Source organism: Pholis gunnellus (genome assembly GCF_910591455.1).
Source record: "Pholis gunnellus genome assembly, chromosome: 5".
Taxonomy (NCBI): Eukaryota; Metazoa; Chordata; class Actinopteri; order Perciformes; family Pholidae; genus Pholis; species Pholis gunnellus.
In genome coordinates, this window is record NC_136531.1 from 1717253 (window position 1) to 1789004 (window position 71752).

The 71752-nt window shown below is 41.8% G+C and overlaps 4 protein-coding genes across 5 annotated transcripts; 3 read left to right on the plus strand and 1 right to left on the minus strand.

The window, feature by feature from the left end:
* The first annotated feature begins 13484 nt into the window (after positions 1–13484).
* Positions 13485–32384, plus strand: LOC306696535 (arf-GAP with dual PH domain-containing protein 1). The gene is made up of 11 exons (XM_079160188.1): positions 13485–13933; positions 15997–16127; positions 17278–17369; positions 20327–20409; positions 20513–20625; positions 23478–23624; positions 24349–24432; positions 24543–24605; positions 26992–27063; positions 28312–28543; positions 31244–32384. The coding sequence occupies exons 1-11, from the start codon at positions 13849–13851 to the stop codon at positions 31270–31272; spliced, it is 1131 nt and encodes a 376-aa protein (XP_079016314.1). The 5' UTR covers positions 13485–13848; the 3' UTR covers positions 31273–32384.
* Positions 32385–33841: 1457 nt separating this feature from the next.
* uts2r4 (urotensin-2 receptor 4) lies at positions 33842–34927 on the plus strand (the record flags this gene model as incomplete). Its single annotated transcript, XM_079159765.1, has 1 exon — positions 33842–34927. The coding sequence occupies one exon, from the start codon at positions 33842–33844 to the stop codon at positions 34925–34927; it is 1086 nt and encodes a 361-aa protein (XP_079015891.1).
* Positions 34928–36206: 1279 nt separating this feature from the next.
* lgals2b (lectin, galactoside-binding, soluble, 2b) lies at positions 36207–39804 on the minus strand. The gene is made up of 4 exons (XM_079158738.1): positions 39723–39804; positions 38177–38250; positions 37848–38019; positions 36207–36637 (listed from the first exon to the last, which is right to left on the minus strand). The coding sequence occupies exons 1-4, from the start codon at positions 39723–39725 to the stop codon at positions 36491–36493; spliced, it is 396 nt and encodes a 131-aa protein (XP_079014864.1). The 5' UTR covers positions 39726–39804; the 3' UTR covers positions 36207–36490.
* A 1710-nt stretch (positions 39805–41514) lies between these two features.
* On the plus strand, positions 41515–52562 carry gtpbp1l (GTP binding protein 1, like). 2 transcript variants are annotated; one of them, XM_079160267.1, is made up of 15 exons: positions 41515–41577; positions 41860–42053; positions 42847–42958; positions 44140–44320; positions 44438–44621; positions 45114–45278; positions 46020–46143; positions 47022–47136; positions 47442–47586; positions 47801–47983; positions 48252–48387; positions 48499–48677; positions 48772–48918; positions 49521–49571; positions 50153–52562. In XM_079160267.1, the coding sequence occupies exons 2-15, from the start codon at positions 41862–41864 to the stop codon at positions 50264–50266; spliced, it is 2028 nt and encodes a 675-aa protein (XP_079016393.1). In that variant the 5' UTR covers positions 41515–41577; positions 41860–41861; the 3' UTR covers positions 50267–52562. The 2 variants fall into 2 exon arrangements, with proteins under 2 accessions (XP_079016393.1, XP_079016394.1); XM_079160268.1 differs by lacking the exon at positions 49521–49571.
* Positions 52563–71752: the final 19190 nt, after the last annotated feature.

Genomic DNA, 71752 nt, shown 5'->3' on the forward strand with positions numbered 1-71752 from the left:
GTGTTTATTGTTATGCACCAATCACCAAGCCAAATTCCTTGTATGTGCAAACATTCTCGGCAATAAACCGATTCTGATTACAGAATGGGTTTATGATCTGATACAGACACGATATCATGTGACTCTAACGTCGTAGCGTCGAACATATTCAAGTTTAAGTTCAACGCGGGACATGAACGCCGGTCCCCTGAGTAAAAGTCATGTGTGTGTGTTTGCCCCGCACACTACCCTTCCCTCATCACGTCTTAATCTCTGGGCATCTATTAATGACGTTGATGGGTTCAAAGTGGAGTTAGCAGAAAGCCCGGTGAGTCTCATACCGGTGCTAAAAAGGTGAGTTGTGCGTCGGTATCAAGACGCAGTCGGGCACCGACCATGCGTCGGTATTTGACGCCCTGAAACTGAGACCAATGGTTATCACAGGGGACTCGCCATGTGAGTGGTTATTCCCTTGCACTTGCTTTTCTTCGCCTCTTGGCCTTCCCCCGTCCGCACTCCTTCATGTTGTTCTGGTGCAGATTGAGCGACGTGTCACAGATTGAATTCAGAGAAGGGCAACAGATAGGTTCATCTCTTGTTGAGCTGCTAATTGGCCACAGTGCTTTGCTGCGACCTCTCTCCAGTACCCCCACGGCTGCATTTCCCACCGTGCACTATCCCTCAGGACCAGCACATAGAACCCGCTACCTTTTTTTTTAATAACCTGGCACCCAGTGAGGGGGCAGATGTGAACGGCATCAAGCTCTCGACCTCTGCATCTGCCGCATCAGCCTGTTAATTAACGGCAAACATCTGCTGGCCTCAGTGGAGAGCCGAGGAGAGTGTGAATGGGGAGAGGAAAGAGCAGAGAGAGAGAGAGGAAAGTAACCCAGAGCTTTGTAACCCTCGACAGACAGACGGATCCTTGACTGAATGCTGCAGCACCCAAAGACTAATGAGTGGAGGGACAGTAGAGATGTATAGATTATAACATATGGATATTTTTTTAATGGAGATATAGCTGTGACATTAACATAATGTTTGTCTACGATACAAGATGAGAATCCTCAACCTACGGATCTCAGAAGTGAAGCCGATGCTTCATGTGTTAAAGCTGCATTCTCTCTACTGTCCACCAGGGGGCGACTCCTCTGGTTGTATAGAAGTCTATGAGAAAATGACTCTACTTCTCTCTTGATTTATTACCTCAGTAAACATTGTAAACATGAGTTTATGGTCTCAATCTCTAGTTTCAAGTCTTCTTCAATACAGCATGATGTTCATTTAGTAAATGATGGTCCATTTAGAGTCAAACAGACCATAAAGCAGGGGATGCTTTAGGGGCGGGGCTACACGGTCCTTACAGATACCAGAGACGTATACGATGTCCTTGCGTTATTCCTCCGTAGTCCAAATATGGTCATTTCCGTTCACTGGTTGCAAAAAAAATACGGTGACGGGGACGGTGACGGCCAAAACACCGAAAGTGAGGCTTCAAAACCAATGACGTCACGACGACTGAGTCCACGTCTAACAAACAGTCTTTGATCCTCGTTCTTCATGCCAGAGCTGAATTGGATGCAAGTTTTTTTTTTTTTAAACCAACAATCATTTCATTTCCTCTGCTCCTGCATTTTCTGTTTCACTGTGTAATCTCGAGCCACCATTTCAATAAATCAACCTAAAATACGATCGAACAGATTCAGCACACGGCCGCGCTGACTGAGCGCTGATTTCACCGAGGGGGGGGGGCGGTGAATACTGAGGAGGGCATTAACATGGAGAAAGAGGTTCGAGCTCAATCAGCTGCAATTTGTGCTCAGACCGGTGCTCATGGTATTATCGAATGAGAGTGGACAGCCTCTGTCTCTGAACCAATCAGATCAGTGAACCATGACTTCACTGCCCCCCCCCCCCCCCCCCCCCCCCCCTACATCTGTGAGATATTAGCTTATTGACTCACAGACAACGAGTCCCTTCAGTCCCTCAGTCCACTTCATGTTATTGTCAGATGTCCACTGTGTGATGTTGAAATGACATTTGCTTCTCCGACGTTTCATCATTACATTTGCTTGTAGTTGTTTGTTTTTTTGTATCCTACAGCTTCATATTTTTGGTACTTTTTCATATACTGCATGTCCTCCCCTGAAAAGGTAGAAGGACAAGCAGCAAAACTCTGATCTCTTTCTTCAGTGTCAGAATAAAAATAAACATTGTGGTCCTTGTGTGTTTGTGGGGAATAAGATTGTCAAACTTTTACTATCAGCAGCCAATCAGATTTTCACCGACCTTTAACATTTCATAGTCCCGCTGGGCAAGTAGAAAAGGCTGAAACGGAGGAATGCGTTACAGTCCTTCAAAGAGTCCTCGCTCTCCTATTGTCATCAACAATGTGGCCGGCAAGGCAGCAATATAAGTAGCACGAGGATGTATTCATTTCCTGTCAATGCACTGGCCTTTACTATCTATTTGCACGTTATTTAAAAACCATGTGACGTTGTGAAGAGAAAGATCAGAGCCGGCACCTCACACAACAAACAGAGAGGCCGCTGATAGCCTCACGCACATCACCTGTAACAGCTGAAGCCCTCTGAGGATTTGTGATTTGTAATTTTGGGCGATACAAAAATAAACATCGTCTCCGTCTCACTGGAGACGTCGAGCTGATGATATTACAGCGCAAACACGTCAAGAAGGTTTCTCATTCTATCTCTGTGCCCATGTTTGCCTCTGTGCCTGGGGGGAAATAATTCCTCCCTAATGAGGGAAATATTGATCACATTCTCTTATTTGAAGGGTTTCATGAGACATTTGAGACTTCAGTTTAACACCGACTCTCTCAAGACGCTACTAATTTGGCTGCAACTGCTTGTGGCTGTTTGAGCTCATCTTTGAGGCGCGTTTGCATTAAAAGAGGCCAAAGTAGCGTCGTACCTTATCTATACGCACCGCAGAGAATTACACCATTTATTTTGTTCTCGTTTTTGCAGGTTTACCGGCTGCAAAATCTGCGCAATTCCGTTTGAGTTTCGCCCCCCTGAGAGCATGAACAGCTGGAATAGGAAATGCAGAACCAACCATGATCTTTCAACTCGGTGATCTCCATTTAGTTCTGGAGGTCAAGGTCCAACATGTAAGTGAGCTTCTTAAAAACATGTTAGACTTTCCTATTTTGTGAGTTGAGGAATGAATGTATGCAGAGGGACGTAGCTGTTTGTGTCCAATACTGGTGCAGCCATCTTTCTTTGCACAGTTGGCTCTCTTGGGGCCTCGACTGAACAGAAAAACTTGAACAAACAGGACAAATCTACAGGGTGAAGAGCAGATGTTTTCATGTGCATATCGACAATAAAACCCGTCGGCTTTTAGTAGGATTAGAAAATAAATGTGGTCCACACAGTAAAATATAATACAACTTCTAAGGGAAATGCTAAAAATCAGCTTAATTTAGACCTTAATAAAAATCTAAACTAAAATGATATAATTTATTCAAACACATTATTTTTCGGTCATTCGTTTGCTGCTCTATGATACCAGGGTGTGTCGACTGTTTCTGATTCCAAAACAATGAACGTTGTTCAGTACGACCGCCTCAAAGCGATTCATTGCTACAGGCAGCTACGTTTCATCCGTCGCTTCGTCAGGCAGGTTACAGGACTCACTCGGATCCTATGCGGACACGTGTCAAGTCTCTTATGGCCCCGCTGGCCTCTATATATACAGTGAAGTACATGCTGTATGTGCTGTGGCTGATTGCTGATGAGATGCAGCCGGGGGAGCAGGTGATTGGACCAGATGGTCTCCAGAAGAACGTAAACTCACAGAGGACAACTACAGCGCTGATGACCATCCAGAGGACACATTATAACAGATTTCACCTCGTTTGTCTCCCATTCAGAGGAAGTCCAGGTACAATTTAATATTTAAATGATTAATTGACCTTGAAATAAGGACATTTTAACAGTCACGACTGCATACCGACAACATGGACCCTATGAAAACTGTTGAACTGTTTCCTGTTTGTTTTGATGTAATTTCTTAATTTGAGCAAATTAGAGAAAGAGATGGTTGAACGCAACAATATTGAGAAAATAGCGGTTGGTAATTTGGGTCAACCAACCCTTTGTAAATGTTAAAAATCCCCTAAAATCAAATAAAAAAACAACAACTGAGAAGATATTATTGTTGAGACGATATGTAACAACCAGCAAAGTGTTTCACACGTCTTGTTATTTAAAGAAGTGATGGTGGAAAACTGCCCTCTCGGGATGTTCCTCTCGCCTTTATTCGTACAATAAAACACTCCCTCATGAAAATAAAAAAATGAAAAAGACACACAAACACACCCACACATGTGTGTAGTGTATCACACTCATGCGCCTGCCCCCCCCCCCCCCCCCCCCCCCCCTTATATTGCCATATGCAATTTGCAACATATCTTGTGGGGTTAAGCCTTTAGCCCACACTTCACATTCTGCTCCGCATCTCATTTAAAAAACGCACAGATTGCCTCAGACCGAAGGCTCTCAGAGCAAAAATCCATGCAGAGGCTCCTCACTATCTCCTCCCGTCACGTCATTTTTCCATCCACATTACATAGCTCGGATAAACCTCTTAAGAAATGCTATGCCTCTCAGTGTGAAAAATTGCATCTCAGCAGATGCCTCGGCAGCCGGCGTTAAGTCAGTTTAATTTTCAATAACGGTTGATATACTTCAACGTTTTACCGGTGGCGGGACGCTCTCATCCAGAGCGCCTTAGAGGGCTGCATCTTAACACCGGTCATCTGCTGCTCTTGGCTTTCAAAGTTTGCACGAAACACGGCGGTAGCCGCCGTCTTAACTAACTTTGTGTTGGTGACAGTTTATGTCGACAAAAGAGAAAGTTGTCTTGAATCACAGAAGTCAAACCTGATTACGATCAAATTGAGTGTTTTGTTTCCATATTATAATGAACTCCAAACACACAGAACTTTGCTTTTTTTACACGCCTCCGTGCTGAAGACCTCTGTGGACGACGGCGTTGTGTTTTCGTGTTGTCCGTCTGTTCGTCCGGTTTCCTCATAGACTCTATAACAACCAGAGGAGTCGCCCCCTGCTGGACTTTAGAGAGAATGCAGGTTTGAGGCACTTCAGCCAAACATCAGTTTCAAGGTGCCGCCTGGTCAAAATACACACTGACCTCACAAAAGCACATTTTGGGCCACAACTCAATAATTCCCATGCTTATTATGGCAATTTCACAATAACGTCTTAACAGGATGAAGTGATGACATTTTGGACGGACGTTCAACCGCGAGGCAGTAATTCTAGTTTTCTTTGTGCTTTATTTCTCTCTTCATCTACAGATTTGACGTGGTTGTCTCTTGCAGTTATCATCACAGTAAAACAATGCTGCAGAAATGTATAGAGGTGTGGAATTACACAAAAGCAACGCGCACACGCTCCAACCTGACGCCCACACACGCCGTGCACCCCCACAGCCATGAATGCACGAGAGAGAAAAAATGGATAAATTGGATAAAGTAAGATTGTTCTTTCCCTCACTTTCTTAACACACACACACACACACACACACACACATATTGATCCCAGTGCAGTTAAAAAGCTTAATTCTATAACAGGGAGCCATGATACCGTTCGCTGTCTGTCTCACTCACACATGCATGCTCCGGTAAAAATAGACTGAAGTATGATGAATCTGCTTGCTGTGGTGGCGAATGCTCTCCGTCATCAATAGTGAAAAGCTACTGTCGCTGCAATGAAAGCCCTGTCAGCGGGGGGGGGGGGGGGGGGAGGTGGGGTCTCGGGGAAGATAAACGTACCTGGCAGGGGCAAAGCAATTATTTAGCTGATGTAAAGCAGCGCCGCCCACAGCGTCATTGTAATCTTGTTATCTACATAATGAGGAAGAAAGAAGGGAGAGAGGTACGAGGAAGAAAGGGGAGGAAGAGCGTTGCACTCGTCTTTGTTCGCTCCGTCTTTAGACTGATTGGAGAGACTCTTGCACACCGAAACCTGAAAGAGAGTTCATGAACGTTGAAGGACGGTTTTTCTGTTGCAGCCCCAACAGATGCATTATTTTGCGTGTTGCACGAATAATGTTTCTGTTTTATTTGTGGAGTTGTTGTTACCTGACGGGTATCCAGACACCGGCCTGTTGAACTTTTTCTCACAGCGAGACATTTTGACTTGGAAAAAGCACCGGTGACACTGACCATGGCTCCGTCCATTAAGTCTCTGTTTGAGGTATTTCAGTGCTCCAGCATGTAGGTAGAGAACTGCAGGGATGACGGGTTTGTGTAGATAGCACCATGGTTCCTTCCACATAAATGCCAAAAGGATTATTTTGACTATTACAGAACATAATGTGCATGTTGAGGTGCCGTGGTTGGCTGATAGGAGATCAGGTCAGATTAGTGAACTTGATGAATGTCTTTGGTGCCAGCAGGATCGGGATTTCAACAGCATCTCTGAATCCAATATGGAATCTGAATATTGAATCTTTTTAAATCGCTCATCATATCTCTTCTTGTACTGCCTACACTGCTCCTCCACACAGGGCTCTTGTTACATGAATACAAACATGTAATACTGTCGTGGTATCAATAGATTAGACCAGAGGTCTCCAGCTCTCCGAGGGGGAAAAGATACTGAGGGGAGGTGAGCGGGAGAGGTGGTGTCAAAACGGGACGTTTGGTGACTGATTTGGCTTTTTTTTTTACTGCAGCAGCATCTGTGCAATTATGGCTCTTTAAAACCTCTTTAAAACCCTCGGCGCAATTTGCATAAAACACACTCCACAGACACATTTTCAGAATCAGTTTGACACTCTCACATTTTCCGAGGATTATTTTTATTACTGAGGTCCATTGAGAATAAAACTACATAAATCAGTTTAAAAATCCAAAAAGACGTTCCTTAAAACTACAGATTTTTACATAAAAACCACGTTTTTTAAGTTTTCTTCGGCATCAAAGTGATCCAGTGTTGTGGTCTGTGTGGAAACACTGCAAACAGGGACTGCAAATAGCTGATTGGTCCTCGTCCTGTTTTCAACATTTACTGGTGCCAACGGGCCAAAACGGAAACAAATTCAAACAAATTCAAATAATAGAAATGAGAACTCTGCTCTTGTCTGTCCGTCTGAAGTCTAATTCCTGCTGTTTGTAAAATAACCACGAATTTCAAGAAGATCCACCAGTATTCCAGATCATTTATTATCATTATGCAACACAGGGATGCACAATGAAATGCAGCTGTAGTCCATCTGTAACACAACAACAACAACACATTCCTGTAGTGCATGAGGAATGTAAACAGCATCAACAAAAACTATTCACATTAAAAACTCAATCATGATGTGAACACAGAGTCCACCAGAGTCCTCCTCCTCTGGTCCACCAGAGTCCTCATGATGTAGACACAGAGTCCTCCTCCTCTGGTCCACCAGAGTCCTCATGATGTAGACACAGAGTCCTCCTCCTCTGGTCCACCAGAGTCCTCATGATGTAGACACAGAGTCCACCAGAGTCCTCATGATGTAGACACAGAGTCCTCCTCCTCTGAGTCCTGATCTCTGTCCTGACCCTGAGGGAAACCGTGGGAAACACACAAAAGAAACCCACCTGTGTTTCACTTCCAGCCTCTCCTGGCAAAGCCGATTTGTGAACTTCTCTTTGTAATTACAGGACGAGCTCGTGGCCCCCGTGACTCCTGCCGTCTCACCCGACACATCCGCCCTCCCAGGTGATGACACGAGACAGAGCCCACACTCTGAGGCTGATGGTCCCCTGTGAGGGGAAGGAAGAGTCTCTGCTGGAGTCCTTCCCTTCCTAAGTCTTCCTCTGTGAAGCCTTAACTTTCACTTTTACGTGCACTGCAAGGGGGGGGGGGCCTCTAGCGCTGCACCGTTTGTCATTTATTTGGGTCGTTAATCCTTTCAGGTTATTCCCATGAAGCTCATTGATACGTCTGCAAACAAGGCTGGATTAATATCTATCTCCACCGTCCCGATCACCCTGCAGGTACACAACTGTGTCTGCCGACGCCTCCAGGGACAGAAGCCATGTATTAATTCAACCAGAAGCACGGCTGAAGCATGTAATCCGTGAGTCGTGCCCTTCTGCATGGATTCAATCAACGTGAAATGATCAACGATCGGAAAAAACGCGTAAACAAAAAGGAGGGAATACACAAATACGTGTCCTGGTGTCCCACAAAGGATGCTCTTATCTGACTCTTCTGCTGCGGAGGAGAGAAACATGGATCTGTGTCATCTATCAAGTGAGGGATGAAGAGTTTGCATCTTTGTATTCTCCATCTGAATTCCATCTCTCATAACAGACATTCGCATTTATTCTGAGGTAGTGACGGCATCGTTTATTGTTTTAGTCTAAGATATGAACACAACATGCATACACGCTCTTCTGCCCTTACTGTGCTTGTAGGTGCACAGTTTCGTTCTGCGCACGAGATCAGTTGATGCCTTTATTTGCACGTAGTCATCGTGACGTCACTCATTGGTTTGTGGACTGAAGTTTTGAAGCCTCGAGTTCGTCGATTTTGCCGTCGCCGTCTTGGATTACGGCCGTCACCATATTTTTTTCCCCCGCAACAAATAAACAGGAAGTGACCATATCTGGACTGAGGAGGAGTGACGTAGAGACCTGTCAATCACTGTGTAGCCCCGCCCTAAAGCATCCCCTGCTTTATGGTCTGTTTGACTCTAAATGGACCATCATGTACTAAATGAACATCATGCTGTATTGAAGAAGACTTGAAACTAGAGATTGAGACCATAAACTCATGTTTACAATGTTTACTGAGGTAATAAATCAAGAGAGAAGTAGAGTCATTTTCTCATAGACGATACAATCTGCGACACATTAGCTCCAGAAAGTAACACACAAAGTAAAGCTCAGAGCTTCACATATGTTCAGTTAAAAAAAGAAAAGGTGCAGAATGCAGAATGTGTACGATTCGTCTTCATCGCGGGCAAAGTTTCTCCTGAAAACAAGATGAACAAGATATGAGGGCAACACAACCTGAGACTCTCCGTCTGGCTCGTTTGTTGTTCCCCTCCCGTCTCACTCGAGGCGAGGCGTTTAATTTGTCTTTTGAATCAATTCCAAACTTAGATAAGAAGACGAGGCGAGTTGTTTTTCCCCCTTTTCTCCTCCCCTCAAACTCGTATCGCTGTTCAATCACACACCAACACAACCTGAATCAATCCTCTCTGAGTCGTGAGGCTCCGTGCACCGCAGGGTGAAGTGATATGGAGGAGGAAGAGGTGGAGGGGGGGGGGGGGGGGGGGTGATGTATGACAGCGACCTCCCGATGCTTCTCATTCATCGCTCCACCGCCCGAGCGAGGATTTATCCACCTGATTACCCAGCAGGCATCACACCTGTTCGTCCCCCAATCCGGGGCCCTGCTACGCTCAGCATGAACAGCTTTGGGGTTCAGTCCTTGACCCAAAACTTACTGCAACATTAGCTGCTTGTAGCACGAGGCAGGCTGGGGTTTTGAAAATGGTCGAGACATGACTTACTTCCCCCCGGAGCAGCTGTGTGTGTGTTGCACTTACTTCTGACCCGTTTTAATGAGGCGAGGTTATTGCAGTTCCTGTTTGTGGAGCAGTAAATGAATGAGCGACTGGACTTTCGGTCAGAATACAGTCAGGAAACTCCTTGAACACACGTTTTGTGAATATTTTGTATGCTTGCTTTTTGCATTTAATAAACGTTTTGTGTATTACTTTTCCTCTCTTGGCTAAAGATATGGCCCAGCGGTGCGTGCATATGTGAATAGAGGGAATCTACTACATCTCAATTAGAGAAAACGACGGCGCTGTCTTCTGTGTTACAGGGATTTAGGCTGCTAATGAAGGTGCGGTGTTACATGAAGTATGTAGCGCAAGATCTAAATGGAGGCGGGGAGGCAACAGTCGTCCCGCAGAAGAGGAGACGAAGGCCCCTGGAGGAGGCGGAGCTGAGAGTTAATGATCTTTCTGTATGCAAAGGCCACGGTTTCAAACGGCAGTGGGATGATAGGAAGCGGCAAAAAAACCCATTAACTCCGTGACAGAGTCTGCCACGAGTAATACGCTCCCTTCCGCTTTGTTCCTCTGCTCTCTGGGTCTCTGGTCTCCCCGTTTCCTGTTCTCCGTCTCCCTCTGGTCCTCTGGTCCTCTCTCCTCTTCTTTTTGACCGTCTCGGTCTTTTCGGTGTGTCTCTCTCTTTCTTTTCACCCTGTATCTCATCCTTTCTCATGCCGTGTTTTCTTTCCTCTCAGTCTACCTTTACTCTGCCTCTCTCCTGGAGTGTCTCTCTTTTTGTCTTTACTTTCTCCCCTCTGACCTTTTTATTTTGTGTCTGTCAATCTACTATAACCTCAACCAAATGAAGGTTATAGTTCAGTTATTGCATTTACGGTTCACAGTAATCCAAATTTCCCATGAAAACCAAATTACATGATTTGCTTGATAATTGACCGTTTTGCCCCCAATAAGCAAACAATTGAAAGAATGAAACGAGAGTTTGTCAACTGAAAGGATTTGATTCGCTGTTACTGGTTGGTGTAAGCTAATGCTAACGCTGAAACTCCTGAAAAAGCCTGTTGCATTGTGTTGTTGCGCTACGTTGTTGCGCTACATATGTTACCTTGTTACATTACATTGCGTTGATCTTTTTTTCTAACCTTAACCAAGTGGTTTTGTTACATAAACCGAACCTTTGGCATTGTGCTTTCTTGCAAGCGTAGCAGACAGCTGCAGCTCCTCCTCCTCACGCCTCCTAATACTAAACGGCTGCATTTGGTTTGTGTCGCACTGGATTGCACCACATTGTAATGCAGAGTGCTCTGCTTAGATATCCGGCTCGTAGACGTGTGCTTTAATGAAGGCCATGTCGGTGTAACCACAGGTGTTCAAAGCCTGTTTGATGTGCTTTCATTCCCGTCTTTGACCTCGTCTGTTGATGCCGTTTCTGCTCTTTATTGCTCCGAGGCAGTCGGACTTCCTGAACCCTCCCATGTCTGTTTTTAGCCTTTTCTCTTGACAGGACTCAACAATAACTTTTAAAAGAGGCTGCCAGGCTGCTAGCTTTTGGTTGCAGAAACTACAAATATGGGGGGGGGTTTTTTTTGGTGACCTGATATTTTTGAGTAATTATTAAGATACTATGCAATTATACGCCAGCTTAATAGTGAAATGTGACATAAAAGAATAAAAGTTTATTGCAATATGCAAACAAACTTCTAGTTTCTGTTTTATCTGATACTTAACAGAATTTGGATCTTAAGTGTTATCAGTTCACGCTTAATTCCTGGAATACAAAATAGCAGCAGTGCAGCTGTTGTCAATGTTCAGCATTGAAGTCTTGGATTGTGGGTCTCTCAAGTGACACCAACATCATCTCTCCAATCTGTCGTGATTCTGAATCCCACCTCCGGTTCTGCCGAGTGAAGCCGATGCCCAAGTGTCTTAAAACTGCATTCTCTCTAGTGACCACCAGGGGGCGACTCCTCTGGTTGTATAGAAGTCTATGAGAAAATGACTCTACTTCTCTCTTGATTTATTACCTCAGTAAACATTGTGAACATGAGTTTATGGTCTCAATCTCTAGTTTCAAGTCTTCTTCAATACAGCGTGATGTAAAACAAGTTATCGAAGGACAAAATGATGAACTCGAGGCTTTAACGCTGTATTCCATCCACCAATGGGTGACGTCACTGTGACTACGCCCACTTCTTATATCCAGTCTATGCTCACATACGACTATTACATATTAAAAAAGGGGTGCGCATTTTGCCAATGGCAGCCTGGCAACTGTTAACTAACCTGAACCTGAACCTAATTCATTCAAATTTAAAAGTCTTCAAACATTCAGCACCAAGTTCGGAAGGATTGATGTAAACTTTGTGGGGGCGACTCCTTTGACCTAATGTTTGGCGATATATCACAGGACGGACCGAGAGTCCAGACTCAAAAGGCAGAGCCGCAGACGGGCCACGATACGTCAGAAGCACTCAGCGAGACACATACTAATGGCCTGGACCTGCTGCCATTTAGTGCCTGTCACACTGGCGAGCTTCAAAATGCCACCAACTGCGTGCATATAAATCATCAGAGACAGAGACGCTCTGCTTTTTTTTTTTTTTTTTTAGTTCCAAATTGTTGCCACAAATAAGGTGGAAAATACAACTATACTGTGCGGTCAAAAAACTTTCCGTGGTTTGACTGTAATTGTGCAAAAAGAGTGTGATTTTGTCGCCTCCGGCTTTATTGAACTGAGTAAATCAATTATTGACACGAAGATGAGAAGAGATAAACAGAGAGAGGGAGACACGTCCAGGAGTTTGCTCAGACACACACACACACACACACACACACACACACACACACACACTCCGACCCGGTGTGACCGACCCACGGCTTCGACGGAGGAAGATTTAGGGACCAGGGGTGGGACAGAATAACACAAACAAGCCGCTGTCTGCTGGATCGGTGTTGACAAATGAGCTCGGTAACGGGGCATTATAGCCTTTTTGCTGTCACGGGGGGATTCCGGTACCGCAAGAAATGACATCAAATCCCCGGTTTGCTCACAGACTGTCAAATCAGCCTGACTGCCATCTGTCTCGCTTAGCGCCATCACATTGGGGGGTTCACTGTCCAAGCACATATTTGGGTTAAAAGACGGATACATTTAGACTACAAAGGCCCGACAGCCTCACCTGTACTCACACACACAACCACAGACAGTCACGACAGGAAGAAAAGTGGTGAACTGTTGCCACCTACTGGCCAAAACACGGAGCTACAACGAAGCGGCAGACTGGCAGGATGCAGGAAATCTCCTCTAAACATTTCATTCTACTTCATATTTAATATAGAGGAAAGTATTGTACTTTTTGCACCATCTATACATGAACAGAGAAGATAAAACAGAGTCCACTTCTCTGGGAAGACTTCAGTCAGTTGTTGAATAATATTACATGACAAGTTTTGCAATTAGGGCTGATTATAGTTATGATTAGGCATAAAGGCCTTTCACTTTAACTGTACTGTTTTATTTTAGGACTTCTCTTTATTGGATCTAAGTTTAAATGAATTAATTTGACCTGATCTGAACTTTAAGGACTCTGTGTGACCCATGTGTGTTATTTATTGATCGGTTCCTTCATTACACTGAAATGTGGCTGCATTGTGTGCGCAACCTATAAACTACATCCTGTAATATTGACGTCCTTCTAATGTTATATCCTAAAAAGAATACATTTTTCATCAGAAATCAAGCCAACAATAAACATATTGTCTGAACTTTGAAGAAACTTCGAGGAAAAGTGATTATGAGTTTGACAAGGTGACGGATCTACTTTATCGCTGCGCCCTTTTTTTTTTCATGCTGCACACTTGGCGCCGGAGAGATAAACCGCATAGCGATCTAACCTCGAATTATGCGGAAAAGCAAGTTGGAACATTTCACTTCCTCGTGAGGGCTCTTCTCATTCCGCACACCTCGGACAGGCCCGGCTCGTTGGGCTCCAGACCTTCGGCTGCAGGACGCGCTGTTCACCGGGGCCGCAGGGGAGAGAAGAGGGAACGGACGTTTCCTTAATAAAGAAACTTTTGTGAAGAGACTTTGATTTAAATGTTTCTTTAAACGGAGGAACAGCTTGTGCCCGCGTGCTGAGGACCCATACCTGTACGGACTTGCCCCCCCCGTGAAGGACTCAGGAAGGGGGGAGTCAAGGAGGAGACACACCTTACCTGCTCTATACGGGCCCCCTCTCTCCCCCTCTCTCTCTCTCTCTCTCTCTCTCTCTCTCTCTCTCTCTGAAAGCGGAGGAATCTGAAAACTGAAAAATGTCAAATGAGAGAGCCACGCGAGCACTGCGGGAGATCCTGCAAAACCCTGGAAATGACGCTTGTGCAGACTGCGGCGCACCTGGTAAGAAGAACAATATCTTTAATTGTCTCTAAAATATAAATATATAATATACAATAATGTATCTTGAATAAGTGAGGGACGCGCTGGAGGTGCGGAGGGATTTACCTGTGGCAACATAAAAAGTACTTCATGCTACTTCATTGTGTTCACATTATACACAGTGAGTGTTGTACTTTTAGTTTGTTCTGACCTTAGATGAGCTGCTCAGCAGTGAACAGCAGCCGAGGTGAAGGAGCCTCATAGCGGCCTTCTCTCTGGAGGCGGGAGGAGTTCAACAAGTGTGGACATGCAGAGTGAAGGGCTCCACAGCCTCACTCAGGGCTGTGAGCCGAACCATGGAGGTCCTCTCTGAGGTCCTCTCACCCTCAGAGGTCCTCTCAGAGGTCCTCTCAGAGGTCCTCTGGTGGGCTCACTTGGAGCTTATGTTCTGCTCCTCAAAGGCAAAGCAACTTTGAGTTAAAAAGGTTTAAAGTTGTCAGTCTGGACAACAAATTCACTTATATTTTACATTTTTTAGTCTCATTATTTTACCATAAAATCACTGCAATAACCTATAAAATACTCAATAGGCTCTCAGACTCAGTAATCTCTCTTCAGTCACTTCTTAAAAGCCATTTTTACTTTTATGTGATGTTGTTGCTTTACTGCTTACTTTTTAATGATAGTATCCTATTGTTTTTTTATTGTATGGATTGATTTGATTGTTTCATCAGGTTTAACTCTGACCATAGGTTGTCTCTGTTGAGCTTTCTGTTTTATTGAGTTGTTTTTGCTGCTTTGTGCGTCAAAGCACTTTGGAAACTCAGTTTTTAAAGATGCTATATTAATAAAGTTATTATTATTATTAATAAATAAATGCAGATACTGTCTTTGGTTATTCTTTAAAGGAGCTGTATTTAACAGCGTTAATATAGCAGCAAACCACTCTTGTCTCTGTACAGATTTAGTGGAGTAATGTGTGTGTGTGTGTGTGTGTGTGTGTGTGTGTGTGTGTGTTGTTATCAGAGCTTCTCTTTGCTGTTGTTGACATAGCCGGCCAGCCTCGTACCTTTTAGTGCACGTGAGCGTGCCCCACTGGTTAGCTCACAGCCTCTGCACTGCGCTCATCTGCAGGTTACAGCTGAGAACGCCGTCCTGACCAGGCGACAACCTCCTGCATGTGTTAAAGCTGCATTCTCTCTAGTGTCCACCAGGGGGCGACTCCTCTGGTTGTATAGAAGTCTATGAGAAAATGACTCTACTTCTCTCTTGATTTATTACCTCAGTAAACATTGTAAACATGAGTTTATGGTCTCAATCTCTAGTTTCAATTCTTCTTCAATACAGCATGATGTTCATTTAGTAAATGATGGTCCATTTAGAGTCAAACAGACCATAAAGCAGGGGATGCTTTAGGGGCGGGGCTACACAGTGATTGACAGGTCTCTACCAGAGACGTATACGGCGTCTCTACGTCACTCCTCCTCAGTCCAGATATGGTCACTTCCTGTTCATCGGTTTGCGAAGGAAAACAACATGACGGCCAAATCACCGAACTCGAGGCTTCAAAACGTCCACAATGGGTGATGTACGTCATCGTGACATCACCCATTGATATCAACCAATTGATCTCTGTCCTGCTGTCCCCCCATCAAGTGCAGCTTGATCCTGGACCATGATGGATCCAGGTCTCTGTGAAGATGTGGGCTCAACAGTCACCGACCTCCCGCTGCTTTCATCCATCTTATTGTTCTGTGACCATCAGAGAGCCAGGTGCATGCTGGGTAGTGGAGTAGCCTCAGGTCCTAGCTGGGTTAGCTTAGCATCCATCAGGTCTCTCCTCTCTGGAGCAGCTTGGTGGCGTTTGGTCCGGCAGGTCTGTCTGGTTGGTGATCGTCTCACAGTCTGCTGCTCGTAATCCTCACGCTTCCTCTTCACATGTTGATGAAAGTATTCTGTCACATGTCATAAGTGATAAACACGACAAAAACAAACAAAGACAACATTGTGGTGAAATTCACGGGAGCTACCGACGACAGCATCTCTTCTCTCATCCACATACTCACACGTCTTCCTGTCTGCAGATCCCGGTTGGGGCTCCTGCACCCTGGGCGTCTTCATCTGCCTGGACTGCTCCGGGATCCACCGCAACATCCCCGACATCAGCAAGGTCAAGTCCCTGAGCCTCTCCCACTGGGAGGACCACGAGGTGCAGGTGAGACCGCCACACTCACTGAAGTATTACGTGTACTTGCTTGTTTCTTAAGAAAACTTCTGACTCTTCTAAAGTGTTAAGGTTTTGCTTCTCAGTGAATGATTTTTGGCTGAAACAACTGCTTCCTCATTCCAAGATGTTGTGAACACCCCACTTCTTGTTTGTCCTTAAATATTATTATTATTATTATTATTATTATTGAAAGCACCCGCTATGGATGTTCTCAGCCTGGTAGGTGTGGGTTAGAAGGCCTGCTACAGCAGTTCAGTAGGCTGTTATCATCTATTCACATGGTTGATCCCCAACACGAGTACGGGAAGAAGACGACGGCGACACCTAGAGGCCGTGGTAATCATGACGGGAGCAAAGAAAGAAGTCATTTAACGATGTTTATGGGGCGACAAAGTCCGCGTGGGGAGGAGGTCAGGGGTGAGGGACAAGGTCTAACAAACACAGGACTTTCACTCAGGAGACCGCTGTTTGGGTCTCAAGTTAAACCAACTTATTACTCCGTAGTTTTGTTACGTAACGTACGTACTTCACTCATGCCACGTTATTTTAACCCAAACCACAATCTCGTCCAAAATCTAACCAAGTTGTTTTGTTGTAATTCATAACTTTCAGTTTTAATTTCACATTAGCACGATAGCAGTGATAACCACCGCTGACACCCAGTCAGTCAGCTGATAACATTCAAAATGGGTGCAGAGAGAGAGAGAGAGGAAAGCTTTCCACATTCTTTCAATACTGTACCATTTGTCCTCCCTCATAAGATACCTCATCTAAATCGATTTTATGACGAATAATGGAAAATAAACTACAGACAAAATACTACAAAAGCTCCCACGTAAAGTGAAGAAGAATCACAGGAGAACTTTTCTTTTTTCATTTCGAAGCCTTTATGAGGAAATAAATCACAACACGTTCTTGCCCAGTACATTCCACGGCGCAGCAGATTCATGGAAACCAGATAATAAATGATGTCGGTGCTTTGCACATCGTCATCTGAAGATATTTGTTGCATTTATCATCTCAGCTCTCAGATTTCTTGTAACACTGCTAAAGATTGGATGCCTGTGTTTGTAAATGTAAAACTGTGCCGAGGTGTCCTTCATCCTCGAATTGTCTCATTTTCTTGTGTGTTTGTTAGTTCATGGCTACGAACGGCAACGACCTGATGAGGAGTAAATATGAGGCTGCTGTTCCCGTCTACTACTACAAACCAACCCACAAAGACTGCCAGTGAGTCACCAGAGCAACACATAGCAAAACACTAATCAGCCGTCAAATGTACAATTCATACATTTTCTGTTTTAAACATTGTTTTTTGTATTTTGTACAGTAATGTGAAAACATCTCCTTCAAACTACTGGATTTATTCAAGTTTATCACCAAAACTACATTTTACAGATTACATGTGAACACATCATGATGACGTTATAATGTACCTGCAGCCAGTACTCTTGTTCACTGAGCAGAGCCTGAAGGCATCATGATGTCACTGAAGTGAACCTCCGTTGGTTAGCCGTTAGCGGTGCTGCTAACGTTACTAGCTGTCCTCCTGTTAGCCGTTAGCGGTGCTGCTAACGTTACTAGCTCTCCTCCTGTTAGCCGTTAGCGGTGCTGCTAACGTTACTAGCTCTCCTCCTGTTGGTTTAAACACTGATTAGTTGTTTACAATGAAACATTATCAGAGATCAGAGACTAGAAACACAAGTTCTACTGAGTCAGTGAAACTTTATTTACACGTTAAACTGTGTCATTGATCAAGTTGTAGAGGGCGTGTCTGAGGTTCAAGTCATAATAATTGGGATCAAGAGGTGGTTGGAAGGAGAGCTCCGAGTTTTCCCTATTAATCATTCAACCTAACTGCCTTTGTTGTGGTTTAATAATTGAATCTATTAAACGTCATATAAACGTTTTAAGATCACAAAGGCGAGACCTTTTAAATGTCTTGTTTGTGATTGAAGGACGGCAGAGAATGTCAAGAACATTCACCTCATCGTATTACTAAACGACGAGGGACGGTAGTGTGTGTGACGCATTTATATTTCTTATCAATTGCACTGCACAGAAATATGACAACTAAAGTGATTAGCAGCAAGACCAGAGAGGAGAACAGTTACTGCAGCATCTGAAGCGTTTCAGACACAAAACACGTGATCTGAGTTAGTAGCGTTACTCCTGAATGACTTGAGTCCTGAGTGTCACGGCAGGAACCGGTTTCCGTGTTTGCGACTTGTGAGGGCATTCATCTTTGAGACATGATTTTATGTGTGCCACATCCTCACTAATAGCTGCTATTAGAGTATTATAGTTACTTTGAGCATCAGCTGGATCACAAGATCATACCAATCTGGAGCGATCAGCGTCCCGTGAGGAGCTACTGCCGTGGTTTAGGTGTCCGCAAACCGTTGGTCGAAAAACAAAAAATGGCGGTTCCTAAAGAAGATTAGCATAAATGCTGCAATAGCATCATTTTATTTTTATTTTTTTCTAAATGGAAAAGATGTTTTTTTTGCTCTTCTCCGGACTGTCTTTGTTAAGAGTTTGATTGACGGATGGTTCATCCAATCACCTGCCGAGTATTGTCCCAAGCAGTTTAACCATAAAGGGCTGATTGACAGGTCTCTACCAGAGACGTGTACGGCGTCTCTACGTCTCTGCGTCACTTCTGTTTATCGGTTGCACAAAAAAAAAAAAAAAACGGCCTTATTCCAAGATTGCGACGGCGAAATTGCCGAACTCGAGGCTTCAAAACATCAGTCCACAAACCAACGGGTGACGTCACATCGACTACGTCCCACTTCTCATATACAGTCTGTGTGTCACAAACCATCTGCCGCTTCGGGTCAACTTTAGGAGAAACTTACTTCTACATCTTCAACAACTTTATTTGATCATAGAAAGCAGTTTGCGTTTCGCTGCTGATGAGAGAAAAGACCACTGATGTGCAAGTCGTGTACGCAAATTCAACAAGTCCTTCGATACAGTTCATGTCTGCCGTGTTGTGGAGAGGTTTCGTTGTCGACTGTCTCTTTGCTGCAGAGCTGCAGCCTCCAGATAATTACCTGGAGACTCTCTGTCTAGTGTGTGTGTGTGTGTGTGTGTGTGTGCTGCTGCGGCTGCACCGGTGCAGCTCCCACACAGGAATGTTAGGAATTGTGTTAATATGAAGCAGGGAATTATTCTTATTGGACAAGAGCAAAAAAACGTCTCTTTGCTTGACTGAGGAAAACACAGTGAGAGTGTTGAATTTGCCTGAGGGCAGCTCAAATCTCCACGCCCTTCTTACACACACACACACACACACACACATCAAGCACCTTCTTTATCATTAGAGGAATGTGGCTGAGAAGAAAACACTTGGCCTCTCGCATCGTGCTCTTTCTTGGTTCTGTGTATAAAAAGAGCTGACTCAGCATTGGATTTTTAAGTGAAGATTAAAGTCCGTCTGCTGTAAGAATCAAATTATCAAACACACACACACACACACAAACGGAGATAAACAAGTGAATTGAAGAGAAAGAAAAGGATTTCTTTACACAAACTTCGTCAAGTTCGCTGTTGTTTGCGGGTCGAGTTTCAAATAATCTAGTTTTTAATATGTTCTCGTTTATACTTCTATCAGGTTAACCAGGACATGAAATAAGATCTGAGAGTTTCTCCAAAATGTAATTCATGGTAGAAACGAAGTGGAGTAAGCGGAGTACAGTGTTTGTTTTTAAAGTAGCACAGTTAGGTTTACATAAATAGAAGATACATAAGATATTACATTGTACATTATGAGTACATAAAATATACTAGATGAAATAGGCTGGCTAGTAGAGACTCATGCGTTGGCAGTTACTTATTTAACAGCTAACATGGTTGTCAATTCCCCTGTTTTTGCCCATCATTTCAGTGGTAGACCTAACATGGCTAAAAGTCCTTTTCTTTATCACAACTTCCCAACATATATTTCAATTAGAGTCATTGAAGAGTTGTAAACCATAACAACGTACACAACATAGTTGATGGTCAGTTCACCCACAATGCGCTTTTTCAGATAAAGCGTTTGGAACAATGAGACGACGTGATGCTGGTCACATGGTTTTGGGGACAAACCATTGTCTTTGATTTGCTGTTTGCTCACAGCGGCTACGTGTTTTACAAGCTCGCTCTGTTGACATTTCGTCTGTTTCTTTTTGTGTGTTCAGGACGTTGAGGGAGCAGTGGATTAGAGCAAAGTACGAGAGGAAGGAGTTCTCCGAGCCTGGGAAGAACTTCACATATGAGGAAGGTGAGTGTGTGCCCACACACACACACACACACACACACACACACACACACACCAAAACACATTCACGCTGATAACGAATGACCTTTGCTGTTTTCGTCTGCAGGAACTAGAGATGGCTTGTTGATGAAGAGGGGGCGGGACAACGGGCAGTTCCTCAGCAGGCGATTCGTCCTCTCGGAGCGGGAGGGGACTCTGAAGTATTTCACCAAATATGACGTAAGCAGCAGTTTTTAATCAGACAACACGCGCGTACACCAAACACTAACCCCGGGCCCGCGGGACAGCCAGTAACCTGCTGTAATCAGACAGTTTGAAGGGCACACAGTTTATGACACACTTTATAATCACACCGAACGCCCACTTCATCTGTACCTGCCTCCTCTGCTCAGACGAGCTCAACCAGCAGCCTCCTCTCTGTCGGTGAGACCGGTTCACTAAGCTGTACGCTCAAAGCAGTCAGGGCCGGAAGCACCGGGAGCTCTCTGTTTGTCACAGTAAACCAGCTCAAGGGCTGTGGGAGTACTATGTTTAAGAATACTACAAATAGACTGTTACTCTCATTTGTGGATATGGATTTCCACATTATGTCTTGGCAGACAAATGTCCCTGTGTAATATGTCGTGTTCTGCGGGTTACTCTCACAGTCACAGCAGTGATAACAGTCAAAGTGTCGCTCGGGTGCTTCGGGGCTTTTTTTTTAAAGCCGGTGAGCTGGTTTGGGCTTCAGAACATTTTTGAGCTGTGTAAAATATTCAGGCCCAAAACACTGAGCAAAACATTACAATGCACCAAAAGCAATGTTGGTAATAATCACTGACATCATAAAAACCTCCTCATACAGTCACAGCAGTGATAAAAGTTCATGTTTCAGGATTATTTACACAGTTTAACTATCAGGATGTGAAATTAAGTTTTACTGCCGATATTCAGTAAAAATATGCGATCAGGACATAATTTAAGCTTTCTGTTCGCCGATCTCTGAAGATATTAGGAGGAGCGCTAGTAACGTTAGCAGCACCGCGAACAGCTAACGTACGAAGGTTCAGTTACATCATGATGCCTTCAGGCTCTGCTCAGGTTAAGGTAAATTATAACGTTATCATGATGTGTTCACATGTAATCTGTAAAATGTAGTTTTGGTGATAAACTTGAATAAATCCAGTAGTTTGAAGGAGATGTTTTCACATGAATATAAAACAGATATTAGAGATGAATTATGAGCTGTTTAACTTCCTAACACGAGCTCTAAGAACATTATTATACATCATTAAAAATAATCATGACTAGATCTGTTTTAATCAATAAAATTACTTTTATTTCCTCATCATTTGAATTGTGATTTTATGAAGAAAAAAACTATAAATGACTAAAACAAAGTTAAATCCAACAACAAAGGGATCTGTATCTGTTAATACGGATCTTCAATGATCAATATTTAGTAAAAAAAAACATGACCAACAATTTGCTCTCTTTTTTATTTTGTGCTGATCCGATCTGTGAGTTTTATGATCCGTTGCTTCTCTTGAACGTACACAGATTCTGATCCCATTTAAATTCAGGTCAGGATGGAGCTCCGGCCTCCACGCAGGTTTAGCTGGATTAGTGTCGCTCTCAGACATGATAGGCATCAGTGACGTGTAGATAATAGCGCCAGAGATTATTTTCATGGTTAGAAAGAGCACGAAATGTGGCCCCAAGCCTCGATACCCTGCACACACTTTGACTCCAGAACTATACTCTTTTTATGTTGCAGCAGCGGCAGCAAAAACTAAAAAAGTTCATTAACATGAACGATCTAAACAAGGAAAGCAGGATTCATCTGAATCATCAGGATGTCTGAATCGTAACTAAAAGGAAAACATTATCGAGGTGAAACGACAAGATTGGAAAAATAAAGTAAAACTTTAGATGAAATAAAACAGCATTAAGAAAGAAATGTAGATAAACATGTTCACAGTGAAATAATCAGATTTACAGTTATCAGTCTGAATCAGTTGATCCTCATGTTCCTGAAGAGAGAACACATCTGCAGTGACAGTATGAGGGCTCCATGTTGTTGAGCCCTCATACTGCGTCATTAGAGCTCCGTGTTGTTGAGCCCTCATGCTGCATCATTAGAGCTTCGTGTTGTTGAGCCCTCATACTGCGTCATTAGAGCTCCGTGTTGTTGAGCCCTCATACTGCGTCATTAGAGCTCCGTGTTGTTGAGCCCTCATACTGCGTCATTAGAGCTCCGTGTTGTTGAGCCCTCATACTGCGTCATTAGAGCTCCATGTTGTTGAGCCCTCATACTGCATCATTAGAGCTTCATGTTGTTGAGCCCTCATACTGCATCATTAGAGCTCCATGTTGTTGAGTCCTCATACTGCATCATTAGAGCTCCATGTTGTTGAGCCCTCATACTGCATCATTAGAGCTCCATGTTGTTGAGCCCTCATACTGCATCATTAGAGCTTCATGTTGTTGAGCCCTCATACCGCATCATTAGAGCTCCATGTTGTTGAGCCCTCATACTGCATCATTAGAGCTCCATGTTGTTGAGCCCTCATACTGCATCATTAGAGCTCCATGTTGTTGAGCCCTCATACTGCATCATTAGAGCTTCATGTTGTTGAGTCCTCATACTGCATCATTAGAGCTCCATGTTGTTGAGCCCTCATACTGCATCATTAGAGCTCCATGTTGTTGAGCCCTCATGCTGCATCATTAGAGCTCCATGTTGTTGAGCCCTCATACTGCATCATTAGAGCTCCATGTTGTTGAGCCCTCATACTGCATCAAACAGACACAGAGTGTAACTCAGAGATCTGCTCTTAGACTGTAGGTGAAACCAACACAAAGCCATAAATCAACTTCCACAATGAGGAGGGATTGTAATTATCTGTAATCTCATATCTCATATTCATGGATTACCTTCATACAAACCCTGTGAAGAAAGAAGTCCAGTATTACATGTATTATGAAGAAACAAAGGTTCAATATCCTGTAAACTAATTGATTTGGCTGCAAAATATTTACTCAAATGTAGATTGTTAAGACCCCCCTCCTCTCCCCCCTCTCTGCTGCAGGCTAAGGAGCCCAAAGCAGTAATCAAGGTGGACACCATCAACGCCACCTTCCAGCATGAGAAGATAGGGAACCCCAACGGCCTGCAGATCACCTACCTCAAAGACTACAGCACCCGCAACATCTTTGTCTACCATGACAACGGCAAGGTCTGTGTGTGTGTGTGTGTGTGTGTGTGTGTGTGTGTGTGTGTGTTCTCCATCAGCGTACGACATTCACGCTCCATATCTGTCCTTTTGTGTCGTTCATGAATACACATTGAAGTATATGGAACAGTTCAGCGTCGACGTCGGGTTGAGTTATCTTCGGCGATCCGCTGCAACAAACGCAGCGTCATGATTTCTGATTTAGAAAATATATAAAGATAAATATTATTTTTTCAGTCTTTATAGCTGCACATTATTTTTTTCACTATGACGGACTTTAAATAATATAATGAGACTTTATGATTCTGTAAAGAGTAAATTAAAGGTTAAAAAGAGGCTTTAAATTAGTGGCCAATATATATATATATATATATATATATATATATATAGTATATACAGTTATATATCGATATATATATATATATATATATGTATTTATATATATACATATATAATATAACTGTATATACTGTATATACTGTATGTATAACTGTGGTTTCAAATAGAAAGAGGTGTGATTTAGTGTTTTTTTTTGGTTTATTTACAATCCATATTTTCCTTCAGTGGAAGAAAACCTGAACGCTTTTACTCACATTTAGAACATGTGGTGCCCTTCAGTGTCTTGTTGCCCCCCCCTGTTATCTCACAGTTATCTCTGTGGACGGTGGAGGAGCAGCTCACGGAGGACTCCTCTCTCCTGTTGGTAACCTCTCTCTGTCTCCATTAGGAGATCGTGGACTGGTCTAATGCGATTCGTGCAGTTCAGCTTCACTATTTAAAGGTGGCCTTTCCAGGGGCTACGGATGCTGAGGTGAGCACACACACACACACACGCACACACACACGCACTGTATTTATACTTACTGTCTGCATCCTCATGGTGTTATTCTTTCACCTTTCACTTCACTTGTTTGTTTTCAGCTGGTACCCAAACTTACCCGGAACTTTCTGAAGGAAGGATTCATGGAGAAGACCGGTCCCAGGGCAAGTGACACACACACACACACACACACACACACACACACACACACACACACACACACACACACACAGATACATAGGCACTGTAAAGCTTTAAGTGTAAAGCTTTTCTTCTTTGCTGTATTTTAATTTCCTCGCGTGTTACTCCGAGTGCAGCGGTCGGCTCTTACATCAGCATCAAAAACCGATGGTCACCAGTGGATGTCAGTTAGCTTTAATATACAATAAACCAGATCTAATCACAACATATTTAACAACAAAGTTAATATAAAACCTTGTTCACGTGTAGAGTTGTTTCGATACCGGTACCAGGATCAGAACCAGGTACCGGATCAGAAACGCCTCTGACAGCCTAAAATGCTGGATCGGTTATTGTCGAGTACATGAGTCTATGCACCGATCAGATAGCACGTTAAAGCTAAAGCATCCGGTGGAATAACGCAAAGACATCGTATACGTCTCTGGTATCTGTACGGACCTGGTAGCCCCGCCCCTAAAGCGTCCCCTGCTTTATGGTCTGTGTGACTCTAAATGGACCATCATTTACTAAATGAACATCATGCTGTATTGAAGAAGACTTGAAACTAGAGATTGAGACCATAAACTCATGTTTACAATGTTTCCTGAGGTAAAGTCACAGCTGAGGATCAACTTAATCGTGAAGTGTCAAACCATCGAATCCACACAGAAATACAAACGTATGTCGGGATTAAGTAAATGCACAAAGAGGCGTTCGTACATACCCATGCGGTTATGCACAGTGTAATATTAGAACACGTGCACACAGGATTCAGACCGAACGACAAGAAACCTGATCGTCAGCAGCGAGTAAACCGGTTCTGTTTCCAGACAGACTCAGTTTAGTCTGTCGGGCCGAGAGATGAAAGGACTCGCTAACATGCTGCTTTGGGCTGATATGCTAAATGCATGTCATGAATTAATTTCCCTCACGCACGTGTGACACATATTTGTGGAAGGAGTCACTGGTCGAAATGGAGAAGGGAACGTCGGTTGCTCAGGCTTGTGCCACAAGGAGAAAATCAAACACTTTTATGAGGACAGTTTGGCAGCAGCCTGGGACCTGAGCGTCCTCGGCGCTCTGAAAGCTGCTCGTGCACTTCAATAAACTCTCGGGAGGTGCTGAATATTCCACCATAGATCATTCTCTCAGCGTGTGGATTTAGATCTGTTTCTCTTCTCAAATTCAGTTTACAAGTTTTATGAAATTGATGCTATAAACATTCAGACGGGGCTGCCGAGAGGAACGGCAGCTTTAGTACTCGGCACGAAACAGAAAGTAATTGACACTTGTCCAGTTATTTCAGAGGACAGTTACAAGGGAAATCTTACACTACCGGGTCAGTATTCTTGACAAAGTGGTGGAATGAGGCTGCAGTCATAAATAAAACGTCGGCAGCACACACTCAGCCCTGCTCAGACTCCATCCATTTTCAGTATTTTAGTGTTGTTGGTGGAGCTGTACCGAATAGTTTGAAGCTTCAAAGCTTCATAACGGTAACGTTTGAATTTGAAATCAACGTTAAAATGCTGCGCAGCTTCTTTTCTCTGTTTGCGTCTATTGATTGTGTTTAAAGCCAGTATCTCTGCACAGCTACAGATAAGTATTCCTGTTGTACTATTTGTAGAATTAGATTCCATCGGTGGTTGCGTAGGATTGTTTCCGCCTCGTGTGATCCAAACATTTCAACAGCTTCAGAGCGTTAAGTCGTTTTTCTCTTTGTTGACGTGAAGCTTTTCAAGTACAACATTTTCACTGCGATCAAACCGCCCGCTGGCAGCACGAACGGTGCGGTCTAGCAGCAATCTAACAGCACCATGAAGCACATTTATACAACCACAAAGACACAAACTCTTGTTTTTCCCCATGTTTTTTTTTCTTGGGTGATGACGTCATAAAACACGACAGCATACATTACATTTGAAGCTTCATTTGAAAACCTGGATAGAAGCTTTGAATGTAAAAATAAATGACGGGTACACTCCTTATTGTTGGTGATACAGAAATGTATGTTTTGACTTTCAGTGCAGAAACAATTTGCCTCCACAGACTAACAAAATGTACACGATTGATTTCACCTTTTTGAGAAATTATCGGCTTTATGATGATTTATAAAAGAATAATTCACGGTCATTTGTTGCAGCCCCAGTTACTTTAATAATCGTCGGTCTGAGATGAAGTATCAGGAAACATTTAGGAGCAGAGTATGATTCACTTTATACATTTAAAAACCAGACAGACACCACCTCCGGTACAAGCACAAAGCTGCTTTGTGTCTGACTGTCTCACCTCGTGTCTGACTGTCTCACCTCGTGTCTGACTGTCTCACCTCGTGTCTGACTGTCTCTGTCAACTTCTTTGTCTTTCCAGCATACGGAAGGCTTCAAGAAACGCTGGTTCACTCTCGACCAGAGGCGACTCATGTACTTCAAAGATCCGCTGGTATGGCATCTTCTGACACACGCCTACACACGTCAGGAAGACTTCCGAATGACAACAGTTTTTCTTTCAAGTCTTTAGTTGATTTTCTAACGACCAACAACAACGTCTCGATGGTATTTGCTTGCTCTAAAAAGATGAATTAACACTGTGGAGAGTGGAAGGTTTCTTCTTTCCTTAACAAGTTAGATTAAGGAGATGATGTTCGGGTTATAAGAGGGTGACATAAGGTGCTTTCATTGATACACAACATTATTATACATGTGGCTTTATTGCTATGACCTTACAGTACGGATTGCCTCAAAGTGTTTTGAACGCTAGCTTTATCCTGTAAGATACATCGGACACTTCAACAAACAACTTCATTTATGTGATATCAGCGCTTGAAAGGCAGAGACGTTGATAAAGTGTGATTCTGAGTCTGAGCGGTGCTTTTATCACAGAGACTTGCATTGAGGAGGGGGCGGCTCAGATTGCCCAAGACTTGGCTAAATACACATCGGATAGCTAAGACAGATTAGCTCAGCATTGTGGCTGATGAAATAGTTCAATGGAGAGGTGCAACGGTTGTAGGTGACCGAGAGAGTTAGACAAGAAGTACTGGCACATGAAAGCAAGAGGAAGTCTAGTGAAGTTGAGTGTGGACTGGGAATATGTGGAGGAAGCTCAAAGCGAGGGTAATTTGATCGCTTGGAAATGATGCATGTTTGATGTTGTGTATTCAATGGTTCACTGTGCATTTAAGTGCAGTTTGTTCACACTTCTGCTGAACACAGAGAGATCTATTTCAGGTGATTAGTGGTGTCACCTTTCAGAACAAAGGTAAAGGAATACTTTATCCCGAAAACGACCGTTGAATATCAAATACTCACCCGGAGAAAACTATGTGATGTTTGTGAACAAAGAATCACAAACATTGATGAACTGAAGTAAATTGGGGCCAAAAAACGTCATCACAAAAAGTCAGGAGATCACCACAGTCGATAGGATTCGTCCTATTGTTTCCATCAGTGTATGTACGAAAATGGATGACAATCCATCTGGTAGTTGTTGAAATATCTCAGTCTGGACCAAAGAGGAAGACGGACCAATAGGCCAACAGACCCACATTGCCATCCCGAGAGCCTTGCAGCGAGGCTAGGCTAGTTCTGTTCTGGGAGCTGAGTGAAGCACTAAACCTTTAGTCACCGTGCCTTAAGCTCAGAAGTATTCATTTAACCTGCGTTTCTCTCGTTCTCCGCCTCTCTGAAGGACGCATTTGCCAAAGGTGAGGTGTTCTTGGGGAACAAGGACCACGGTTACAGCGCCTCCCCCGGCTTGCCTGCTGGCACCCACTGCAACGGCGCCTGGCAACACGGCATCACCATAAAAACACCCGATCGCAGCTTCCTGTTTACTTGCGAGTCGGAGAGCGAGCAGCAGGATTGGCTGAAACACTTCAATGATGTCGTGAATGCTGTGATGTCCCCTCAGGAGTACACAAGTAAGAATTCAGAACTTTTGAACAGTCATGAGATATTTACGAGCTATTAGCCTTTATAATCAGCTGCTGGGTGCTTCTTTGGTGAGTGGCTGCTGCTGTGTTTTTATAGCTTCACATCACATCGCTACTCTGCTCCACAGGTTCACCACGGAATCAATAATAAACCACAAAAATAATGAACACTCATTACTATAATAATTCAAACAGTCAAATCAAATAATAATGGTAAATATAGTGCACTATGAGGTGGTGGCGCTTCTAGATCCTTAGTGGTTATGGTGAAATAAATGTACAATCAAATGTTAAGTCATCAAGCAATCCATCCAATATTCACTCAAAGAAAAGGACTTTAACCCAGGAGACTGCTGTTCATGTCCCGTGTGAAACCAAAAGTCAACACATTGAGTTCTTTTAAGTTACGTACATAACTATGTTAGTATGTAACCCATGTTCCTATGTTAGTATGTAACCCATGTTTCTATGTTAGTATGTAACCCATGTTTCTATGTTAGTATGTAACCCATGTTTCTATGTTAGTATGTAACCCATGTTCCTATGTTAGTATGTGACCCATGTTAGTATGTAACCCATGTTCCTATGTTAGTATGTAACCCATGTTTCTATGTTAGTATGTAACCCGTGTTAGTATGTAACCCATGTTTCTATGTTAGTTTGTAACCCATGTTAGTATGTAACCCATGTTTCTATGTTAGTATGTAACCCATGTTTCTATTTTAGTATGTAACCCATGTTTCTATGTTAGTATGTAACCCATGTTTCTATGTTAGTATGTAACCCATGTTTCTATGTTAGTATGTGACCCATGTTTCTATGTTAGTATGTAACCCATGTTTCTATGTTAGTATGTAACCCATGTTAGTATGTAACCCATGTTTCTATGTTAGTATGTAACCCGTGTTTCTATGTTAGTATGTAACCCGTGTTTCTATGTTAGTATGTGACCCGTGTTTCTATGTTAGTATGTGACCCGTGTTTCTATGTTAGTATGTGACCCGTGTTTCTATGTTAGTATGTGACCCGTGTTTCTATGTTAGTATGTGACCCGTGTTTCTATGTTAGTATGTGACCCGTGTTTCTATGTTAGTATGTGACCCGTGTTTCTGTTAGTATGTGACCCGTGTTTCTGTGTTAGTATGTGACCCGTGTTTCTATGTTAGTATGTGACCCGTGTTTCTATGTTAGTATGTGACCCGTGTTCCTATGTTAGTATGTAACCCATGTTAGTATGTACCCCGTGTTTCTATGTTAGTATGTAATCCGTGTTTCTATGTTAGTATGTGACCCGTGTTTCTATGTTAGTATGTGACCCGTGTTTCTATGTTAGTATGTGACCCGTGTTTCTATGTTAGTATGTGACCCGTGTTTCTATGTTAGTATGTGACCCGTGTTTCTATGTTAGTATGTGACCCGTGACCCGTGTTTCTATGTTAGTATGTGACCCGTGTTTCTATGTTAGTATGTGACCCGTGTTTCTATGTTAGTATGTGACCCGTGACCCGTGTTTCTATGTTAGTATGTAACCCGTGTTTCTATGTTAGTATGTAACCCATGTTTCTGTTAGTATGTGACCCATGTTTCTATGTTAGTATGTGACCCGTGTTTCTATGTTGGTATGTAACATACATAACAACGTTAGTAAGTTACTGTTGTAAATGTGTTGGTATGTCACGTATGTAACGTATGTAAGGATGTTCAGCATGTCGTTGTGGGACTCATTGGCAAACAACATATTCTGTCGTTCAGGAATGACGACGTGTTGAATTACCTAAACTTTGTGCAGTAAAATATTCATCCTACGGTGGATCGTTTTAGTTTTGCATCTTGCGTTAGAGAGCATTGTGCTCCAGTACATTTCTTATAAAAAGACCACACTTATGTCATTATAATAATCACAAGAATGAAATAGAGAAGAACAATTGTTTAAACCCTGAGGCTCTATTGCAGGGGTGGCCAACCAGTCAGAGACCAAGAGCCACATTTTTTACTGTGTTACCGCAAAGAGCCACATCATACACATGGGCACACATGAACATCACCCTATCCCTTCCTCACACACACACATACCTTTGCTCAGCCAGATTTATTGTAAATGTCACACACCAATATGATAATGACAGAAATTGACTCCTAAGACCACAGGCCAGTCATTTTCAACAATGAACATTGTGTACACCAGGGGTGTCAAACTCATTGTCGGGGGGGGGGGGTGTGCTGCTGCTCCTTCTTCGTCGGCGGGGAGGGTGGCTGCTGCTGCTGCTGTCACATACGCTGGTGGAGGTGTGCGCGGCGCGTGCGGATCGGGGAGGAGCTCCGCCTTGCGCGATACAACGGATATTTGTAAATTGTCCGACTTTTACATTTTTACTTAAAGCGGGGCTTTCAAACAGTCCGTCTCGGCGTTAAATGGGTCGACGAGGAACGTAATCTGTGGCCGCACATGCGCGTTTGACGAAAATACCGTATTTAACTCAAGCGAAGCGAACACGAACATTAAAAAAACACAAATACAAACTTCGATATGAACGTAAGAGCCGCATGAAACCGGGCAAAGAGCCGCATGCGGCTCGCGAGCCGCGGGTTGGCCACCCCTGCTCTATTGCATTAGTTATACAAAATGATTTGTCTATTTGGATGAAAGAGCATTTCTCTCTAACTTTGGACTTTTGATTTGTGTTGTAGTGGAAGCCCTGTTCAGGCACAGGCATTGATGGACCAGAGGCCTGCAGGACCATCTCCTCTCAGCCAATCACCAATCTGACACCGGACCCACATCAGTTCTGCCACTGAGCATGCCATTGCACCAGAATCTGACCTTCATCACTAATATGCTCAGACCGGAGCTTGTCCCAAGTCCCAACGGTGCTCTTTGGGAATTGGGTTAGATATGCAAACCAGAGGACCAAGGCACTTATATTTTTGGTAAATGAAAAACATTGTCGAGCCCAAATAACTAGAAGCACATAAATGTACAGTGATAATCATAATATTTGTATTTGATTTTGTTCTGGTGACAGCTTTGATGTTTTACTGTAGTCTAAAGATCGTCCTGTGTGCCACTGGATTGATTTCTTTATTATGGTAAAATGATGCGGTTGGAATTTTCTTTGTTGATCAATGTAATCTAAGAAAGGCCTCGGTCCTCTTGTGTTCAGTGTTTTGTTTCAGGTGTGAGGAGATGATTGGGTAACACTCATAAGGTACCGGGGGGGGGGGGAAATGGGTCAGACGGGTACCGACCATCAGCAGCACCTTTTGATCTTTTTCTAATTATATTTTTCTTTCATGATAGCAATTTTATTAATCGGTTGTTTTATGTAAACTTTTTGAACATTTGTATTCAGCAGAAGTATTTCAGTCCAGTCAGTGAGCTACAGCTGCATCACGCTGCTTATTGTGCTGTTTCAGTCCTAAAGGTCAGCGTGTCTGCAGACACTCTACCGCTACCTTTGTATTTCCTCTGAAGACAAATGCTGATTTTGTAAGTAGTTTCTGAGACATGTGAGTATAGTCTGTCAAAGACACTAAAGGTTTGCTCATGCATTGGGAGGAGGAAGTGGAAGCACTGCACGCCATTACATGGTGTAACAGCGCCTCCGTGTGGCAGACAGTACATACAATAAGGCTTTGGTAAAACAAACAATAACTCCAGTAAAAAGTAACTTGGATATAAAGAAATAATTGATACATTTTTGTGGTATTTTACTGTTGTTTTCCTTTTCTCTTTTTTGTTTGAAGAAGTGATTTCTATACTCGAGCATGACTGACTGACGTACCGCATGAAAACATTGATGATCACTAATAAAATCATTTCCTCTGGAAGCTGTCAAGGAATCTCTGTACAAATTTGTGCACAAATATATTATTAAATCGTTCGTTTTTTGCATGTTATCACTCTCCTCAAACAGACTCTCTAGAGATGCACTTACATACTATTCTGTGTGGGGTTCTATAAATATAGAGATCTGAATTAATGCACAATGGCCTTAAATATATATTTAAGTAAAATTGGCAGAAACTTATAGTACGCCGGTGTGAAGATAAGGATTCCAGCAACAAACAAAGAAAGCAGATGAGCTTATACCTGTAATAATATATGAAATTAATAAATACACTCTTTTCTTCTGTAATGTATGCACATGTAGGATGTGTTTGCCTGTTGGACATGTATGTGTGTGTGTGTGGTTGTGGACAATTCCCCCCATCAGTGATTTTTTACTATCTAATAAAGGAAAGGTTTTTGACATAGAGCAGCACATCGACTGCAGCTCCATGTCAGCTGACCGTTAACTTTCATCAGGCTCATGAAAGGCTGCCAGATTTTCATAAAGGTCTCCTCTCAAAAAAAAAAGGGATTTCTGAGTGTCTAGAACTACAGAGGCAAGCGGACCCGAGAGGCCCGAGAGAAATACCTCATAAATCTATAGGCTATTGCAAGTTTTTCACCCTGGTGAGAAAGAGTTAGGACGGAGGAGAGAAGAAGGAGAGGAGGGAGAGTGACCAGGAGAACCCCAAAGCTCAGAGGCACAAAAGTCTTCTACCAAACGAGAGGGAGTCGAATGGACCGAACGGAAACGGAGGTGTGGAGGAGCGCCAGTGAGCGTTAACATGGATCGTCTGGATAAAGCGAAGGATCTGTACCACTAAAGCGCCTTTATGCAGGTAGAAATCTGGAAAAGAGAAGACTTTTGACTGGATGTCGTACGATGATTCAACCCGCACTCGGTGCAATCGAGAAGAAAAAATTAACCAAAACTGCTCGGGTTCTTTCTGTATGTGTTGAAAGTGACACAATGAGACTCTCCCTGGAAGTGTCAGCAACTCACGTCCTGATCGAGCACAGCGCTGCACTGCAGGAGCTTTAACGCAGTTTGTCAAAGGTGAAAGGCAGCGTCCCGACTCCACACTTTTGGAGACAGACGGGGATCATGGCTTCGTTGAGGACCTTATTTTTGGGGACAATCGCTACGAGCTGCAGGAAGCTGCGTAGTCACTGAAGCTGCTGGCCCACGTCAGTGCTGTACTTTCTGTTGACACCTACTGACCATTAGTGCTGTTTTTTTTGGATTTATCTCCAACAATTTACAGAATTTAACACAATTGTAAAAGCAATGCTTCTGCCCTGGATTGTGCTGGACGTACTTTGAAAAAAACGATCGTAAACATCCTCAAGCCGTGTTTTGCATCGCTGCATGAAATGTTCGTACAGACTTTGAAACCTTTTCCAATTGAATGCAGGAGCCAACCCTGTGCTCTGACCTTTTGATCTGTGACCCTGCGATGAACTGCACTCCTAATGCCACCATCACGCCACAGCTGGACCTAGTCCTGAGCCCAGGGGCCGGAAATGGAGGGTCCCAGGAGAGCGGCGGCGGAGGCGGCGGCGGGGGCCTCTGGGTGACGTTCCTGCTCGGTGCCACGCTGATGATCATGTGCGCCATGGGCGTGGTGGGCAACACGTACACGCTCATCATCACCCGCTCGGCCGCTTTGCGCCGGACAGGTTCCATGTACGTTTACATCGTCAACTTGGCTCTGGCAGACCTGCTCTACCTCTCCACCATCCCCTTCGTGGTCTGCACCTACTTCGCCCACGACTGGCTGTTCGGCGAGGCCGGCTGTCGCATCCTGCTGAGCCTCGACCTCCTCACCATGCATGCCAGCGTCTTCATTCTGGTGGCCATGAGCCTGGAACGCTACCGCGCCGTGGCGAGACCCTTCAGCGCGCACAGGTCCTCGTCCCGTAAGCGAAGGCTGGCGGCGGGGATTATCTGGGGGTTGTCCTTCTTGCTAACGCTTCCCATGATGGTGATGATCCGACTCAGCGAGGGCAAACCGAGCGCGGCCGGTTTGGTGAAGAGGATCTGCTTCCCTACCTGGACCCCTGAGGCCTTCAAGGCTTATCTCACCGTCCTGTTTCTAACAAGTGTTCTAGTTCCTGGATTGGTAATCGTCGGGCTGTATGTGGGGCTGGCCAGCCGCTACTGGGTCGTGCAGGCTAGTTTAGGAGGCAGCAGCCGGTCCGCCCGGCGGAGAGGACTCAAACAAAAAGTCGTGTCAATGATCTTTTGCATTGTTGTGGCCTACTGGGCTTGTTTCTTGCCTTTCTGGGGGTGGCAGCTAGCCAAACTGTTCTCTCCAGAGTCCCTGAAGTCTTTCTCTCCAGCCGCTCATAATTACGTGAATTTCTTCGTCACGTGCCTGACCTACGGGAACAGCTGCATCAATCCGTTCCTTTACACTCTTCTGACCCGGAACTATAAAGATTACTTGGCCCAGAAAGGTCAGTCTGTGGGTTCGAGCAGGGCCGACCACGCGTCAGCTGTGACGACGCCGCTGCAGGAGCTCTCGTTGACGAATAAATGATGACTGAGCGACAAGACGTTGTGCTGCTCATCAGCCGGAGAGAGGACTTTTTTTGTAGTAGTGATTGTGTACAAAAGTGGAAATTATTTGTGAGATGATTGATATCTCAGGTGGCATTTTCTACAAACTTTGTCGATGCTGCAAACATATTCGGTGTGATGCGACACAGTTCCTGCTCTGTTTAACCGGAGCTGTGAAGGATCCAGAGAAACTCTGCAGCAGGTGGATGTTTGCTGACATGAAAGTCTGACTGCAAGTCTTCTGGTTGTTCTGTATTATAATCTAATACTTATCCCCGCATACAGTACAAATGCCTGTCTAACAATCTCCATATCATGACATATATTAGAAAGAATCTATAAAACTACTGATATTTGGGTTCAAATGTGAGTTAAAAAGGTTTCACTTAGCTTTGAAAAAGTTATAATATGGAAAATATTCTACTGGTGGCAAGAATTCATCGTGTCACTTCTATACTTCACAATTGCTCTGAACATTGTGATAATTGTAACAAATTAAATGTTAACTGCTTCATTTTTTTTTTCCTTCACTCGTCTATTTGCCATCCAGGTGACACACACACACATAAACACACACATGTAAAGGATGATTTCATCTACTCTGTGGGAATGTGGTCGCACCGTGCCACATTCCTCAGCCTCGAGCCGCGGCTTCTTGGAGTCCTCCTGCAAATTGCCTCTGCGTGAATGCACTTCATCTCTCCTCTGTCGTACACGGTCCCTCCTTTTTTCATCGTCCTGTTTTATCCTCTATAATCTGCTCTTCACTTACAGTCGCTGCAGTAGATTATTCACATTCAGGATCAATTTACAGCTCAGTTCACATTTTTCCTTTTTTAAATTTCTTTTCTGAAACGTTAGCATCTAATGGTAACTATGAAATACAGACACCAAGTAGTGCATCAAACACCTAAATGTGTGTTTTAGATGTTTTTTAGTCTGAAAAAAGAGGTTATGGGAGCAGAATAGACCAACATCTCTATAACTGACAGGTCTCGCTTTAATCTCTTTTTAGTTGTAATGTGATCTCAAACTTCCCCGTCCTCTATGAACACCTCCACTAAAGGGAAAACCTGCATGAATCTGAACATCGCTGCTCACTCTGTGGTCAAACAGTCAAAATATGAAGGAGTACCTTTTTGTTGTTGATTTTTTTACATGTCTGTTTCATGAATGTCGCATGTAGAGTTAAGAGAACACACATTTGTGGATTATTGGAGGTTATTAGTGTGTGTTGGAGAGTGAGAGAAATAGACAGAGACACTTTTCTTTTCTTCTCAGTATTTATGAACAGACCCAGTGACGGATGAGACGTCGAGCAGACACAGTGAGCTAAGACGTGCTGTGGCTCCCTCTTTAGGTCATTTCATCTCATTACAGCGTCGGCACTGCTTGTTGGTTTGAACCTCGAGTGTTATTCTTACCACACGCCTCAGCTGGAGAAAAGAGGAATTACCAGGTCTGGGTTCAACAGACTATTAAAGCAACACACACACACACACACACACACACACGAGGTGGACAGGTCAAGGGTCAAGAACTTCTACTTGATCTTGATGCCGATGATCCTCGCTTCACCGCTGACGTCAAAGTGCTTGTACTTGACGTCTCCCAGTCGGTTGGGGAAGTTCAGCATGGAGCCATCAGGAAGCTTGATGTAAAACTGCTCGTTGTTGAAGTTGATGTGAAACTGTAGAGGACAAAGAGAGACCGTGTCACGTTTCAGTTGATTTCATACATTGAAAAAAGATAAGAGGACGTAAAAAGAATGACTGAGATAGATAATCTCTCTCTCTCTCAGCGGCTCTTTAGCTTTATGAGCCCATAAAGCCCCACGTGATTGGACAGCTTCAGCGTCTGTCGACTGAACAGTGTTGCAGCACAGACACCAAGCCCAGAATTAATAACCTCTTTATGGCCAAAGACATCACGGAGTTTGAGCTTGAGCCAAATGACTACAATAAATACAGCAACACTAATTTGCCAACGGTCTTCAAAAGAATAAGCTTTAACATACAGCGGGTCTGTGTGTGAACTTTAATCACCTCCAGAAGCCGCTTTGGGCCTTTATTGTCTCAACAATGATAAAAACCAGAAGAATGCAACGTGATTCTACGCCTGACTTCGTATTTGGAATGAGATATTTTGTCATTTCAGTTGGTGCAGAATTCGATGTAAAAAGATTAAAGTGATGAAAGCTAAAACGCTTTCTGGAGCACAATTCAAAGGCGGGACCACGTCTGTCTTTTCTTTGGAGATATTGATTGTGTGAACTTTGTTTTACTCTTGAATTAAACAGAAGTGGCTTAAAGTACGACTGTCTAACCTCTGAAAGCAGAAATAACTTGTTCTTCCTCTCACAAACCTGCCTCAGTTGAAACATACGAGGTTTTGCTGCTACAACCTTTCTTGGTCGTAGTATGAGTAGGTTTTATGTTTTATTTTGAAAACCTTTCCCTGGGGGGGAGACAAGCCGTTAAAAAGTGTGTGACGTCATCAAAATGTAAAGTCTACGGGCCGAGCGGGAGGAACCCAGCTGCTCATGGTCAGCGGGCCCCAGACCCCGAAAGTAAACCCGGAAGTTAGAAAACTTATTGGAAATATGAGCCAAGCGAGCAATTCTCATTGGACTGAATATGCATCTTGGGGTCCGATATCTAGTTCTTACTATACTTCCACGTCCTGAACCAAACCAATCGTTTCCCAACGTTATCCACGTGTCATTGTGCGTTTCTGCGAGCGTGATACAAGGCCGATGTGAGACCTATCTACGAGGTATCTTTGGTTCAGAAACATTCAACGTATCTGTGGTCTGTCGGCTGAGTCGTTGGTATCGAGGCTTAACTGAATTATGTGAGATAACAGACTATTCTTGACTCCCTCGCGCTCTCCCAACACACCTTGCATTCCTCCCCACGCACGAAGGGGAAGTTTCCCTCGCGGTGCTCGTCGCCCCAGCTTCCCCCAGATAAGGAGTTGAAGACGATGGTGTTGGCGTCACCGCCGCAGTCGAAGCGGGGGTTGAAGTGCATCGCGATGTTCTCAGAGTCGTGGCCGATGTTGATGGCAAAGCTGCAAAGGAGGCAGGAACACAGAGGTCAAAAGGGTGCAATGAAAACGGGAAGAAGTGGGTTAAACATTAACCTTTGATGCCGCGGCAGCTTCCTCTTGATTAATCGTAACCAAATCCAGAATCATTGACTACTTGATCCCTTTGAGGGGAACTTACGAACTGCAGTCGTCCTTGGGCTTGATGCGGATCTTGAACTCTTGCCCCTCCTTGAATGTCATGTCTGTGACTTTCTGCAAAGAGAGAAGACAAAGAGGAAACATGGGAACTGGATGGATGGATGGCGTCATAACTAAAATGACCGTTATAGATTTGAATTGAACTTCACTTCACACGGAATATTGACGATTGAGGAAACAACTTGTACATGAGAAAATGAGCCAAACGAGTTGTCCTTTTCATTTTATTACAACTCGATACTTTAGATCAGACCAACAATCTGAGGAGGGAGGAGAGATTTTACAAGACGTCGGGCTGAATGTGAACTATTCGCTCTGTTGCTCATGTTCATCCTTCTGCATTAAAAACGGCCTATTTTGTCGGTGAAACTAAGTTGCGCTGACATTTCGCTCAGAAGAGCCGAGCAGAAGACATTTCATCAACATACTTTAGAGACAAACGACGTCGATGGAGCTCTTCTCTTAGCTGTTGATGATCAACCAGAGTGGATCAATGCCATCGGCTGTAAAAGTACAGGAACAGGAAGGCGCCGTATTTGTTCCTCGACATGTGGTCGTCGTACATGGACAATAAAACCATAAAAAGACGCCTCCGCATCAACCTTCTGCCACAGTAGACCTACAGACACTAGATAGATATATACGTGTACCACACCTCTGTAAAGGATCTGCTGGGCATCACCTGATATGAGTTGCTCATGAACTTCAATATCCTGACCCCCAATAAACCTGCACGACACCTATAGATACCTTACACTATATCCAGTCAGGCCTCATCCCTTATCTCAGATCAATACCGGTTCATCATTGACTGCACAGGCCGGATGTTGGAGAATAATTAAGTTCAGTGACGCTGTATTAATCCCTGCAGGGGGTTTGAGTCACACTAACTATTTAGGAGCAGTGTGCAACATCCCAGACATATTAGATCTTACAATGCATGCATATTCTCACAGGGATTCAAGAGGCTGAGGACTTTCTACAGCTGAGCCATTTAGATTTGATGTGTAGAAGCGTCACTTCGGATTATGGGAAGCAAAGCACTTCCTGAGCACAAACATATGTACATGTTAGATTTGTAGGTAAGTTTTGATCTACACATCTTTGACACTCTGTACACGTGAGAAATTGTCACATGTCCCTCTGAAATGAATGTTAATGATTAACAAGATACAAGATAATAGAAAAGAATAACTAAACCTGAAAAAGTAGACGGACACGACCGATCGCTTGAGTTCAAAATATAGTGAATAAGTGTTAACAAACACAAACCTCTTTAAAAATGGACCACTTCTACCTTAAAGAAAGCTAAACAATAAGACATACAGCATCTCTTAGAAATATAATGTAGCACATCAAACATTAAATCAAAGACTTCGGCTGTAAAAGTTGGAGACATTTGAGGAGAAAGCTTCTTGTTCTGAGCTTGGTATAAAGACATAACTGAGATAAGGAGCAACAAGATCAATGAATGCAGGTGTGTGTCCGTGTGGAGGATGAAGAACTCTCCTGTGAATGAAGCTTACCATCTTGGCTGTCTTCAGTGGGTTGTGCCTTCAATGACAAAGCTCTGCAGGCAGGTGAGTGCTTTATATAGGAGTGGTGACGCTTGGGAGGAAGCAACCAACAAGGAAAGGGCTGTGAAGAAAGAACGAAAGAGACCAATCGCACAGGTCGATATTTGACCCTAAATGGAACTAATTATTGTTCAGCTTCATGTTACAGGATGCTGGCGGTTTTGGATCGTCACTCAAAAGAACACGTATTAAGTGGCATTGTTTTTGTTCACTCTGTCACAATCACTGGCTACTCATTGACTCACGTTCGTCAGTTGGTTACCTGCACTGCATGTTTGTGATAAAGTAGATGCCTTGACTTCTGGGGGCCTGTGAGACCATTTTTGATAGTGTTGCTGTGAAATATTCAATATATTTGATGCTGTCGATGACTGACTTTTGAGAGAGAAGTGGCTGTTGTGTATTGTGGTGGAAAATAATCTTTTTTAACCTTTAAGAAATAATCGAGATGAGAAACCTCTTAAAATATAAAAACGTGTTTATTGAACAGACACTAATAATAATTCAGCTGAATGGTTCAGAGGAACAACAATGAATAGACGAAACAGAGTATATATGCACATTATCTCGTCTCCCTTCGCAGATGTCGTCCTCCTCTGTCTGCCGACGCCTCCACCAAGGCCACGTTCCCGGCCTTGGTGGTGTATTTTCATGTGAAGAGGGTTAAGTGGTGAGATCAGGATGACACTACAGGAAGCCAGACGTGCTAAAATACCTTCGATATGAGATCATTTATTATTAGGTTTTAAATGAGTCCGGTTGGCCTCGTCTGCATATATGCAGGTTTAATTAAGCGATACAAGTTATATCTAAAAGAACGATGTGATACATTTCCACAACAGTTTGCCTCATTGTATACTGTGATATAATAACAATGAGTTAATTTGATCCCTATTTGGAAACTGACTGCGGGAGCAAATACGCTGTAAAAGCACAATAAATATATAGTACATATATAAATACAAATGCGTAGAAAAATTAAATGAAACAAACTAAAGATACAATCTGTTTGTATAAGAATATGTCAGAGCCGTTATGAAAAAGTAATATCATACTACTGTGTTGATATTTAAATAGCAGATACCTAAATAGAACATCGTATTTATGAACAATGTATGCAGTATACACATTCATGTTTTGTATCGGTGTGAATATTTGTAATGTCCAAATTGCAAAGCATGATGTGGAACATATACGTTGCTATGCACATACATAATTATCATCATGAGTTTCACATTTAAATAATATGCAAACAAAACTGGAACCGGGGAAAGGAAAGATGAAAGGGGAAAACACGCGACCAAATCTTCTTTTATTGCATGGCCGGCATGTATTCACAGAAGAATGCTCTTTTTCACTTGCTGTACATGTGCATTTAATGGCACTTATAAAAGTATTAATCTACTATCAGCATTTCCTCTTCTGTTCAACTGGTACATTTATTCATTTCAGTACAGGTTGACTTTCTCTTGGCAGAGATGATTAATCAATTCATTCATTGTTTTATTTTCATTCGTGTGTCATACCTACATTTATTCAGAATAATCCTAATTTTCAAGTTATTTAGTATGAATATGTCATGCAGAGCGCGTGTGGATTTCAGTGTCTCAAAGTAGGTCAGGATTTCACGGAGCAACCACGCTGACGTGTGGGACACGTCATCAACGTGAGCGTTACTTTGAGTAGTGTAGCCAATCTCCGGTCTCTATTCCATGGTGGGCGTGTCGTATATTCAGTGGCCAGAAACCCGAAGCTAACCAGAATATAAACTAAGTTAGCTTTGTCAGCTAGTTAGCAACTTTTGGTACGTCTTCATTTCATAACGGATTTAAATATCTAGTTCGGGATTCGCATGTCTAAAAGTTTAAACACGTAGTCGACGGCTATGGCGATTATTGTTTTTAATGTGCTCCTCATTCTAAGAGGGTTTGGTTATGTTTGGTTAGCATAAGCTAGCTAGCTAGCTGTGGTAAACAACCCTTTAACTCTATGTGTCTTTGCTAATGGCTAAAGGCTAGCTAGCGTAGCCCAACGAATGAGATACGTTTGTTTATTTATTTTTTGTTTTGTTTTTATCCCTCTATAGAAATGGCGTCGTTAACGGCGACAGAACCAGCGGCATCATGCCCGAGTGCAATACCGGCGTTGGAGTCCATAGTGCCCGCTTGCATGTTTGCACCGGACCGGGGATGTGCCGACGATCCATCCGGCGCGGAGGGCTCTGAAGACGGCGAGGGTGCAAACTGCGAGTCCGAGGATCATTTAGACTTAAGCAACAAGGTGGGCCTCACTGTGAATTTGTTTATATTAAAAACAAATATATAACATTCCTCTATAATATTATAATACATAAATATATCAGTATATATTTATATATTATAATATTATTAATTACATATAATTAAATATATAATATTAATATATTTATATATATTATTTACATATTATATACTGAAAACATAATAATAATATATTAATATTACGACATTCCTGTTGCCTGAAAAGCCACATAAAGCAGTTTGGACTGGCTGTACAAAAACGTCAGAAAGTAATAATAATAATAACTTTATTTATTTACAGCACCTTTAAAAACAGTTTATAAAGTGCTTTGACAGAAAAAGTAGCAAAAGGCAATAATAACAATAACAAAGTTCAGTGAGACAGTCGATACGATAAAAACAAACTAAGAAATAAATAAAATTATATATATATATATATATATATATATATATTTAGTACATTTATTTTGTAAAATCAACAAATAAAAATAAAACAGAAAAGTGACGACATCACATAAAAGCCAGTCTGTAAAAAGTGTTTTAAGAAGTGATTTAACAGAGATTACTGAGTAAGTTGCACTACGTACGTATAACTGCGTCCAGCCGTTGGCTTTATCGACTGTACGTGAAAACTTTGCAGAGCTGAATTTTCAAAACACAACTCTTGCCGAGCACATGGCCTTAAAACAAAAGCTAGCCTTTGTTTTAATGTGCTTTACTTGTCGAAGACACCCACATGAGACTCGTGTGTTTGCTCTTGTTAAGTCTGTCTCTGTATGTCTCTGCCTCTTCAGATGGTTCTAGTGAGTCCATCGGGGCAACAGTATGATTCATTACTCCGGCACCTGAGGCAGCAGATCGACGAGGGCTGCGGAGAGACCATCTATGTGGTCGGGATGGGTTCAGGTAAGGGTGACTACACGCGAGCATACACCTGGTTCCATCGAACAGACATCATTCAATCTTCGTCTTTAGTTTATTATTTACACGAGTGTGTGTGTGTGTGTGTCAAATAAAACCGTCGTAAGTTAGAAAGTCTTGCTTAAAGATTAAAGACTTGCTTTAAATCTCACTTACAAGAGTGTAGAGACTCAGAAGCGACACATTCACTGCATGAAATGTGCTGTAAGTGGGTCACAGCTGAAAGCTTCCGGTGGTAGATTCAGAAGAGAAAGTGAAGTTATCCTAGAACACCTGTACTGACGCTGCACTGGCCTCAAGCTTTCACAAACATTACATCAGCTTCTGCCATCACAGATGATCACATTTCATGTCCAAAACAAATGTCCTAAGATGGGTCGCAGTGTTCATTTCACGAATGAAAATGGTGCCAAAATATGTTCATAAGACCGGAGGGATTTGTCCGTATACTTAATAACGGTGTGTCTGCTGTGTGGTTTTCATTCTGAGCTCTTGAGTTATTTTTTGCCTGCTGCAGCAACACGTGTGACCCGTGTGGCCTGTTATTGGTGGGTCGTGTGAAAGGGGTGTCGGTTTCCCCCCCGTCAGCACGGGGAATGTCAGTAGTTCACTAGTTCATGTCTGTCTGGCCTACTGACCTGACTGTTGTTTCTGTTTGTTCAGCCCAATACAACCTGTTTATGTGGCCAGTTAGTGGAATGCTGTTGACATTGAGAGAACAGCAACAGTGAGCTACTTCAACCACAGTAGCTGGTGTGTAACGAGTTAGGGCCTAACGTAGGTTCCCTCACTGAGGGAGATCCACGCTGTAGTGTTTTAAAAACACACACCTCCTGTGTAGTAACCGCTGACCGTCTGCTCTCCTTGGATCGAGTCGTTTTGGCAGCCGTGGTGCTCACAGAAAAAAGGTTTTCTCATCTCGCTCCACACCCACAAAACCACCTGTTTATTTACTCTTTGTTTGACGGTATTTGTCCTCCTGGGTCACCGGCCTTTCATATAGCAGGTTACAAACATTCCCTTTACATCAGCGCTGACATTTACCAGACGCATCATTGCTCCGTGAGGCGGATCATTCTCTCTCCTGCAGTTACTCTCTCGTCTTCCTCCCTTGCTCCCTCTTTTTTGCCCTCCTCCTCGTCCATCCTCTCTCCTCTCTGTTTTAGACGGGGGCGACTACGGTCTGGACGAGAAGGACATGGAGGCGTCGGTGGCCACGGTGCGGTCGCTGTGTGAACAGATCGAGGCCGACCTGATCTTCCTGAGAGAGAGGACGGACACCGGCGGGAGGATTCGGGACTACCTCATCCGCCGGCGTGTGGGCGAGGAGGATTTCCTGGAAGTCAGGTAGAATTCAGAGGAAAAGTCTTATTTTTAGTTCATAATTAGCACCTTAACCGTATTCTGTGATGCACTGAAACCCGCAGTCCTCACTCTTCACCTTCTCCTCCCGGTTGTCTCCAGGGTGGCGGTGGTAGGGAACGTGGACGCGGGGAAGAGCACGCTGCTGGGGGTCTTGACCCACGGTGAGCTGGACAATGGCAGAGGCTTTGCTCGCCAGAAGCTCTTTAGACACAAACATGAAATGGAGAGTGGCAGGACCAGCAGTGTGGGCAATGATATCCTGGGTTTTGACCAGGAGGGACAGGTGAGCTTCTGCCAAACGCTCAGGACTTTACAGCATGAGCCACGGCAAGTGCTAAATGAAGACAGTGACAGCTCCTCTCCTAAAACGTTTGGATTAATTACCATACATCAAAAACGTACTAAATAACTGGCTTTGTTGGTTCCTCTGTGTTACAGAGATGTGACACAAAGCAACCAACGGTGCATCGTTAGACTGTACACTTGTTTCTGTTGCATGAGACCAGAACATAGACACATCTCACATTGTACAATATGCAAATGTTTATGGCGTTGGAGGGAAAAGAGGGACTTTCTTTACGCTGACAATCAAGGTTCACGGCCAAACTGACTTACTGTTCTATGTATTCAATACCAGCAGCAGAAACTGAGCTTTCCATTCAGATTTGATATCAGTTCAATGTGGAGAAATTAAAGAAATATATATATATATTCTGAACTGTTTTGTTACACTCTTGTGTAAATCATGTCCCGTTGTCTGCGTCGTCTCCTTCAGGTGGTGAACAAGCCAGACAGCCACGGCGGCGGCCTCGACTGGACCAAAATCTGCGAGAAGTCCTCAAAGGTCATCACCTTCATCGACCTGGCCGGCCACGAGAAGTACCTCAAGACCACCGTGTTCGGCATGACGGGACACCTGCCGGACTTCTGCATGCTCATGGTGAGAGAGGGTCGGGGAAGTGCCCCGTTGTTTTAAGTCTTTTGTTCATTTTCTTTTCCTTGTTCCGACGTCCTCGGCAAACCTAAAGCTTCGTTCACACACAGTAGAGACGTTTGTACTCTCTGTGCTGCTTTATTCTCCGAAACACCAGAAGACGTAGAAACTAAATGAACTGTGAGGAATCAAAAAGACAACGAGTGTAACGCATAGATATGTCTATAGACTGTAGGTGTAACCGGGAAAACACTGTAAACTAACCTCCACAATGACGAGGAGAGATCGTAGTCATCTGTAAACTCATATCTCGTATTCATAAACTACTTTATTACCGTTATACAAACCCTGTAAAGAAACAAGTCAAGTTTAATATCCTGTAAACTGTTTGATTTGGCTGCAAAATATATACTCACACGTAGATCTTTTAACACCTCCTGTTTCTCAAACATTTAAAAACGAATCGTCCTTCTTTGTACATCACTGTTTTTATCAGTGAACTATGAGCGGCAGTCACGCGATCGTGCTCCTCGCGCCAAGTCACAAATGTTCAGAGGTGCACGACCGAACACTTGCGACCACTCGCGGAGCTTCTCGCCGGCCGCGATCCCGTCATTTTCTGGCGTGTTTGTACTCACTACGGCGATCATTAAAGACACCCCTGCTCTGTTTCCCTGCTCCTCCTCCTCCTCCTCCTCCTCCTCCTCCTCCTCCTCCTCCTCCTCCTCCTCCTCTCTCTCGTCTCAGGTTGGCAGTAACGCCGGCATCGTTGGCATGACCAAAGAGCACCTGGGTCTGGCTCTGGCCCTGAACGTGCCCGTGTTTGTCGTGGTCACTAAGATAGACATGTGTCCAGCCAACATCCTGCAAGGTAAAGAGACAAACCTCACTGTTATACTCACACGCCCGTTGAAGCCGTATATATCTTTCTGGGATGGATTGTGTAACGCTTGACCACCTGCTCAAAGAAATGGAGGTTTCAGCATATCCCGTCTACTGCTTTAGCTCAGTTAAATCAAGACCATAGGAGCAAGACAACATCAAAAGATATATTGATTCTGTACAGTTTGTATTATTAGTTCCACTTTTGCCGTTTTGGGGCATTTTTCACTGCAGTGTAAAAGTCCTGGATTCTACAGTAACTCACTGTCGTCTCTCGAGGTACAATGTTGTAGACTGAGACTCTGGCCAGACCTTCTATATTTATATATATATATATATATATATATATATATATACAGTATATATATATATATATATAAATATACACACAGTTCACCTTTTAATAACCAGCATCACATCTCTGCACAGCCTCTGACAGAGTAAGATAAGTAACCGCACAGTAAGCAGTCCGGTATTAGTGAGAGTAATGTCTTGCACGGTAAATGAAGTACGTTCACACAGCAGTAATTACGTCAGTACTACCAACTTATCTGTTACATACTTGGCATTCTTTTGTTTAAAACTGTATAGACACCAGTTCCTTCCACACACTACAACGCTGTGTTTTAGTGACGATATGGTTATAAGGGTATGAAATGGGAGTTCTTCTTCCTAAAATATGATGAAATATTAGTGCTTCTGTCTCTCATGGAGGCCGACCTTTTCTCCAGTTTTTACTCCAGAAATCCATCTCCGTGTGAAGCATTTCACCGTTTTATATTATTATTATTTCTGTTGTGTCAGCCGTTTTTATTTTAGTTTTCGAGAACAACTCGTGTGATGAATGTTCTGTGGATTTGTCCGCAGAGACGCTAAAGCTGTTGCAGAGGTTATTAAAGTCACCGGGCTGCAGGAAAATCCCCGTGCTGGTCCAGAACACGGACGACGTCATCGTCACGGCCTCCAACTTCAGCTCTGAGAGGTGAGAAGAAGAAGAAGAAGAAGAAGAAAGATCCAAAGATGGAGAGCAGAAAGAAAATGTTTGATTCAAACAGGTTGTCTCACTGAGATCATAATGTGGAGAGAAGTGAGAAGAGTCCCGTCTTTTAAATCATCGAGTGAAATCAGAGATTCTAGTTTTTTGCTGCTCGTCCTATTAGTGAGGACCACAGTAGAAACCAGTTCAGACACGCGGTGCTTTCTTTGTGTTATCCTCAATCGATCCACAATTTGACTTTTCTCTTCTCCCCTCCCTCCCTCCCTCCCTCCCTCCCTCCCTCCCGGCAGGATGTGTCCAATTTTTCAAATCTCAAATGTGACGGGGGAGAACATGGAGCTGCTGAAGATGTTCCTCAACCTCCTCTCCTCCAGGACCAACTTCAACAACGACGAGCCGGCCGAGTTCCAGATAGACGACACATACTCGGTGCCGGTACGAAGTAGAAACACACGGATGCTTTTTCTCGCTCAAGTCTTTTTCTCTCTCCTGGCCGAGAGGCTGCTGAGTCGGTGGTAGAATTCGGTCCTTTTCTGGAGTTTGGCTTAATCTCAAATGGGTTTGAAACGTTTAACACCGGCCCAAACATACCGATCCTGACGGAGAGTCTCTATAGAAGTGTGTGTGATTGGTGGTTTTCTCTCTACAGGGGGTGGGCACGGTAGTTTCAGGGACTACGTTACGCGGAATGATACGACTGAACGACACGCTGCTCTTGGGCCCAGACCCGCTGGGCACCTTCATCCCCATCGCAGTCAAATCCATCCACCGCAAGAGGATGCCCGTCAAAGAGGTCCGCGGGGGACAGACGGCGTCCTTTGCCCTCAAAAAGGTTTGTGGCTGAACAACGGCTGTCGGAGAACATTTGAATGCTTCTTTTTGTAGACGACCGAGCACAAAGTTAAGTTTTGTTCTGAAACCTTCTGGTGTAATATGCATATGAATTAGTTTCCTAGCTTTAAAAATCATTTTTTTAATGTATGTAGATCCCAACGAGTGGGTTTTTAGGTGGTGTTGTGTCTCTTAGATCTGGATTTTTGGTTTCATCACTTCCCCAAACTTCATTGTTCTCTCCACCGGCTTCTCTCCCCGTGTCTCAGATCAAACGTTCGTCCATAAGGAAAGGCATGGTGATGGTTTCCCCAAAGCTGATGCCACAGGCCACCTGGGAGTTCGAGGCTGAGATTCTGGTGCTCCACCACCCCACCACGATATCCCCAAGATACCAGGCCATGGGTTGGTGTTCACTCTTGATATGCACCACTTTACGTAGCTCCTATGTGTCTCTGGTTCACCCTGAACCATTGCTCTCTCTCTCTCTCTCTCTCTCTCTCTCCGTTACACCAGTCCACTGTGGCAGCATCAGGCAGACGGCCACCATCCTGACCATGAACAAAGACTGTCTGCGGACGGGGGACAAGGCCGCGGTCCACTTCCGCTTCATCAAGACCCCCGAGTACCTGCACTGTGACCACAAGCTGGTGTTCAGGGAAGGACGCACCAAAGCTGTGGGCACCATCACCAAGGTACCGGAGCTTAATCAGAACTCGCTGTGTTTCCGCGTCGATTGTAAGGAAAAAGGAAAACGCACTTTCATTAATCCGCGCTTGTGATTTTCAGCTTCTCCAAGCGGTGAACACCCAGGCAGCTAAGGCCCAGCAGGCCAAGCTGCTGGCCAGCAAGAAGACCTTCAAAGAGGGCACGGCGGCCAACGAGGAGGCCGGATCGGCAGCGCGGCCGCCCAGTCCCAACGCAGCACAGCTACCGGTGAGTACCTGTATGGTGTGTAGTGCGTTACGACATGTCTCATGGTTATAGATCAGTTCATAACAGGCACGCGATGACAGAACTGATGACATGATGCAGGACGCCGAGGACTAAAACAAGAAGAGTTGCGTTGCCGTGAAAAAGATTGATTTGAAAAAGCTGCATTTTGCTCTTGTCTTAAGGGCGCTGTTCTTTATTTAACTTATTTCATTTATCATATTTAATAACCTCTTAATAATAAAGGAGACTATTTTTTTAACGCCGCCCCAATTTGGATCATTTTTTGCAACAAACTGAACTCTTGTTTTGAATGTTAAGTCATTTAAAATGCTGCTCGTTTCCTTTTCTTCCTGCTTCTGACTCTTTTAAATGTGTCGGTTCATTTCTCCTTCACTGTCCCGTCTCTTCCTGGTGTTCACGTTCACCCGTCTGTTCACCATCAGATCCTGCTTTCATCTCCCCTTCACAGTTCAAACTGTTCTTCTCCTTTTCTGCTCTGTGTGTTTTGACTTTAACGCTTCTCTTCTGCCGTGTCTCCTGCTCTTCCCTCTCTCTCTCTCTCTCTCTCTCTCTCTCTCTCTCTCCCTGTCTCGCTGCGTCAGACAGTGGCAGAGGAGGCGGCTCTGTGTAAAGACGGCAACAAAGAGAACAAGGTAACGGGTTCCCGCGCAGTCGCGAGACGGCTCCGCTTCTTCAGAACTCTTCCCTTCTGATGTTCTGAGAGGACGGGAACGTCCGCCTCAAAACACTGACATCAAATTCTATATTATTATTTTCCACTTTCACCGAGTTCAATCTTTTTAACATCAGCCCTGATCGGAACTAGTAAAGAGAAAAAGGCTCATTTCAGTGGAAAATAGTAAAATGACGTACGGTATTTTGACGTGAGGTTGTTTTTGTAACTAGTTCATCGATACCGTTTCTCCTTCGGGTCATAATCCACTCTCTAATATCTCTTTATGTTGCTGTGAAAAAATCTCAATTTATTTTGACGTTTCTCGACCAAAACAACATTTAAAAAGATGATGAGACGTCAGATTCTTGCAGATATCTGATCCAGTGTTTAAGGCTGCATCAGAGGCTTTTTTTTTCAGGTATAGAATAATCCAAGTCTTTACCTTCTTAACCTTCTAAGTTCAGACGAGTGAGACGTTGTGCTGCCCGTCTTCACGTTCTGCCCCGATGTCACGTGACGGCCGGCTCACTCTGCTGTTTCCCGTCTGTTTTTTTGCAGCTCAAGTCGGGAGGCGGAGGACGCCGGCGAGGCGGTCAGCGGCATCGAGGGAAAGGTCTGAACGCAGCAACGATCTCCACAGCGGTGCCTGCAGGAGCAGCAGGGACCGCCTGAACACATCGTCTCTTTTAGGGGGGGGGGGGGGGCTGCATGGCCCTCTAGTGGCTGTGTGCAAAGACTGAATGCCCAAGTTTCTTTAATATAAAACAATAATTCAACTATTTGCTTCCAGAAAGTGATTGATATTCCACATTAAGTTAATTTAAAACTTTATTTGTGTAGGTTTCTTTTTGAGTTTTTTGCAGTTCTGAAGTTAGTAGACTACCTTTACACAACCGTTTTCTATTAGCATACAAACTTCTTTTATAGCATTAAACGTTTCCCCCCCGGCCAGCAGAGGCATCAGTCACTTTCCCTGCCTGAACCTTTGACATAATATAATGCTTTGTTGTTGTTGCTGCTGCTCGTTTTCTTCTCCTCCACCTGACTTTCATCAGTGCGTCCTTTTCAGACGGCGTTGTAGAGTTTTACGTACCGCCACGTCGGTCACACCAAGAAGTTCTGTTCAGTAGAAAAACGTATTTCTTCTACAAAGCTCCTCGTCATTGAGACTAAAAGATAAGAGTCCATCTATGGAATTGACTGAACTGAAAGGTAATTAATGGTAATATTGGGTGTATTCATGTCCGTGACATGAAGCAAAACATTTAATAAATCGGGTTTTTGTTAGACGCTCGTTCGTAGCTCTAAAGCCGAGTTACTCCGCCGTTCTGTTGGGCGGCAGCTAAAATCATCGTCTGGAGATTTGCTTTCCCGGTGTTCTTAAAACATCTCGTCGTGGATAAAGAGCAAAACGTTCTCTCATCCTTTTGATGGCACATGGCCTACGTTTGATCCTGCTGCCATAGAAAGGTCCTTTTATCTGTCAGTTCTCCCTTTTGGAGCCCATGTTCATGCAGCTAAGAGAGAAGCCCAACATGCCCATGCTTTTTTTTTTTTATGTGTCGAAGTGGCTTCATCATGTGTAAAGACGGCACAGTCGCCTACTTAGTTTACCAGGAAATATCCCGATCCAGTCTGACCACTAAAAAATCCAGAAGCTGACAATCTCATGCACAAATCCCATCCAGCGGTGGTGTTGCACACCTTAAATGTCCGAAAGCCAAGTGAGAACATATTTAATTCATTATAAAAATGATGCAGCTGTGACTCGAGTGCACATTATCTCTTCCTACTCGATATAAATCAGAATGTGGCTGCAAACCAGATATTTCAAAGCTTCAAGGGGCAAAACTAAACATGTGTCAGACACAGGAAGTGAATGTGACCCGAGATAAAATCTCTTATATAAACTATATCAATAATTTACAGATATTTGATATGATTCAGTTTCAACTCCAGTAGTCCATCAGCCAAATAACCCTTTTGACAGAAACGGTGTAAAGCGGAGCAGAACGGACTCAAATCAACAGCAGGATGGTCAGAGCGGCGGCCATTTTTATGTGTACCGTTGCCACTGTGACCGTTGTAGCGCGCTAACTTTTACATAAACTAAACTGTCTGAAGGCAGGTCGCGAACATGCGTATGTCAGGTTTCGGCAGTAACGACAAACAAGCAGTGGAGTAACGTTACAAAGCGTAGAGAATAAATGAGTGACAACTTTGTACGGCTCACTTTCTGTAGCCGGTGTAGCATGAAAGCTTCGCGGAATTACCAAGCTAGCTAGCGTACAGCTGGCTAGTAAGCTAGCTTGCTTGCTCATTTCGCCATGCTGTAATGCAAAAGCAGGCTGGAGTCTTAGCGGTCCTTCTGCCTCACTTCTAGCCGCTCCAGAGGACAAGCTAACTATAGCTAGCCGAACACTTGACGCCCCAGTAGTCCATTCCGCTCCTATTCTATTTCTGTGGTCTAAACACAGCAGCCAGTGGTGCCCACGCAGTGTATAAGTTAACAATGCAAGTCACCTTAGATGGTCTCTACTAAGCTAACACAAACCATTGACCACATCCAGCTGAGCTAAAAGTAAACGAGTTGCCACATTGTATTGCAACGGACTACTACAACCTTTGGTTTGCGGTTTCTCTGGTTTTATCTAAATGTTTGAAGTTTAACTGAGAAGTGTTGTTGGGATTTACAGTTTCAAGTTTTCTTCTTCAAGCGCCCCAAAGTCCTCTCACACACATTATGGTTTCACGCTGGTCAGTCTGTTCTGAATTCCCCGTTTTTATAAAGATCACAAACATACTGAACTGCCACATTATTAGACCTTTATCTTTTGCTGAAGAGACATGTTTTGTTTGTATGTACAAAAATACAACGTTGTGCAGAGGAACTAAGGATGAGAATATTATGCCATTTAAATTTTAAGTGGTGCCAGTTTGTGTTGTAAATCCTTTTAAATAAAGATGTTATAGAAAAGTGACACGTGGATCATACTTGCTTTTTTTTTTACATATGAGACATTAAAGATGATTTGCAAATCGAGTCTAACAGGATTGAGCTGTTTGTGTAATTTAGATTTACTTTGCAGATCAGATGCTTACTTACATGCCATCGTTCTCCGACTAGCATTCTACATTTGCTTGCAGATGCTGTTTGACCTCCTTTATTATATTGCTGGTTGTTTACAAGGCAAATATACATTTCATACCCAAAGTCCTTTACAGATTACACAGAAAACAAATGATTAAAAAAAAAACTATCAGCAAGCAAAAACTGAACAGCGATGCACACCTAAATACAACAATTAAACAAGTTAAATTAAAAGCAGTGGGAAACGGGGAGTTCTTCATCTTGGATTTATAAGCAGTCAGCGTCATCTAAAGCAGAGCTCTTCTGGGAACAGCCAGTAATCCGGATCCGGCTGGACAGAGAGGTCCTCGAGGCTCCTGCTGGATCAGGAGATGTGACGAGTATCTTAAGACCTGAACCGTGATTTATGACAAGTCGATTCTTTGAGAAACAACACACTCAAACTCAATCGACATGATCAACAGGAGACGTATGGGTTCGATACTGCAGCTTTGTTATTAGTGGAGTCTTATAATCACCAACAGGAAGCTGTGGAGAGAGATTTTAAATCGCTTTCACATCAACGCTCACACAAACAACAATTTTACGGCTTCGGGACTCCGGATAACGACAGCTCACCGTCGATGCAAAGGACTTTCAATCAAATCCGTTCAATAGTTCAGAAAGAGTCACCCTTCCAGTCATAATTGTTCTCAAACACCCTTTGGCTTTAATGCGGTTGTCTGTAACAACTGATTGCTTCGCTAACGTTTCAATCAAAGCCTCCCTCTGTGAATCTCGGTGTTCGGCTCATTTTCGCAGTCGGCGTTCGGCTCATATGGAAATGGTCTGCGATGCGGAGCCCCGGGAGCAATGAGCGACTTGATGAATGCAGGTTGCGGCAATTCTAGTTTGCACTCTTTTAACAGTTTATGAAAGTATTAAAAAAAAAAAAAGCATACCACCGGCACCGGGATTCTGTTCGAGACGAAAAAGCAGTGAAGGTGAATACACAAAAGGGAGGTATGGGAATAAACAAACACCACGTCTCTGTCTGATTCTGTTAGCCGACAGGCTGTCAGTGAGGGGCCTCATCGCTGAGTCAGCAGGACTGAGTGGGCCGAGTCGCTGGCACAATGTGCAGAGTCATTGTTTCCTCTCAGGCGTGATATGAAGGGACTTTATTATTGCTTTAGTTATTATTATTCCTCAAAGGGCAAAGATGTATTCAATTGTGATGCGACCCAGCGTCACGCGCACATTTTGTCAAGCGCAGACTGGGCAGTCAGCGACTTTGGTGTCCAGAGTTAATCTATACATATATATACATTTCATGCATGTATTAAGAAATATTAGACTATTTAATGAAATACTGTGGCTTTTTAGGACTCACAATTTTATGACATATTATACAATGACTTTATGACTTTTTTGAAAAGTATCTCTTATCGACTTATGGGATACTATTCAATAGTTGTATTAAATTTTGGAACATATATTAGGACTTTCTTCTAAATTTCTATTGCACACTATACTATGATTTTTTGTGACCCTTTTATAACATACTATACATTTTTTCAACTTTATATGACATTATTTGACATATAGGTCAGTGGCGGGCCGTCAGGGCCTGCAAAGCCTTCTCTGCTGGCCTAAACAGAATCACAAAGTTATAGCTATTTTATAATTTAATATTTTTTCTTAAATACATTACATTTTTTCTCATATGTATTATAATTTATAAAAATATTTTTCCCATTATCTTATTTTCTCATTGCACAGCTACTGTGCTCCTCAGTTGCTCTGCTTCCAGTGCAGCTTGTTTTAAGTAGAGCTGTTATCCAATCAGATTTCACCTCTGTGTCTCTAGGTAGAAGAGAGGCCCCAGCCTGCAGACTCACCCAGTGCTTCCATGTGCAGTTTAAGTTGAATGGGGACGATATTGTTGATTGACATAGTCTTCAACCAATCAGATCTTTAGTTTGAGATTCATGGACGCACCAGAGCGGTTTGCAGGCCTACAGTTACGTCAGCATTACTGCAGCTCTGAGTCCAGATGCCTCTCTCCCGCAAGGTGCAGAGTGTGCTGTGATTGGTCAGTGGGCGGGCACGTGACTATGTGCCCGCGAAACATAATGCTAGCTAGCAGAGCTTTGGTTGTAGCAGACAGAGTTCAAGTGGAAATATTTGAAAGACATTTTACCTAGCTTTGTTTTTTTAACATGAAATGGCGGAAGGAGGAGAAACGGATTTAGTGGCGGAGTTACTGGGAACGCTTTTCTCAAGAAGGACATTTCTGAACAAACTGGACAGTAAGAAACGACCCCACAGCTAGCAGCCCTGACCAGCCAGGAAAAGGATTTGTATGCAGTGTCGGAGAAGCGTTGCACATGTTATGGCTGGGAATGTGTTTCATTTTAACTGAGCGTCGGTACTTTTGGAGAGACTCGAGTGGATCTACAACTCAACGACCACGTTCGCAGGGAAACAGCTCCACAACCGCGGCCCGCCCTTCGCCGGTCCACGGCCGAAGACGACCACCGACCGGCGGAAGACTGACGACGACCCGCGAAATACAACTGTGGAGGCTCGACTGGCATCGATGAATGGAGAAGGACTTCTTACTGGAACTGATGTACTGGGATTAAACTCTTTGTCAACAAAGAAAGGAGGATAGACAGCATTTGGTAAGTGAGCTTCGTTTGTTTACCTCTACTGTTCATTTGTCTATCGTGGCGTTTTTATGAATAATATTTGAATGGCTCGTGCTCGTGTGGTGGAATGCGTGGATCCGCTGCAGGTCTGCTGGATTGATTTGTTGCTTTGTTGTCATACGAATATATGCGACTGCTCTTGTGAGTTTGTCATTGTGTTACATTGATTTGGACTGTATTGTCCGTTAATGACGCAGCGTCCCGTCATGCTCGTATTCATGTATCTGCACTCTGCATTTCGTGTTTTGTATGCTAGGTGTTGAGCTTCATGTTGCATTTTATTTCATTTGTCAAATGTTGTTGTTATGTGAATATGCGGCTTTTACACGAAACAAATAATAACCCGTAGCTGTGACGTCATAATGAGGATATTAGAAGTGTAGAACAGCACTGAAGGCCCAGGTATAAAATCCACGGCCCACCACTGGGTTAAAGTGACCAAATGGTTGATAACTATGACGTGAATAACTATTATATTCCATGTATTCATTTGTACATCTGTATCGTTATTTTTTTCAGTTTAAATGTAAAATCGGATGCTTAAGATACCAACAACCTGGCCAGTAGAATGCAATAATCTTAATTTATTATAAATACTTATTTTGTAAATGTGTTTTGTATGTGTTAGGCTCTGTAGACACTCTGAGGGAGACTTGTCAAAGACTTTAGTGATAATGAATAGTATATAAATATATATATATATATTTACAAATATGTGGTGGCGTTAAAAAATACTGTTAAAAATACATTTAACCACTTTGAAAAGTTATTGAACAAATGAGACTCATTCAAACACATTGTTCCACACTCAGAAATGTGCTTTACATCCAATTTGAAAAGACTTATTTGTCGTTGACCCGAGTGTTTGTTCTGTGATTTAACGATCCAACAGAAGTATTGAGATAAAGCACATCCTCTCTAGAGCAGAGTCCTACCTGAGCTCCACACCAGCAGCAGCAGCAGCAACAGGTGCTCCATGACGTCCAGGCAGACCGTCTCTCTGCCGTCTGTCTCTCTCGTAGTCTCGTGTGCTGTCCTCACTTTATATCTGCGTTCAGGACGAGGTGGAGCTTTACTGATGCTTGTCTTTAGCTTTACAGATCATATTCACACCTCTCTTAACCCTGACATGCTGATCGGGTCAATTTGACCCGTTTTGACATTTGACAGCAGTACAAATACCCTAAACGTCATTCTTTTAGCCCGAAAATGTATGACTTTTCCTAAAGTGACCCAAAATACACAAAAATGTAAATATTTTAAAATGTCGGGTCAAATTTGACCCGTATCTATTGAGATGGATTTTAGATCTACCAGTGTGGGTCAAATCAAGGAAAATGGTGGTTTTAGGGAATTTTTGAACCTGTGAAACAGTGCAGGCCATGTTTGTGTGTATTTCTTATGGGACAGTAGTGACAGAGTTCATGGGGGACCTCGACACCGTCACGAGAACTGTCTGTGTTCCCTCCACATGTGCCCAGGTTCCCGCAGAGACAGACACCTGCTGGACTTTGAAGGGGCGTGGGGGAGCCTCGAACCCCTGAAATAGTAAAACAGCACAGGAGTGATCATAGGGTAGCCTACATCCCAAGTCTCTTAATTGTCATTTCCTCGCTCCTCGCTCGAACCGGAAGTTGTTCTGCACCGCCATATTGACGGCCGTCCCAAAGCTCTGAGAGCCTAATAACATAATTTTAGTGTTCATGAGAAACAATAACCATATTCTGGGTTATTTAATGACGTCACAATTTCAAAACGTACAGACGCAAATAATTCAAAAATATGACAAACGCATTCCGCCGGTAGAAATCGATCCTGAGAAGCAGAAAACACCACCTCAGTATACAAGCTCAACTGAGACAATACAAAGTACAACTGGCTGAGGTGACCGGCACCATGAATAGCTCCGCCCACCAACTGGAAACCTAAAGCAGCACCTTGCAGCCTGTCGGCGACTGAGAGACATCGCACTTATTAAAGCAGAATCCCCCGAACGGCCCCTAAACAGACTCAGTGCACGAGCCTCTGTCAGGATCTCACCTTTTATCTGATGAACAGAAACATATAGAGAACACTAAAGCAAAGGGATGACGCAGAAAAGCAGAATGGGTCTATAATACAATAAAATAATACTTTGAAATGGTCCATTGTGCATAATGAGTGCTTTTACTGTAACAGAGTATTTCTACACTGTCTTATTAGTACTTTTAAAAGTACTATTCAGTGAAGGAGAAACAAACTGAAGCGCACATGTGTGGGTCTCCATAGCTACACACAGGAAGGTGCTGGATGTGCTCACAGAGATACTGATCTGATGATCGACAGTCAGATGGACCAGTCGGTTTGTGTACAAGCCTCACTTTAAACCAGGGGTGTCAAACTCACTGTCGCTCTGGGGCTGCATCAGCATCATGGTTTGGGGGGGGGGGGGGGGGGGGGCTGCTGCTGCTGCTGCTGCTGCTGCTGCCACATACGCTGGTGGAGGTGTGCGCGCGCGGATCGGGGAGGAGCTCCGCCGTGCGCGATACAGAGAGCAGAGGATATTTGTAAATTGTATCAAGTTTTTTCAAGACTTTTACATTTGAATTTTTTATTGCTGGCAGATTCTCTTTTCTCAGCTTCCGTTTCTCTTCTCATTTTGTGCATTTTATGATGCAACTCTGCCTTCTCTCTTTGCCGTTTCCTTGTAGCGCTTCCTACTCTCTGTGGTGGTGATGGTGCTCCGGGTTGCTGCCATCTAAACTGACACAATTCTCTTCATCAGTGTTGGGGGGTTAGGTTGAACTTCTGCTTGGAGTTCTATGGGAGTTGTATCCAAAGATTCCAGATTTCCTCCACAGCCCTCTTCCTAGTGCCTCCACTGCTGCCTCCATTCATGTTCTCTGCTCTGGACAGCTGCTGATGGGTTTCACACTCACCCCTCTCTCCTCCTCTGATAACTATAAAACATAACTCATAAACTGGCATATTCACATTTAAAAACCTGAATGGTCTGACCACTGTTTAAAAGTAAGAACTGCAAAATAAACAAATGAATACATAACTTTGGATTATTTATAGTTTTATCAAGATGTATTACTTCTCTTTTCTTTTGGAAAGATATGCTTCTCTTGCAGCCTGATTGTTATTAATGCTTTATGATTCATACTGAGTGGCATCCTTAATAGATACAAAATATTCATTATTATCATGAAATAGTTTGAAAGTGTATAATATCTTTAACTTAACACTGTTAAACATTTGAAACAATGTGTAAATAATGTTAGAGCTCTAAATATAATATCATAAAGTGACTTTCTTTGCAGTTGCACTCTGCCATGTAGGTCAGTTGAGGTCCTCTTGATGATGCAATATCCTGTTTACTGCTCTGCACTTTAATTTCATAATAAAAGGAACAGCTCAGCCTGCAATCTCTACAATCAGCAGCTTCTCATGAAATCAGATAGAATCATTTTCACACAACCGCAGTTCAGAGAAGTGTGAATATGATGTGTAACTCTAAAGACCAGTAACGCATCAGTGGAGACGATCACAGCAGGAAGCTCACAAATACTTCTCTTGAATCATTATATCGGAGAATAAACTGCTCACTCACACCAACAACAACAACGTTTCTTATTCTGTTCTTCTTTCAGTCAAGTTTGAATCTATTATTCAAAATCCAGTCAGCGTATTTAAGATGCTGTGCAGCAGTTGCAATGAAACGTGTGAAGAGTGCAAATATAAAAGTAAAAGTAGTTTTGTTTAAGTTAACTGAACTATTTACCTTGTTAGTGTGTAGTTTACGGACCACTGAGTCCCGTTCAGTGTAACCGACGCACACGTACACACAATCCCACACACATACGCACTGTTACACTTATTTCACACCCACATGTGGCGTGTAAGCCCGACCTCTATTGTGTGTTTTATTCCCCGTTAAATAATCGTGGCCTAGCCGCCATTATGGAGTATTTCATGACGTGACTGCTTTATGTGAATACATCCTCCATCTTGTTTCCTCTCTCTCTCTTTGTCTCCCCCCTCTTCTTCCACACACACACACACACACACACACACACACACACACACACACACACACACACACATACACACACACACAATTGTGATGTGGAGGACAGCGTTATGTGTAGTTCTGCCTCATCCTCAGCATGCTGTTGAATTCAAACACTTGTTTTAGTTCAGAAGTGAATCTAAAATGTTGTGAATGAAAACTGCACAATTATGAAATCACTATTGCACTATTATGAATGATTATAGACAATACTACGCCTCACACGGGGCCCCATTATGTTGAAGTTTGAGCTGGTCTGGTTGTTAGGAAATGACAAATATAATATATATTATCAATAGAACTAATATTAATATAGAAGATTTCAATAATAATTAAAGCTGCAAGCAGCGATGTACGGGCCCTCGTATCCTCCCGCACGTCGGAGGTATCAAGGTTGATAGGGTGAGGTCATCGCTAACGGAAATAACGAGCCTGTTGACGAGGGCAAACATATCAATAGTACAAACTACTAAACTTTTTCCCCCTATCATGTCCTACAGCCCGTCAACGGCCTCCCTACTGCACAGATCTGCTTCTTCCTGTTTCGCCTGCCCCCTTACACGAGCCAGGCCATCCTCGCTGAGCGTCTGCGTTACTCCATCCACAACTGCCCCTCCATCGACAACTACATGCTGACCCACAACACCGACGCAGCAGACAGCTCCGACACAGAGTGAAGCGGCCAGCTGTGGTCAACCTGGTGATGAATGTATCTTCTCCCATGCCATGCACATTATGCACTGAACACAGACTTCTATTCGCCAAACCTGTAAGGTAGTGTACTGTACTGTTTATATGTTGGTTGAAATTAAAGATATGTGTAGTTTTGGTTTTCCAAATGTGCAAGGTGTTGTAATTAATGCAGTGCTTACTCTGAATCAACACTACAGGAATACGGAATAAGAGTTTTTCAAATAAAAATAAAGTAACTAAAAAAGTAACTTTAAAAGTAAAGTAACTAAAAAAGTAACTAAAAAAGTAAAGTAACTTTAAAAGTAACTAAAAAAGTAAAGTAACTAAAAAAGTAACTTTAAAAGTAAAGTAACTAAAAAAGTAACTAAAAAGTAAAGTAACTAAAAAAGTAACTTTAAAAGTAAAGTAACTTTTAAAGTAACTAAAAAAGTAAAGTAACTAAAAAAGTAACTTTAAAAGTAAAGTAACTAAAAAAGTAACTTTAAAAGTAAAGTAACTTTAAAAGTAACTAAAAAAGTAAAGTAACTAAAAAAGTAACTAAAAAGTAAAGTAACTAAAAAAGTAACTTTAAAAGTAAAGTAACTAAAAAAGTAACTTTAAAAGTAAAGTAACTAAAAAAGTAACTTTAAAAGTAAAGTAACTAAAAAAGCAACTTTAAAAATAAAGTAACTTAAGTAAAGTTATGACTTTTCGACATGGTACACTGACTTTTTCATGACTTTTTTCGACATCCTATACTATGCTGTTTATAACTCCGCAGCAACTCCCTTCATCAACATCGATTGTCTTCCTTCAGGATGGAGTCCAATCGCCAAAGACGTTGCACTATTCACATTTGTACAATGTGTAATAAATTATTGTGAAATTCTAATGAAGTCTCTCCTGATTGAATGACTTTTTTGACTGTTTTTCGACTTTAACCCCAGTAGAACAAACTGAAAAAACACAATTGGGTTTCATCATTAAATTCTTTTCTTTACTGCATTTGCACATAATTCACTGAACACACGGAAGTCCAGAAGCATCCAATACATAAACTGACCGATGAAAACAAGGTAAAAACAATACGTCTGTAATAAAATACACTTTCATGTTCTTATATGCATAATATAAAAACAATAAAGGAAAATATTTAAATTGCAGTAATTACTATTTACAAAAGGCATTTTCTATTAAAAGGAACTTTTACAACTTCAGTACCTATAAATAAATCAAACTATATGCAGGTCAGGTGCAGTAGTACAAAAAGGCTTTGATATCAGGAGAGTAAGGTGACAGTTTTACAGCAGGACAGAAAGGCGGGATAAGGCCTGATGAACATTAGGTAGCCTGGAGGAGTTCACCAATGAGGAGCGAGTGCTTTTCCTCCGTTTCGTCTCTGGCCGGTCCAGGTTGCCTTCCAACCCAGCTGATATCACGCAGAAGTTCCAAATCATCAAGGTTGATAGGGTGAGGTCATCGCTAACGGAAATAACGAGCCTGTTGACGAGGGCAAACATATCAATAGTACAAACTACTAAACTTTTTCCCCCTATCATGTCCTACAGCCCGTCAACGGCCACCCTACTGCACAGACCTGCTTCTTCCTGTTTCGCCTGCCCCCTTACACGAGCCAGGTCATCCTCGCTGAGCGTCTGCGTTACTCCATCCACAACTGCCCCTCCATCGACAACTACATGCTGACCCACAACACCGACGCAGCAGACAGCTCCGACACAGAGGAGTGAAGCGGCCAGCTGTGGTCAACCTGGTGATGAATGTATCTTCTCCCATGCCATGCACATTATGCACTGAACACAGACTTCTATTCGCCAAACCTGTAGAGTAGTGTACTGTACTGTTTATATGTTGGTTGAAATTAAAGATATGTGTAGTTTTGGTTTTCCAAATGTGCAAGGTGTTGTAATTAATGCAGTGCTTACTCTGAATCAACACTACAGGGATACGGAATAAGAGTTTTTCAAATAAAAATAAAGTAACTAAAAAGTAACTTTAAAAGTAAAGTAACTTTAAAAGTAAAGTAACTAAAAAAGTAACTTTAAAAGTAAAGTAACTAAAGAAGTAACTCTAAAAGTAAAGTAACTAAAAAAGTAACTTTAAAAGTAAAGTAACTTTAAAAGTAACTAAAAAAGTAAAGTAACTAAAAAAGTAACTTTAAAAGTAAAGTAACTAAAAAAGTAACTTTAAAAGTAAAGTAACTGAAAAAGTAACTCTAAAAGTAAAGTAACTAAAAAAGTAACTTTAAAAGTAAAGTAACTAAAAAAGTAACTAAAAAAGTAAAGTAACTAAAAAAGTAACTTTAAAAGTAAAGTAACTTTAAAAGAAACTAAAAAAGTAAAGTAACTAAAAAAGTAACTTTAAAAGTAAAGTAACTAAAAAAGTAACTTTAAAAGTAAAGTAACTTTAAAAGTAACTAAAAAAGTAAAGTAACTAAAAAATTAACTTTAAAAGTAAAGTAACTAATAAAGTAACCTTAAAAGTAAAGTAACTTAAAAAAGTAAAGTAACTAAAAAAGTAACTTTAAAAGTAAAGTAACTTTAAAAGTAACTAAAAAAGTAAAGTAACTAAAAAAGTAACTTTAAAAGTAAAGTAACTAAAAAAGTAACTTTAAAAGTAAAGTAACTTTAAAAGTAACTAAAAAAGTAAAGTAACTAAAAAATTAACTTTAAAAGTAAAGTAACTAATAAAGTAACTTTAAAAGTAAAGTAACTTAAAAAAGTAACTTTAAAAGTAAAGTAACTAAAAAAGTAACTTTAAAAGTAAAGTAACTTTAAAAGTAACTAAAAAAGTAAAGTAACTAAAAAAGTAACTTTAAAAGTAAAGTAACTAAAAAAGCAACTTTAAACATAAAGTAACTTAAGTAAAGTTATGACTTTTCGACATAGTACACTGACTTTTTCATGACTTTTTTTCGACATCCTATACTATGCTGTTTATAACTCCGCAGCAACTCCCTTCATAAACATTGATTGTCTTCCTTCAGGATGGAGTCCAATCGCCAAAGACGTTGCACTATTCACATTTGTACAATGTGTAATAAATTATTGTGAAATTCTAATGAAGTCTCTCCTGATTGAATGACTTTTTTGACTGTTTTTCGACTTTAACCCCAGTAGAACAAACTGAAAAAACACAATTGGGTTTCATCATTAAATTCTTTTCTTTACTGCATTTGCACATAATTCACTGAACACACGGAAGTCCAGAAGCATCCAATACATAAACTGACCGATGAAAACAAGGTAAAAACAATACGTCTGTAATAAAATACACTTTCATGTTCTTATATGCATAATATAAAAACAATAAAGGAAAATATTTAAATTGCAGTAATTACTATTTAGAAAAGGCATTTTCTTTTAAAAGGAACTTTTACAACTTCAGTACCTATAAATAAATCAAACTATATGCAGGTCAGGTGCAGTAGTACAAAAAGGCTTTGATATCAGGAGAGTAAGGTGACAGTTTTACAGCAGGACAGAAATGCTGGATAAGGCCTGATGAACATTAGGTAGCCTGGAGGAGTTCACCAATGAGGAGCGAGTGCTTTTCCTCCGTTTCGTCTCTGGCCGGTCCAGGTTGCCTTCCAACCCAGCTGATATCACGCAGAAGTTCCAAATCATCAAGGTTGATAGGGTGAGGTCATCGCTAACGGATATAACGAGCCTGTTGACGAGGGCAAACATATCAATAGTACAAACTACTAAACTTTTTCCCCCTATCATGTCCTACAGCCCGTCAACGGCCTCCCTACTGCACAGACCTGCTTCTTCCTGTTTCGCCTGCCCCCTTACACGAGCCAGGTCATCCTCGCTGAGCGTCTGCGTTACTCCATCCACAACTGCCCCTCCATCGACAACTACATGCTGACCCACAACACCGACGCAGCAGACAGCTCCGACACAGAGGAGTGAAGCGGCCAGCTGTGGTCAACCTGATGATGAATGTATCTTCTCCCATGCCATGCACATTATGCACTGAACACAGACTTCTATTCGCCAAACCTGTAGAGTAGTGTACTGTACTGTTTATATGTTGGTTGAAATTAAAGATATGTGTAGTTTTGGTTTTCCAAATGTGCAACGTGTTGTAATTAATGCAGTGCTTACTCTGAATCAACACTACAGGGATACGGAATAAGAGTTTTTCAAATAAAAATAAAGTAACTAAAAAAGTAACTTTAAAAGTAAAGTAACTAAAAAAGTAACTTTAAAAGTAAAGTAACTAAAAAAGTAACTAAAAAAGTAAAGTAACTTTAAAAGTAACTAAAATAGTAAAGTAACTAAAAAAGTAACTTTAAAAGTAAAGTAACTAAAAAAAGTAACTAAAAAGTAAAGTAACTAAAAAAGTAACTTTAAAAGTAAAGTAACTTTAAAAGTAACTAAAAAAGTAAAGTAACTAAAAAAGTAACTTTAAAAGTAAAGTAACTAAAAAAGTAACTTTAAAAGTAAAGTAACTTTAAAAGTAACTAAAAAAGTAAAGTAACTAAAAAAGTAACTAAAAAGTAAAGTAACTAAAAAAGTAACTTTAAAAGTAAAGTAACTAAAAAAGTAACTTTAAAAGTAAAGTAACTAAAAAAGCAACTTTAAAAATAAAGTAACTTAAGTAAAGTTATGACTTTTCGACATGGTACACTGACTTTTTCATGACTTTTTTCCTTCATCCTATACTATGCTGTTTATAACTCCGCAGCAACTCCCTTCATCAACATCGATTGTCTTCCTTCAGGATGGAGTCCAATCGCCAAAGACGTTGCACTATTCACATTTGTACAATGTGTAATAAATTATTGTGAAATTCTAATGAAGTCTCTCCTGATTGAATGACTTTTTTGACTGTTTTTCGACTTTAACCCCAGTAGAACAAACTGAAAAAACACAATTGGGTTTCATCATTAAATTCTTTTCTTTACTGCATTTGCACATAATTCACTGAACACACGGAAGTCCAGAAGCATCCAATACATAAACTGACCGATGAAAACAAGGTAAAAACAATACGTCTGTAATAAAATACACTTTCATGTTCTTATATGCATAATATAAAAACAATAAAGGAAAATATTTAAATTGCAGTAATTACTATTTACAAAAGGCATTTTCTATTAAAAGGAACTTTTACAACTTCAGTACCTATAAATAAATCAAACTATATGCAGGTCAGGTGCAGTAGTACAAAAAGGCTTTGATATCAGGAGAGTAAGGTGACAGTTTTACAGCAGGACAGAAAGGCGGGATAAGGCCTGATGAACATTAGGTAGCCTGGAGGAGTTCACCAATGAGGAGCGAGTGCTTTTCCTCCGTTTCGTCTCTGGCCGGTCCAGGTTGCCTTCCAACCCAGCTGATATCACGCAGAAGTTCCAAATCATCAAGGTTGATAGGGTGAGGTCATCGCTAACGGAAATAACGAGCCTGTTGACGAGGGCAAACATATCAATAGTACAAACTACTAAACTTTTTCCCCCTATCATGTCCTACAGCCCGTCAACGGCCTCCCTACTGCACAGACCTGCTTCTTCCTGTTTCGCCTGCCCCCTTACACGAGCCAGGTCATCCTCGCTGAGCGTCTGCGTTACTCCATCCACAACTGCCCCTCCATCGACAACTACATGCTGACCCACAACACCGACGCAGCAGACAGCTCCGACACAGAGGAGTGAAGCGGCCAGCTGTGGTCAACCTGGTGATGAATGTATCTTCTCCCATGCCATGCAAATTATGCACTGAACACAGACTTCTATTCGCCAAACCTGTAGAGTAGTGTACTGTACTGTTTATATGTTGGTTGAAATTAAAGATATGTGTAGTTTTGGTTTTCCAAATGTGCAAGGTGTTGTAATTAATGCAGTGCTTACTCTGAATCAACACTACAGGGATACGGAATAAGAGTTTTTCAAATAAAAATAAAGTAACTAAAAAAGTAACTTTAAAAGTAAAGTAACTAAAAAAGTAACTTTAAAAGTAAAGTAACTAAAAAAGTAACTAAAAAAGTAAAGTAACTAAAAAAGTAACTTTAAAAGTAAAGTAACTAAAAAAGTAACTAAAAAGTAAAGTAACTAAAAAAGTAACTTTAAAAGTAAAGTAACTTTAAAAGTAACTAAAAAAGTAAAGTAACTAAAAAAGTAACTTTAAAAGTAAAGTAACTAAAAAAGTAACTTTAAAAGTAAAGTAACTTAAAAAGTAACTAAAAAAGTAAAGTAACTAAAAAAGTAACTAAAAAGTAAAGTAACTAAAAAAGTAACTTTAAAAGTAAAGTAACTAAAAAAGTAACTTTAAAAGTAAAGTAACTAAAAAAGTAACTTTAAAAGTAAAGTAACTAAAAAAGCAACTTTAAAAATAAAGTAACTTAAGTAAAGTTATGACTTTTCGACATGGTACACTGACTTTTTCATGACTTTTTTCGACATCCTATACTATGCTGTTTATAACTCCGCAGCAACTCCCTTCATCAACATCGATTGTCTTCCTTCAGGATGGAGTCCAATCGCCAAAGACGTTGCACTATTCACATTTGTACAATGTGTAATAAATTATTGTGAAATTCTAATGAAGTCTCTCCTGATTGAATGACTTTTTTGACTGTTTTTCGACTTTAACCCCAGTAGAACAAACTGAAAAAACACAATTGGGTTTCATCATTAAATTCTTTTCTTTACTGCATTTGCACATAATTCACTGAACACACGGAAGTCCAGAAGCATCCAATACATAAACTGACCGATGAAAACAAGGTATAAACAATACGTCTGTAATAAAATACACTTTCATGTTCTTATATGCATAATATAAAAACAATAAAGGAAAATATTTAAATTGCAGTTATTACTATTTACAAAAGGCATTTTCTATTAAAAGGAACTTTTACAACTTCAGTACCTATAAATAAATCAAACTATATGCAGGTCAGGTGCAGTAGTACAAAAAGGCTTTGATATCAGGAGAGTAAGGTGACAGTTTTACAGCAGGACAGAAATGCGGGATAAGGCCTGATGAACATTAGGTAGCCTGGAGGAGTTCACCAATGAGGAGCGAGTGCTTTTCCTCCGTTTCGTCTCTGGCCGGTCCAGGTTGCCTTCCAATCCAGCTGATATCACGCAGAAGTTCCAAATCATCAAGGTTGATAGGGTGAGGTCATCGCTAACGGAAATAACGAGCCTGTTGACGAGGGCAAACATATCAATAGTACAAACTACTAAACTTTTTCCCCCTATCATGTCCTACAGCCCGTCAACGGCCTCCCTACTGCACAGACCTGCTTCTTCCTGTTTCGCCTGCCCCCTTACACGAGCCAGGTCATCCTCGCTGAGCGTCTGCGTTACTCCATCCACAACTGCCCCTCCATCGACAACTACATGCTGACCCACAACACCGACGCAGCAGACAGCTCCGACACAGAGGAGTGAAGCGGCCAGCTGTGGTCAACCTGGTGATGAATGTATCTTCTCCCATGCCATGCACATTATGCACTGAACACAGACTTCTATTCGCCAAACTGTACTGTTTATATGTTGGTTGAAATTAAAGATATGTGTAGTTTTGGTTTTCCAAATGTGCAAGGTGTTGTAATTAATGCAGTGCTTACTCTGAATCAACACTACAGGAATACGGAATAAGAGTTTTTCAAATAAAAATAAAGTAACTAAAAAAGTAACTTTAAAAGTAAATTAACTAAAAAAGTAACTTTAAAAGTAAAGTAACTAAAAAAGTAACTAAAAAAGTAAAGTAACTTTAAAAGTAACTAAAAAAGTAAAGTAACTAAAAAAGTAACTTTAAAAGTAAAGTAACTAAAAAAGTAACTAAAAAGTAAAGTAACTAAAAAAGTAACTTTAAAAGTAAAGTAACTTTAAAAGTAACTAAAAAAGTAAAGTAACTAAAAAAGTAACTTTAAAAGTGAAGTAACTAAAAAAGTAACTTTAAAAGTAAAGTAACTTTAAAAGTAACTAAAAAAGTAAAGTAACTAAAAAAGTAACTTTAAAAGTAAAGTAACTTTTAAAAGTAACTAAAAAAGTAAAGTAACTAAAAAAGTAACTAAAAAGTATAGTAACTAAAAAAGTAACTTTAAAAGTAAAGTAACTAAAAAAGTAACTTTAAAAGTAAAGTAACTAAAAAAGTAACTTTAAAAGTAAAGTAACTAAAAAAGCAACTTTAAAAATAAAGTAACTTAAGTAAAGTTATGACTTTTCGACATGGTACACTGACTTTTTCATGACTTTTTTCGACATCCTATACTATGCTGTTTATAACTCCGCAGCAACTCCCTTCATCAACATCGATTGTCTTCCTTCAGGATGGAGTCCAATCGCCAAAGACGTTGCACTATTCACATTTGTACAATGTGTAATAAATTATTGTGAAATTCTAATGAAGTCTCTCCTGATTGAATGACTTTTTTGACTGTTTTTCGACTTTAACCCCAGTAGAACAAACTGAAAAAACACAATTGGGTTTCATCATTAAATTCTTTTCTTTACTGCATTTGCACATAATTCACTGAACACACGGAAGTCCAGAAGCATCCAATACATAAACTGACCGATGAAAACAAGGTAAAAACAATACGTCTGTAATAAAATACACTTTCATGTTCTTATATGCATAATATAAAAACAATAAAGGAAAATATTTAAATTGCAGTAATTACTATTTACAAAAGGCATTTTCTATTAAAAGGAACTTTTACAACTTCAGTACCTATAAATAAATCAAACTATATGCAGGTCAGGTGCAGTAGTACAAAAAGGCTTTGATATCAGGAGAGTAAGGTGACAGTTTTACAGCAGGACAGAAAGGCGGGATAAGGCCTGATGAACATTAGGTAGCCTGGAGGAGTTCACCAATGAGGAGCGAGTGCTTTTCCTCCGTTTCGTCTCTGGCCGGTCCAGGTTGCCTTCCAACCCAGCTGATATCACGCAGAAGTTCCAAATCATCAAGGTTGATAGGGTGAGGTCATCGCTAACGGAAATAACGAGCCTGTTGACGAGGGCAAACATATCAATAGCACAAACTACTAAACTTTTTCCCCCTATCATGTCCTACAGCCCGTCAACGGCCTCCCTACTGCACAGACCTGCTTCTTCCTGTTTCGCCTGCCCCCTTACACGAGCCAGGTCATCCTCGCTGAGCGTCTGCGTTACTCCATCCACAACTGCCCCTCCATCGACAACTACATGCTGACCCACAACACCGACGCAGCAGACAGCTCCGACACAGAGGAGTGAAGCGGCCAGCTGTGGTCAACCTGGTGATGAATGTATCTTCTCCCATGCCATGCACATTATGCACTGAACACAGACTTCTATTCGCCAAACCTGTAGAGTAGTGTACTGTACTGTTTATATGTTGGTTGAAATTAAAGATATGTGTAGTTTTGGTTTTCCAAATGTGCAAGGTGTTGTAATTAATGCAGTGCTTACTCTGAATCAACACTACAGGGATACGGAATAAGAGTTTTTCAAATAAAAATAAAGTAACTAAAAAAGTAACTTTAAAAGTAAAGTAACTAAAAAAGTAACTTTAAAAGTAAAGTAACTAAAAAAGTAACTAAAAAAGTAAAGTAACTTTAAAAGTAACTAAAAAAGTAAAGTAACTAAAAAAGTAACTTTAAAAGTAAAGTAACTAAAAAAGTAACTAAAAAGTAAAGTAACTAAAAAAGTAACTTTAAAAGTAAAGTAACTTTAAAAGTAACTAAAAAAGTAAAGTAACTAAAAAAGTAACTTTAAAAGTGAAGTAACTAAAAAAGTAACTTTAAAAGTAAAGTAACTTTAAAAGTAACTAAAAAAGTAAAGTAACTAAAAAAGTAACTAAAAAGTAAAGTAACTAAAAAAGTAACTTTAAAAGTAAAGTAACTAAAAAAGTAACTTTAAAAGTAAAGTAACTTTAAAAGTAACTAAAAAAGTAAAGTAACTAAAAAAGTAACTAAAAAGTAAAGTAACTAAAAAAGTAACTTTAAAAGTAAAGTAACTAAAAAAGTAACTTTAAAAGTAAAGTAACTAAAAAAGTAAAGTAACTAAAAAAGTAACTTTAAAAGTAAAGTAACTAAAAAAGTAACTTTAAAAGTAAAGTAACTAAAAAAGTAACTTTAAAAGTAAAGTAACTAAAAAAGCAACTTTAAAAATAAAGTAACTTAAGTAAAGTTATGACTTTTCGACATGGTACACTGACTTTTTCATGACTTTTTTTCGACATCCTATACTATGCTGTTTATAACTCCGCAGCAACTCCCTTCATAAACATTGATTGTCTTCCTTCAGGATGGAGTCCAATCGCCAAAGACGTTGCACTATTCACATTTGTACAATGTGTAATAAATTATTGTGAAATTCTAATGAAGTCTCTCCTGATTGAATGACTTTTTTGACTGTTTTTCGACTTTAACCCCAGTAGAACAAACTGAAAAAACACAATTGGGTTTCATCATTAAATTCTTTTCTTTACTGCATTTGCACATAATTCACTGAACACACGGAAGTCCAGAAGCATCCAATACATAAACTGACCGATGAAAACAAGGTAAAAACAATACGTCTGTAATAAAATACACTTTCATGTTCTTATATGCATAATATAAAAACAATAAAGGAAAATATTTAAATTGCAGTAATTACTATTTAGAAAAGGCATTTTCTTTTAAAAGGAACTTTTACAACTTCAGTACCTATAAATAAATCAAACTATATGCAGGTCAGGTGCAGTAGTACAAAAAGGCTTTGATATCAGGAGAGTAAGGTGACAGTTTTACAGCAGGACAGAAATGCTGGATAAGGCCTGATGAACATTAGGTAGCCTGGAGGAGTTCACCAATGAGGAGCGAGTGCTTTTCCTCCGTTTCGTCTCTGGCCGGTCCAGGTTGCCTTCCAACCCAGCTGATATCACGCAGAAGTTCCAAATCATCAAGGTTGATAGGGTGAGGTCATCGCTAACGGATATAACGAGCCTGTTGACGAGGGCAAACATATCAATAGTACAAACTACTAAACTTTTTCCCCCTATCATGTCCTACAGCCCGTCAACGGCCTCCCTACTGCACAGACCTGCTTCTTCCTGTTTCGCCTGCCCCCTTACACGAGCCAGGTCATCCTCGCTGAGCGTCTGCGTTACTCCATCCACAACTGCCCCTCCATCGACAACTACATGCTGACCCACAACACCGACGCAGCAGACAGCTCCGACACAGAGGAGTGAAGCGGCCAGCTGTGGTCAACCTGATGATGAATGTATCTTCTCCCATGCCATGCACATTATGCACTGAACACAGACTTCTATTCGCCAAACCTGTAGAGTAGTGTACTGTACTGTTTATATGTTGGTTGAAATTAAAGATATGTGTAGTTTTGGTTTTCCAAATGTGCAACGTGTTGTAATTAATGCAGTGCTTACTCTGAATCAACACTACAGGGATACGGAATAAGAGTTTTTCAAATAAAAATAAAGTAACTAAAAAAGTAACTTTAAAAGTAAAGTAACTAAAAAAGTAACTTTAAAAGTAAAGTAACTAAAAAAGTAACTAAAAAAGTAAAGTAACTTTAAAAGTAACTAAAAAAGTAAAGTAACTAAAAAAGTAACTTTAAAAGTAAAGTAACTAAAAAAGTAACTAAAAAGTAAAGTAACTAAAAAAGTAACTTTAAAAGT

Coding starts and splice junctions, on each gene's coding strand:
- LOC306696535 (XM_079160188.1), top strand. CDS start 13,849: ATGTCAAATGAGAGAGCCACGCGAGCACTGCGGGAGATCCTGCAAAAC. Junction 23,625..24,348: donor TCTACCATGACAACGGCAAG/GTCTGTGTGTGT, acceptor TGTCTCCATTAG/GAGATCGTGGACTGGTCTAA. Junction 28,544..31,243: donor GTCCCCTCAGGAGTACACAA/GTAAGAATTCAG, acceptor TTTGTGTTGTAG/TGGAAGCCCTGTTCAGGCAC.
- gtpbp1l (XM_079160267.1), top strand. CDS start 41,862: ATGGCGTCGTTAACGGCGACAGAACCAGCGGCATCATGCCCGAGTGCA. Junction 42,959..44,139: donor TGTGGTCGGGATGGGTTCAG/GTAAGGGTGACT, acceptor TCTCTGTTTTAG/ACGGGGGCGACTACGGTCTG. Junction 47,587..47,800: donor ACGACACATACTCGGTGCCG/GTACGAAGTAGA, acceptor TTCTCTCTACAG/GGGGTGGGCACGGTAGTTTC.
- lgals2b (XM_079158738.1), bottom strand. Junction 38,020..38,176: donor CCCAAGGACGACTGCAGTTC/GTAAGTTCCCCT, acceptor CCTCCTTTGCAG/CTTTGCCATCAACATCGGCC. Junction 36,638..37,847: donor TGCGTGGGGAGGAATGCAAG/GTGTGTTGGGAG, acceptor TGTCCTCTACAG/TTTCACATCAACTTCAACAA.